Consider the following 72,089-nt stretch of genomic DNA (forward strand, 5'->3'; position numbering starts at 1 on the left):
CTGTGGAGAGGGGAAAGCAGAAGAAATTCTGTTTTTAAAAAGCATAAGTTGGTTTCAACCTTCAGCTCAAACAATATGTGAGGTTCATGCAAACCAGGAGGAAACAAATGTTCAAGTTCTGCTGTGATCTTACCAAAGCATCTAAGACCAATTAATTCTCTAATAGTGATACTATAACATTTAAAAGCTCAGGGCTTTACCCTCGGAGCAGGCTTTGGGGGTGTGAGCAGTTGCTGTGAGTTCCAGAACTGCCCTGTGCCCACCTTGGTGTGGGCACTGATGGAGCCTGAGAGTGCCCAGCCAGTGTTACCAGTGTTCTCTAGTGTGGGCTCAGCTGCTGGTGGTTTTTGTTTGCTTTGCTTTCTTCTGTTTGATTAAGTTTTGGTTTTTTTTTTTTATTTGTTCTTTTTTTATTTTTCCCCTTTTTCCTTCTGTAGATACAGTGGAATCTATTTGACCTGGAGGATCCATTCCAGTTTTTGCTCTTCAAAACCTGTTTTTTGTCTTTTGATAACAAGAGAAAATGAGACTGCCAAGGTAATCCAGTCTACTTGAGACAGGATTATCTTCAGAGGCCATCAAATGAAAAAGAATCATCACAAATTGAGGTCATTTTATACCATAGAGCTCTCATGCAAAGTTTTGCTGTAAAGGGGGTGCCAGATTAGTTCAGCTGAAATGGCACAAATGCTCTGATGTGTTACAGAAACAGCAAAGTGGAGTATTTGCAGTCTCTCTGATATAAAATGAAAGGTGTAATTCTGTAACCTACTAGCAGCCAACTATCTTCAAACCACTGTGTTTTGAAAAGAAGCAATTTGGCTGTAGTGGACCATTTTCTAGTTGTATGACTTTGAATAAATGCTTAAGTGGCACAGCATTGGAGTGTCATGGATGCTCCTCTTTGGTTTTGCAGTGTAAATTTGAAAATAATCCCCTGCTTTTAGTTGTGGGGTAAAAAGAAAATCATGAGTTTCAGCTGTTTCAAATTTCAGAATTATCTGTCTTGCATTTGCTAAAAGGTGCTGTTTGAAAACGTATTGGAATGACCGACTTGGTCGTTCTGCTTCAGCCCTTGGCTGTGTCAGTTCTGGCTTCAGGTGCACAGGCAGGATGGTACCAGGGACAGAAAACAGTGTTTTCTCTTTAGTTTTAACAGTGGCAGTGCTGAATGCTTTGGCACAGAGTACTTTCTGTGGTAGTTCTTCTGTGGCATATTTTATTCTATTCTGAGACCTAGCAAGGTTCAGTTCCAGTTAACTTTCTGTTCACTCCTCTGTGTACTACAGTTTGTCATTTTATCAAGCACTTGGAGCTTTCCTAATTCTGTTATTCATAAGAATTACTGCACTTACTCATCCCTAGCTTACCTAGAAGATTTAGTGCATATTGAATGTGTAACTCGTTTATAACAATGTGATGATGAATTTAGCTCAGATTCCCTATTTGTCTATGAAACATTTCCTACTTCCAGAAATGATACTGAAATTTGAAAATACTGAGATAATTCAGAAAACCTGCAAGAATTCCAGTCTGTTAGCTGGTATTTCTCAGTGTGCTCACAAATATGTAAAATGGAAGTGAACTTGTATTTAATTGCAGATCTACTTGTTCGTTATTTGTTCTCTTTGACTAAATTTAATAAACATTACACTTATTCCCTCTTCTGTCGTAGCCAGGTGGAATGTTATATAGCTAGTTAGGAATCTGCTATGTGTACTTCATAAGTGCATTATCAGTTTTTAAAAATTTTTGGGAATGGCTCAAAGCTGTGCGAGGGAGAGGGTCAGACTGGGCATGAGGAAGCATTTCTTTACTGAAGAGGGTGGTCAGACCCTGGAACAGGCTTCCTGGAGAGGTGGTCCATACCCCAAGCCTGCCAGTGTTTGGGAGGTTTTGGAAGTGCCCTTAATAACCAGCTTTAACTTTTGGTCGGCCCTGAAGTGCTCAGGCATTTGGAGGAGCCGTGATCATTGTCAAAAGGGGATAATCTATTCCATGTTAGCACTTAGAGTCTGTGACAGTGTCTGTGACTCTCAGGGGCAGTAGCAAGCAGAACTGCCCAAGAACTGTGTCCTACTTAACCTTCCCAGAGAATCTAAAATATGCTCCTACCTTCAACATCTCAGCTTAGCCCCATTGCTGAATAAGGATTCTTGAGGTTCACTGGCACATCTGCCTGGCATTATGAGTTGTGTTTTGTGCTGCTTTTGCATCTTGGGAGCTGATTTGAGGACACAGGCTGAAATTAGCTGTAATAGATGATAACCTCTGCTGACTGTGGAGTTACTGGGGGACCTTTCTTTTGTATGGCTGGTGACATGTATCCACCTCACACTGCTTTTCCATCAGCTGGAAAGTGAGTGTATTTCTTTGCAACCCCATCCTGCTTCCAGGGCAGCTTTGAGTTTCCCCCCATGAGCAGTGCTCGGTGGCACGCTGCATTTAAAACAGCCCAGAAGCTGTCAGTGTTAAAATCACTGCTCAGAAACTATTGGTAGCAATAAGGGTAAGAGGCTGGAGATGTTTGGGAATGTAGATCTCTCAGCAATGATCACTGGAAAGGTGGGCTGCTGGCCTGAAAAAATTAACATGTTCTAAAAAATTAGTATATTCTGGTGTGTGACAACTGATCTATCACTGAAAAGAAATGCTAATCCACATCTAGCAAACCTCTGCAAGCAAAAATAAAGCCTTATGGACAGGAACAGTTTTAAAAATAGAATTCTAAATTAATGTGAGAGTACCCCCTTTAAATCAATTTCTGCTCCTATTGTGTACTTACTGCACAATGGCATGTCAAGTTTGTCGAGAGACAACTCATTTGGGGCTTTCTTGTTTATAAACATTACTTCCCTTCCAAATTCATGTCATGAGACTGGACTTGAACACTGTGAATCAAACTGTGAAAGTTTTGTGGAGAGAACATTTTAAGAGATAGCTCTCATGAGTTTGCATAAAATACTTCTTCTGTAGTTAGCAATACCTTAGTTTTAAAGGTCCATTATTTCAGGACTCTGAGCAAAACTTGACTCTTGCAGGAAATGAGTTTTTCTGTTTTGGTTTTTTTTTTTTTTAATTATTTTATTTTTCTCATGAGTAATTTATGTCTCTGTATGTGACTGCTGAAGCAATACTGCCCAGTATCACAGGATGGGTACAGAAGTCTGCAGAAGTTTTCTTGCACCTATTTCATATCTTTTCACAGACCCTAGGTGTTCAGTGTTTCAGCTGTATTGTTTTCCCTGCTGGAAAAGATAATACTGAGCATTCTTCTTTCTGACACCAGCCTTTTTACCTTGCTAATGCTGCAGTAGCTAAAAACTGAGAATTGGAACTGCTGGATGGATGGCCCTCCTAACTATTCCATTAATCTGTGTGAGGCCTATTTTACTTGTAGGCTGCCCTGCCACATCCCTATGCCTCCTTTTAGCCTGGCATTTAGGTCCAATTGTTTGAAACAATCTCTTGTTGTAGCTGGTTGGGGTGAAATGGAGCTATCTGTCAATTTGAAAAGGTCACTGGCTGTGTCAGAATGACAGTGATTCCAAATTATCCATTAATCTCCCAATTTAAAATTGTCATCCTTCTTATTACAGCCAGCCAGCCACAGAGGCTAAAATAGACCTCTTCTCTTACACCCATGACCAAGCAGCTTTTTTATTAGCTGGCAGATAAAATTGGCAGTGCGCTCCAGCATTAAATATTCATTGACCACACTCTTAAAAGAAATGGCTGCTAACAAGTTGAGGATGTATGAGAAAACAGCCAAAGAAATTACAATTGATTTTCTTGTCTTATCTGCTAAGGTTTGGACTATATGATTAGTGCAACACACTCAGCATATTCCTGTACTGGTTTGAGTCAGAGGGTAATAAATGCCAGAGCTTCCTTGCCCCCTTTTACATTTTGGCATTGTCTTGATACTGTGGACCCACACAGTGTGTTAAATGGAAGGTAAATTAGTGGATAGAAAGTGTAATTCTCTAAGGAAAGTAAGATTTAATAGCTTTTGGATTGTCAAAGAAATGGCTCTGGAAGGTGGAAAAAGTCCCAGATAAGGGGCTCAGGCCTGAAAGGTGTTTAGTTTTCTCACACAGAATGAAGGTGTGGTGCTGCTGAGGTTTAAAAGAACAGGGGAGAACTGTGTGCCATCTGCTGCTCCTGAGGGGAAGGAGGGTTTGCACTCTGCTTCCCACTCATCCATCTTCTCAGCCATCCCCTGAGCCCCACCTTCACTGCTGGTCCTGTTTGGAATATAATAATTGTAATGAGGGGGCTTTACTAAGTGGCTAAATGCTGGGGACATGGCAGTGCCCCTGTTGTGAAGTGGCAGTGAAAATCCAGACAATTCTGGGAGGCCTTTTGATGTGGTGGTTGTATGATGTGATGCCCATTTGTGCAGCAAAATGCATAAGCCAGGGAAGTGTAAAGAAAAGAAACTTAAGGCACATGAGAGGCCTGAAGGCACATTGTCCTTTCTTACTCTGAGGAACCCAAAGGGTCTGCATGGGCACTGATACCACTGATGCTGAGTGCAAATGGCAATGGATTTACCAGCCTTGTCCCAGTCCTTGTTTGTGCAAAACCTCTGAGTGTTTCCAGAGCCAAACAGTGTCCACAGATGACTCTTGAGTTTTTTCTTAGTTCTTTGCAATGGCCATACTGTGTTTGTTCATGGCAGACAGCATGACAGGTGTTGCCTGTGTGCCCCAAATAATTGTTGTGCCCCAAGAAAGAGACTGGTAAGACTTTCCTTTCAGGTATATCAAATGAAGGATGAGGTTGTTTTGTAGCCAGCCAGAGAAACACAAGCTGTATAGGTTGACTACAGCTAAACTTTGTTTTCCAGTGAGCACCTGGGTTGTGTACAGGTGCCAGCTCTGCTCACCTCTCCTCTGACTGGTCTTATATGCAGCTTGTTGGGATTGTGGAATGCAGAAGGTGAGAGGAAAGCAGGATGTCTTTTATATCACGTGTTTTGTCTATGTCCAGTTCACTTCAGAGATATTTGACTTCCAGGGGAATGTGTGTGTATTTTTTTACTCTAGGTTCCCCCCCCCCCCCATCTCTTGCAAGTTTAATTGCTCATTAAAAGTCAAAGAGAACCACACACTGCCACAATGTTCTGATGAAACACCTAATGACTTTCAGCATTTGATTTATGGACACAGCTTAAGTTACACAGGGACTTGTGTCAAAACAGGCCAGAGATAAGTTTACATTTATCTATGGAAGTTAAGGGATAATTATATAAAAGCATTGCATTTTAAAGGAAACAAAGACAGACCTGTGGGAAGTGCATTTTCACAGCATGTATTAGCAAAGCCCAATCAACCTCCTTGTGGGAGGACAATTAACAGAATTAAAAGTTGGAATTTTAATTATCATACAAATTAGAGGGAAAATTAATCAGCTTGTATTTTATGACTTGACTTGGCTTTGAGCGTTGCCGCTTGAATTTTATAGCAAAACTTTGATTAATTGAGACACTGCATGAAAGCATAAAATCCTGACTCAGGTAGCATTTTAATGCCTGGCTCCATTTCCATCTGCTGCCTCCAGTATGGGAAGTGACAACAATTTATTAATGCAGAAGCAAAACCTTTGTTTGCCCCAGCAGAAGCGGCCAAACCCCCTCTCTCTGCGTATGGCCAGAGTTGCTTTTTCTGAAAAGCTCCTCTTTTTACCTTCTAACTACACAACATGTTGTTTTACACCCAGTGTCCTGGTATGAGGTACATTCAAGAGTTAGAGATTTCACTGTCTGACTGGAAGCATCAAAGCCCAGCTTTTTGTGTGTGTGTGTGAGTGGTTTGGCTTTTTTTTTTTTTTTTAATTTTTGTTGTAGTTGTTTGTTTGTTTACTTTTTCTGCAGAGCTGAACAAAAACCTGGTAAAGCAGCAGCCTAAATAACTTTGAGAGGCAACAGGGTAAACATTGCTGCTGTGAGGGCAATATTATGGATTGCCAAGAGCCAGTAGCTCCGTGTGAGATCTGAAGGCACCTACAGGCTTGTGTGGGACCTTTGGACCTTCTGCCCCAGAGTCAGCAATGCCTTGCCTTGGCAAGTCAGGGGTTTGAACCTTCTTGTGGATTGTGCTGATCACAACTTAAAACCTTTTAGAGCAGTTTGTGGCACTATGGGAATATGGCAAGTTCCAGTTCAGCTGCTGAGAATGTGGGTTTGATAAAATATTTATTCTTTTTGTGAATGTTCCTTTTCACCCCAATGACATATTTTGAGGTTTGGTTCCAGACACTCATTAAAGGGTCAAAACCTTGAGTGCTTGTATTCTGGAAGATGGGAGATCTGTATTCAGGTTCACTGCAGAGAGAAAGGTGCTGAATTTGGTATTTGCACTTTTTAAACTTTCTCTTTCCTCCCCTTCCTCTAGTAAATATCTGTTGGCTTGGGTCTGCAAATCCTGAGAAATAATCTTACCATATTTGACATTGAAAATAAAAGAAGGGCTAAAGCTAAGCTCAGTCCAGGAAAAATGAAATCAAACCCTTTGCACTGCTGTATTTGGGTTCTAAAAACAAAATTCAAATAACAAAGTCTTAGAAAAAACAAACCTGTGCTTCAGTCAGAACATAAGGCACAAACAGATTGCTGAATAAACTAGACCACAATTTTATAGGGTCTCAAGTTGAAAGAGGGAGTTTAATTATGATGCTGGATTTAGTTCAGAGCTCAAGTAATGATCTAGGAAGATGGAGAGAAGCACTGGAAATGACTGTGTGCTAATGAGGACCCCAGTAGCAGCTTTCTGTGCTAGTTAATTTGCAATCTATGTGGAGATCTGTTGGCAAGCCTATAAAATGAGGTTTTGCAAAAGTAATCACCACTTCAAAGTCTAGAGATGCAGCCTGAGGAAGCAGCAGAAGCATGTTGACTGTTACATTTCCTTCTTGAACATTGTTTAGCAAGCTGACATCGTTGCTTCCTCCCTGCTGACCTGAGGAAAGCACATTGTTCTCCACACCGAAGTAGATCTGGAGTTCAGGGTTTCAAAAGACAGTTAAGAGGAGAGTCTTTGTTTTGGCAGCTGTGTCAGATGTGCCAGTAACAGTGTTGTCCATTTAGAAACACTGAGGTGCTTGTGGATGTTCAGCTTAATTGCAAAGGTTCCATCCATTTGCTGAAAGGCTGTGGTGAAGGCATCTTGGTTTCTGCTCTGGATGTTCTGTTGCTTGGTACTTTCCTGGATTAGATCTGGGCATGATATAGTAAGTTTTTTTAGGGTAAATCCTTTGGCCACCTACAGGTGAGCAAACCCTTGGAAAGAACCCTTAACAGCATGTCTGTGGAATAAGGGGGTGAAAGAGCCCAAGGCAAGAGTGCCTTGATGTTCCCTATGGAATGTGTTATGTTCCCTATGGAACAGAATGGTTTCTGAATGGTAAAGTATGGGAGACAAGCCAATCATGCTCCTTCAGACTCCCCTGAGCAAGGGTGAGCCATCTCTGCTCTCTTCCTGCTAATAAAATAAGTCCTGAAGAGTGAATTCCACAAGGCTGCAGTGTTTGAGGGACAGAAGAAAGTCAATGAGCTGGTAAAGGTCCAAGGAATTATTGCAGAGCAGGTATTATGCAAATCAAACTAATTACTTCATAGAACTGTCAGGTGGTGTAAATGGATGTGGCTGTCAGGATCTGTACAATGTCACTGTTTCACTTACCTGTCAGTTTACTCTGAGTTAGGTTGAAAACAAAATGTTCTTTTGCCAAAGGTACACGTGCAGCAGAATTACTCTTCCTTTTCCAAACACCTGGATTTTAAAGCTCAACCAGAGAAGTTGAATAAGGTCCTGCAGGATCTGAATACAGCCTCAGCAAAGGCTGGTGGATGTAGAATAGATCATTCTAGTTAGGAGGGACCTACAGTGGCCATCTGGTCCAGCTGCCAGAGCAGTGGAGTGCCAGAGATCCCCAGCTGGTTCTGAACAAGTGGGTGCCTAAAGTGAGACCACTAAAGTCTGCCTAAGAGAGCCTGGGAAATGTGAGCTGGGGAGGGGGAGCAGCTCTCTGGCTGTGTCCCTCAGGGCTCGTTCCAGAAGCTCCAGGTGTGTGCTGTGGTTTGCAGTGATGCTTTGGAGAGGACCTTGGCTTGGCAGTGACAAAGGGATCCTGCTCCATGGCAGCACACCTGGCTCAGAACAATCTCTGATCTGAATGGTGCAGGCAGTAGTTTGGACCCGGTGGTTGAGAGAGGGAAAGGCACATAATCTCTTAGTCAAGGCTCCCGTGGCTGGATTTTTCAGGAGCTATTTTGCCAATGGTGCTTGCCACTAACTTTAATCAAGTGTCCCTGTCCCAAAAATAAATTGGAAAATCCTGGACTGTCTGGGGAAATGGGCACATTTGTGACCTCCAGCCTTGCAACTGTTTGCTTAGGCATAAAAGGACTGTGAGTTTTCCAGCAGAGTTTGGAATAAGTCACCTCTGTGTGAGATGAGGGATGTCACTGTATCAGTGTGGGAAGTGGAGCTCCACACAGGGGACTCAACAGCAGAGCAGGGCAGAAACCACAAAACTCCAGTCTGTCAGTGCTACTTAAAGGCAACTTCATCAGCATCTACATCCCAGCTCCTCTAGAAGGCTGTAGCATATGGTCCCTGGCATTCCCTGGGCAATTTGAGTTCCATTTGAGGCTCTTGGTGCCTTGCAGCTTCCTGTGGTGGCCTGGGGACACTGTGGTTGTAAATCTGGAAATGAAATGATTATACCATTTGGCATTCCTAATGTTGCTGTAAAGAAGTTGTCCTTTTAACTTATACACACTCTTACTTTTGGACATGCAGAACCATTTGAGATGCCCTCTGAAAACGAGGGGGTAGCTGACTCTCGTGACTTGATTTAGCCTGGCTGGCAAACTCAGTTACAAAGCTGGATCTCTGCTTAAAAACCAGATGCTGCAATTGAACCTAAGTATTCAGTGGCAAATGGAAGTGCTTTTTAATCTTTTTTTAAGTACTGTTCTGTTTTGGAAGGATCTGGAGTTTGTTTCAAGTAAGATGTGTACCTAAATGTTAGACATTTTTAAGTGTGCTTAGAAAACAGGGAAAACAAAAAAAAGCCAACATAAATGTGAAGTTAAATAGTTTACTCTCACTAGAGGGTAACTGGAGGGTAACTGTGACAAGAATTTCCAAAACACAGTATCCATGTGATGACTCTGCATCTCTGCATATGGCTCACATTAAAGTAAGCCCTCCAATTCTATATGCCAGATAATGAAGTGTACTTTTCCAATGATTGTGGAAATAGTAATTCTCTTATCTAAAACCATATGTCAAAGGGAAAAGAATTCCATTCTTGCTAAGTAATTACTATTGGTAATTAATTAAGTACAGACTTCTCAGTCTAGACTATCATTTTCTAACATTACATTATTTGACAGATGCAACCCACATTAGAGTTTTTGTGAAGCAGATCTTAAGAAGTGCCTGGTCCTGTCCATTCTTGGAATATTAGATTAGGCAGAGTGTAAATGCACTCAGAATTTCAGATCTGTTCCTTGGCTGTCTTAATCATACCTGGGCTTTAAGGGCATGCCTTCAATCTTCATGGGTAGCACTATGCAGTGTGGCCACATCTTGACATCTGAGATCCAGTTTCAGATTTTTGGTACAACGTCTTTAAACCTCCAAGACTGTTTAGTGGAACACTCATCTGGAGCAGACACTGATGGGAGAGAGTCTAAACTTGAGAACAGAAGCAATGAAAAGCCTTGGCTAGGGAAGAGGGGAAAGCTTGAAAAGTGCCTGAGTTCTGACAAGAGTTTGCTTCTAATGTCAAAGGAACTCAATTGCCATCTCTTGAATAGAAATACTGTAGAGCTCAGATTGACTTGGGGCCACTTGTAACTGTTGTGAAAAGGAAACTGTCCCATGTCCAATTCAGAGAGCTTCTGAACTGCAGATTAGCTTTGAAGTGCTCCACTCTCATCATGTTTAGTTCATCTATCATCAGTGGATGCCTTCTCTCCAGCATGATTTTTAATCAACAAAGACAGGCTGTGCACTGGACTGGAATGGTGGCATCAGTGGTCACAAGCACTCAGGGAAGCTGGACTGAGGGCTGGCAGGTTTTCTCAGCTTGCCTCGGGATGGGGTCTGTTAGTGCTGTCAGTGATGGAGGTGTTTGTAGCTGTAGACAGTGGCCAGGGTTCTGCATTCACTCACAACAGCACAACTCAATAAAGACAAGTGCTCTCCTGGCAGGTGGGGTGATATTTGTGTTTTGTGAGGGTCTGCTATGAGTTATCCCCTGCAGCTGGGCTTGCCTCCACAGGGAGGTCTGTGCACTGGCCTACATTCCAGGTGTGTTATGTGCTCCTTGTTTGTTCATCCTGTCTGACTGGGGGAGCACCGTGTTTCAGCTCAGGCAAAAATACTTTTGAGGAGATCTCTGATCAATATTATCTGTGTGAGACCTTCTGCCATGATTGGCTATTGTGTCATTTCACTGGGATTAGAACTGGACTGACAGTAACTCAAAAATACAGCTGCTCCTAAAGTTATTTCATTTGTCAGATCTCTAGAACTTTGCTTGCAAAGTTATTTCATCTCAAGCAAGATAAGACCATTGCTTTTGTGCTTCTAATGGATTATATTTCTAGTATGACATATAATAAGTGGAATTCCTTGCTTCTGATGTCAAGTAGTTGAAGTGTGCTGCCTTATAAACCTGCTGCAAAAGTCTAAGTCAGGTCTTAAAGGTGTAGTTTTGTCTTCATGTTTCTTAAAAATAACCAGTTCTTAGTGTGTCCTGCAATATCTTCCTGTTAATCAAAGACATAAATCTTCTGTATAGATTTTACACAATTACAAAGACATCCTTTTTTGAAATTTGAACCTTCCTTCTAAGAGGAAAAAAACATGGATGAGGAAGTTTTGTTATCAGTTAGAAGAGGCTGGTGGTGTGAAGATTTTTAATCCTTTGAAAATGAGTGATCCATTTGGGTATCCTGAGATCCACATCCCTACTACCTGGAGGCCCCTACCATGCATCTGTGCACTTTTTTTGTGATGGATGGGAAGAATATATGCTGCATTCTCTTCTAATCATTTGAAAGCCATGGGTTATGGGCAAAGCTCCATGCTCTGAGCCACCCTCACTGAGGTATTCCACCAGCAGATTTCTGAGTGTTGGGCTCCCAGATCAGGCAGGAATAGGAGAATTTGGTTAAGTGAGACACTGATGTGGAAGTAATTTTAACTACCAGAGTTCAGCAGCTGAATGAGAAATGCATTGTGTGCTTGTGTTCATTCTTACTGCCAGGGAAGGGAAGGTGAGTAGGCAGCACCCCTTTACCATTCCCTCACCAACCACACTGTGACCAGGATGCACATCTCCTTTGGCTGGGGAGGGTCTCATGTTCTGTGGGCAGTAGTATGAGCTGTCCCCAGGTTGGTGTTGGAGGAAGTTCAACAGCTGTGCCACTGAGGCTATTCTAAAGCAGCAGTCTGTTGCTCTTAGGCTTGGGATTACTTCTGCTTCCACATTTTGCTTTTCAATCTCCTTTTCCCAGTCTGGTCGTGTTTCTCCTTTGCATTTAATCATTGGGAGCTCCTGTCCCCCTGGCTGTTACTGCCTGGTGTGGTGACTGGAGCTTGCTTTGTGAGAGGTGCATTTGGAAGTAACAAAAAAGACCAACCAAAATTGTGGAGTACCTTTTATTCAATGGTATTTGAAGTTGCAGTTCTCTGTGCTGTGCCTATTAGCACATTTATAGAGGAATCTGAATCTATTGTGGTTTTAATTGAAGAAAACTGTTTTGACTGGAAGCAAATTTTTGAGTCTCATTTAGCCCCTGCTATCAGGAACTTTGAGCCATATCCAGTTATGACTCCATTCCAGCTGGTTTTAAGGAGTTGCTACATGGAACATACCAGATTACCTGAAAGGGAGAACAGTGATCTCCAGACTGATGGATAGAATATATTTGCATCATTTTTCCCCCTCTGATCTTACTCTTTGTCCACCTTTGGTATGTGGCATTTGCAGTGTCTGAGAGCAAATTTTGCTCAAGGAATGTTTGTGACTTCCCTTGTTCCTGGGAGGATTATTGCTTACCTGGCTGATATTGATAGGGCCCATCCTCACTGCAGTGTAAATTGATTTGGTTTTGGATATATGCTCCTATCTTAAAGGTTTAGGCCAGTGTGTGCTGCTTTTGGCACCCAGTGTAGGAGGCGTGTCCCAGGGATGCCGGGGATGCCTGAGGGCAGGGAAGGCCAAGGGACATGCCCCAAAATAGACACTCTGATGGTCACAAGGTCTCATGGTTTTAAGGGATAAGAAGGAGCACCGAGTGTGAATAAATCTCTTTGATTTCCATCTCATCAGAGAGCAGACTGTATTTCTTTATCATATAAAGACCACCATGTAACAATACAACATGACTTTCTAAAGCCCATGCTTGTTCCTTATCCTTGTGCATTAGAATTCGAGGCCTTCTGAAGTCCTTCAAAGTCGAACAACTTACTAAAGTGAGCACAGTTGCTTTAAGTTGCATCTTGGTGCCCAGGGCTGTAAACATGAGAAGCAATTCAACATGATTTGTGAGTTCTATTCTGTTCTCTGAACCATTAAATTCACATGCAGCTGCTGTGATGGAAGTCCTACTCCCCTTGCTGGTGTCTGCATTGCCTAAAGATATTTATTTCCTATTCAACATTTGTCAGAGGCATAAAGTTTTCAGTGTGTTTTCTAAGTGCTAGTAACACACGTGTGTGTTTTCTGCACAATGAAGAACTGTGCATCTTCTGTTGTGTAGCATTAAATGATTAAAGTGCGAAGAGGACTTTACCCTTTGGAACTTTTTATTTGAGTTCCAGCAGTTTTTTGTTTGGATTTTTTTTGTTTCATTCTGTATCAAACTGGTCACAAAGTAGAAAGTCTTGAATCTCATGCTGATTATAAGCTCTCTTCAAGCTTAGAGAGAATGGATATGTAGGCCCAAGAACTGTTCATGTACCCATCACCTGATGCTATTAACATTTATATGAACAGTTGAGACAGTAAATGTAGTGTTTCTGTCATAAACAGTGTGTAGGAACCCAGAGAAATTTTCTGGTAGCTGTACAGATGAATTTGCTTCTGCCTAAACTAAAAAATAGAAGCAGAATGAGAGAGGGCAAATAACTTGAATCAGAGGAACCAAAAAAAAAGAACAATTTTGAGTCTTAGTCTCTTGTCACTGGCCTGCAAGACCTTTCTGAGTTCTCTAAGTGGAGTGAGAAAGAATAACTTACTTATTTGTACTTGTAAGGCTTCTATTGCAAGTTAAATTATCTTTTTTTTTTTTTTGCTCTAGAGATATTCATGTACAGTAATTGATATCATCAAAAGGGAAATGTGTGGAAAATGGAGCTATGCTAACCGTTACTTAAATGTTAACATGTTAGAATAGCAATGCCTATGTGGATAGCAGAGATATTTGTTATTTCCATGTGTCACTGTCTTATGTAATTTTGAATAACTTAATATTCCTCCTCTAACATCATCTTGCTTCTTTCCCCACCTTAGACACCAATACAATACAGATGACAAAGGATCTTAAGCTGTGCCAGGGCAAGTTTAGGTTGGATATTAGGAAGAAATTTTTACAGAGAGGGTGCTCAGCCATTGGAATGGGCTGCCCAGGGAGGGGGTGGATTCTCCATCCCTGGAGGTGTTTAAGGACAGACTGGATGTGGCATCAGTGCCATGGGCTGGGAACCACGACAGGGTTGGATCAAGGGTTGGGCTTGATGATCTCGGAGGTCCCTTCCAACCCAGTTGATTTTATGATTCTGTGATTCTGTGGCATTCCATGTATGGGATAGGAGAGGTTATAATCTTTATTTTTAAAATAATTGCCTGCAAGTTTTAGTTATGCTCCTCACTTATCTAGAAAAAAGTCATACGTCCCCCATTCACTCTTCTAATGAGGTCATGGCATTCTAACTGGAGAGCTGTTGAAGAAGAAACCTCAAAATATGTCAGAAGAAAGCTGACAACATATGTTGTGTTTAGGCAATCCCATTTTACACACTCTGTTGTGATTTTATTTAATTAATTGTCTCTTTTTTTCCTTTCTTTTCCTTTGTTATTCAGCAAAACATTTTGCTGAATAAAATGACAAAGGAAATCTGTGCTTAAATTCACAAATTAGTGTTTACTCTCCAACTGTGATCTGAATTATCATCTAAATATTGTCTAAATAGGATGAAATACCTATTTCAAGAGCTGGCAGGATTTCTCCTTTACTTTGTGAGGGTGTATTTCAGTGTTTTTAGCAGACAATTAATACATATAAAATCTGTCAATAGCAGTAAATTGTCTAATGATACACTTCCCATCTCCACGTGGGAAACAAAATACTCCTTTCTCAAATGCAGATCTTAGGGGTTGTGTTTGTATGATAAACAGAACATCAGTGTAATTGCCAATTTTGCTTGTGCTACTATGCCACAGAAAAAGGCTGGATTTCCAATATGACTGGGAATTGAAATATTTGACTGAAGAAGCCAAGTGTAGCCTGCTTGTAAGAGCCAGAGACAGAAGATTAGCAACAGTGAGGTTGGTGTTTAAATCAGAATTGTAATGGACAGCACACCCTGGAATGTTCCCCACTTCTGAGAGCTGGTTCAAGTGCAGAAGGGATCCATTTCCCATATGTGCTGGCTACATGTTTAAAGCTGGGCAAGCAATAGCTGGATTAATTGCTTGGCAGGGGTTTTTATGTCAGGCTTATTGACAGGAAATTAGTTGGAAGAATCTCTGGGAAACTTAGGACAAACACTGAACTGTTGGAAAAAGCAATATTAAGACATGTATCACTTCTGACTGATTAGAGGGTGGCTCCCCCAGCATCAGACTTCACACCGTGGCAACCTGAAACTGGACCTTGGTATGGAAGCAGCTGTCCTTGTGGTACTTGTCTAAAATGTAATCTACAGATTTTTAAGGTTTAGGCAGGAAAACATAACGCAAATCAAATTTCTTGGTGTATTTCAAGGTATCTGGGTAAGAACAAGAGTTGAAAATCCACGTCTCTGTTGTCTCAGTGGATGTAAAGGGATGCTCTTACAAACCAAGGAATGTCAAAAGAGCTGTGTGGAAACACTGGTACCTCTCTACTTACTGCTGTGCACTGGGTTCCCCTGAGGAAACCCAGAGTGCAGAGTTCCAGCAGCAGCTGCCTGGATCCTCTCTCCTGGGAAAGCAGGAAAAGCACTTTTGGTGCTCTTACCTGAAGTAAGGTAGCAAGATTTTTGTCTTTGTGTGTTCCTGGAGCTCTGTACAGGTCACTAGTGTCAGTGTGAACAAAAGTCAAGTCCAAGAAAGGATACCTTCCAAGGTCATTATTTACTCAGGTTCATTATACTCTAACATATGGAATTTCACATCCCGAAACACTAAAAAAAAAAGTTAGCCTCCTAGTATGGAATTAAGATCATGGCTTTTTAAGGCTCTTCTCATGCCAAGTATTTTTTCAGAGTGCAACTTGTAGCTGGCACATAGGAGGGAAGGGGAGAAAATATGGTGATGAAGTGGTTTGATTTCTTTCACAGGAGCACTCGGGGATCAGAGTCTGACTTCTGTTAAACAGTGGTTTCGATTTTTTTCTTCTCAGCCTGCTGCACATCAGGCAATCTTCTCAACTCTCATTTGTCTGTCAGACATATCACTTATCTTGGAGCTCGTAGAAGGCTTGAGAGCTACGATTTTTATTTTTTTTTTTTTTTTTTGGTGCTATAATGCTATTTCTAACACATTGTCTCAGTTTTCAATTTGGAGTCATTTTCTTCTCCCTTCTGTAGGTGTTCTCCTGGAGTTTGATGGTCAGATTTTGTGAGATATATCTCATCTCCTCCCTAAGCGATTGCATCAGAGGAGCAGAACAGGATGGATAATTGCCCGTTGGACTCCAGTTAGTGAAGGTCAAGGTAGTCTCTGCCTGGCCTATCCTCTGCTTGTCATACAACTCTGTTATTACAGGATTTATTCAACCCTATAATCAGCTGAGTTTCACTGAGATGGAACCTTCTGCTTCACTGAGTAGGTTTTTTTTGTGGCAGTGCAACCAGGCTTTGTCTGCCCTTGATGGCATGGATTAAATGTCCACAGATTTTCTGTTCTAGATCCATTGTATTCTTCGTTCTTCTAGTTCTCATTTAAGAAACTGGCTTAAGAAAGAAAACAACGCCAGTAAACATGAAGTTGATTATGGCATACCATAATCATCCTAAGTCCAGTATTTCTCAGCAGCCAGTGTCCATAGTATTTCTGGAGAATATGTATTAATCCTCTTGTGTGAAGACAAAGGCCTCCAGAGTCTTATAATGAGTTACATCCCATGTTGACCTGCTTCTTCAGCATCTGTGAAAGGATCTGCATTCTCTAAACTGGAGAGACAAGGAATTGATGGATGTACCGCTTGGTGGGTGAGGAATTGGCTGGGTGGTCACACTCCAAGGGTTGTGGAGATTGGAGAGCAGTGACAAGTGATGTTCCTCAGGGGATGGCAGTGGGAGCAGTGCAAACATCTTTCTCAGCAGCATGGTCAGTGGGATCAGAGCACCCTGCGCGCGTTTGCCGCTGACACTGAGCTGTGCGGTGCCGTCGCTCGCCGCAGGGAAGGGATGCCATCCAGGGGCACCTGGACAGGCTGCAGGGGTGGGCCTGGGTGAACCTCATGAGGTTCAGCAAGGCCAAGTGCAAGGTCCTGCATATGGGCTGAGGCAAGTTTACAAGCTGGGTGGAGGGTGGACTGAGAGCAGCCCTGAGGAGAAGGATTCGGGGGTGTTGGTGGAGGAGAAGCGTGACATGACCCAGCAGTGTGTGCCTGCAGCTCAGGAAGCCAGCCATGTCCTGGACCAGCAGGAGGTGATTCTTCCCAGCCATGGCAGGGGGTTGGAACAAGATCTTTAAGGCCCTTTCCAACCAAGCCATTATATGTTATAACAATCACTTAATGAGTACATTGCTAAGGATGAGTTTTGTCCTCACTTAAACTTAGATTTACTAACTGCAGAAGTGTAGTGCAGGCTGGAAATGGTAGCAGTCTGTGCTTTGTGTAGGACTATTAAGTGTACTTAGTAGGAATATTGTTCTGTCAAGATTATATTGGTCCTGCTACAGACTTTTTATCAAGTTTACATAAGGAACTTAGTTGTGCCTGGGTGGAAACTGGTTTGCGATTGAACCGTACTAGAGAATATCTTGAGGCCTTGGAGAATTCCATACATTCTAATAATGAATTTCATAGGCATTAATTCATGAAAGTTGTGTTTAATGTCTGTCTGGCCTTGGCCAAATCAAAGTCAAACCTTAGTCTTGCCTGTTTAAGCTAAAAGATCTCTGGGGAAGAGAATATAAACCACTCTCTGCATGTGCTTTTCAGGCTGCTTGAAAATTCTCTTTGATGCAAGTTTTAACCTGGTCTCAAGAGTCTGCCTTCTGACTAGTTCAAAACCAACTTTGCTGCTTTTTTGAGGTTTTATAGTAAAGTGATTGAAAATCTGTTATATTTTAGGTTAGGGAGGCTGTGCTAAGGAACTCAAATTTGTAGTACAAAGGCTGGGATGCTTCAAAAGGATAAGAGCTGGGGTCACCACCAGTCCTTCAGACTTTGGCAGTAACAGAGAATTTTCTCTCCTCATACCTTGATATTTGAGGAGTACTGAAATAAGTGGACTGGATTAGAAAATTTTGAAATACTTACAGTGCCAAAATATCAGATACAATACTATGGGAGTTGGTGAGAATTTGGGATGAGTTTTTATGGGACTTTCTGTGGATCTTCTGGTTTAATCATACTGATTTAAAGAGGGGATTTATTTTCTCTTTATTCAACTTAGAAAAGCAGTTCTCTTTAAAAAAAGATTTGTCTTGAGTCTTGGCACTCCAGAGGTTTCTACAAGTTGGGGATGGTCATTGTGGAGGAAGTCCTTAGTGCTGCTCTTCCTGACATGAGCTGCTTTGGGGCAACAGTTCTTGTAATTGGAATTTTGCTCCCAGAGTCCAACTTCAGCACACTGATTTCATGAAAATAGCTATTTCATAAGCTGGTGATTTGTGTCATAGCCTAAGAAAAATATTTTTAAGAGCTTTTTCAGGAAAGGCATGTTCTACACCTACCCTTAACCCTTCTGTCCCTGAGGCCTGCTATTTGATTTTCCAGGGACAGTGTCTCAAGGGAATGTATGATACTCAGTGTATGCATTGTTCCAATAATTTTATATTGGAAACTATAAAGAAACACTTTAGTTGGTCCCTGGAGATGGCAGAAGTAAGGACAAAAACTGATTCTCTGTGCCTGTGTAGAACATTTCTTCCTGCTTTAAGTCATGAAGATGGAATAAATTAAATTATGTGGGCTTTAGTGAAAAACAGCTTAGCTGCCTCCAAATACAAAACTCCTTCTTAATTAATATGTTCAGAGCCTTTGTCAATGTAGAATGAGTATTTATTTGGTTATACAATCATACTGAAGGAGAGAAGCTGCAATGTTATATCTATGTATTTGCTTCTGCCTGATTTGAGAATTCAGAGGCCTTACATCCATTCAGAGCTATTTCAGTGTTGAAAGTTTTTGCTGTAAGAACAACTCAGAAAATGCTCCATCTCTGAACAATTCATGCTGCTTCTTCATACGTGATATTCTCTGGAGATGCAGTTTCTGCTGAGAAGCGGAGAGAAATATATTCCCTGATTTTCAGCTGAAGGAAACAACTGTCTCTTTGGAACAAATCAGTGGTTCAAGGCTGAAATTGCTTGAAGATAATGCCTAAGAGTTTGTTAACCTCCTTGTTTTGGGGCTGTTAGACTTGAAAACAAGAGGGTCACTCACATGGAAAACGAGCCAAGCTCCACATCTGGCTTTTCTTTCCAAAAAACCTCTCCTGGTTATGTGAGTGAACTGCCCACCACTAACAAGTTACTGACTCTTTTTTATTTACTCGACTGAGTGTGAAGTGACAGTCTCTCTTTCCTGCTCTCCTTTAATGGATGGGCTGCTGACATCCAGAACTGCATTCTGTTGCTGTAGAAGATGCTTTCTGCATGTTTTCCTCCCCAGAAAATGGATGCTGTGTAAACCAGTGGCTCTGGACTGTTCCTTTTTGCTTGCAAACAAGGTGCAGATGGAGGGATGAAGTACAGCTTTTCAGAGTCTGGGGTAAATTTTGTGCAAAATTTTGATAAATTTAGTGAAGAAAGGACCTGGCTTGTGGACTGAGGAGGATTGCTGGAGCCTTTGGACTCTTTGACCTCTGCCACTGTGGAGTGAGAGTAGAGGAAATGACCTTGGTAACTCAGGACATTAAATACAGAGCCTTCCCTACACAGACCTCATCTGTGCTCCCTGCAAGAAAATTCACTATCTGCAGTGGATTCACTTATTCATGCTTGGGGGGGAGCAGAAGAGGAAGGGAGGGAGTTAAAACAGTTCAGTGTACACAGAAATAAGTGGAAGGATTCCCAGTAACTTCAATGGATTTTGGATTTGGAACTTAAACTCTAGTATTGTGCTCTCTTCAGTAAAAGATCTTCTGTTTTTCTACTTAAACGAAAGTTCTTTAAGACTAAACTGAACTTTCCCCTCAAGGTGCTTGCACTGTGGATTTATTGCAGTTGCTCTAAAGCAGCCATTTCTGTGCTTTTAATACATTAACAGTCTGCCAGTTGAATAAGATTGTATGTTTGGGTGGAAGAGAAATCCAGAGATGTGCTACAGATAGTGCTTGGAATGGTAATGAGAATGGCAGCTCAGTAGGATTAGCAATGCAAAAAAGGTTCCAGTTAATGAACAATGAAAACATTTTGGCAGTTGTGGGGTTGATTATTGCAAGGCTGTTCATGCTGCTATAATTTAAGCATCTAACGTGACTGTCCATTATCAGCTCAGATTTTGAGAGGTTTATTATTCCATCAAAACATTAATTCTACGCTGAGAGTTGGCATGGAAGGCAGGCAGGCGAGTAAGTTACATTATAAGTGCTATTTGTATATTTAATAAAGACTGTAAATGAAGCCAGGAGCCAAGTTTCTTTAGGCTCAAATTAAAATGCCTGTTGTCTTATTCCTATTAGAAGGGCTTGAGAGAAACTGCATGGGCATGAGCAGATGATGCTACTGGAAATGGTCCTGTTCAGTTCATGGGCAAGCACAGCTCCAACTGTCTCCACTGTCCCAAGGTCTGCCTGTAGGAGATGGACCTTTTATGAGCACCAGCTGTGCTGAAGTGGCTCTGACTGAATTTACTTTTTGATGTAGAATTGTATAGAGGGTCAAGCCCTATAAGGAAAGAGTAACATTTTAGTTACTGCATGCTGCAGATGCTGAGGGATGACTTCCATATTGCCACAGAAAACAGCTTTGCCCCTGACATCAGTGAAAGCCCAGTTAGTGCTGGGCTGACCTTCCCAGCAAGGTGTGTCAGCAGAAGGGAAGGGGGTAACAGGAGGGATGGGAACAGTAACTGCCAGCCTGTGGTGTCCTGTGTATGACAGTGCAAACCTAGGTTCCAGGGGGACTTAGAATCAAAGTCTTCAGACTCTTTGCTTTCCTGGGCTTCTTACTGCTTTGGTTGTCATCTGCTGTGAAACCAGTAACACTTCTGGTTTCCCAGTCAGCTCTAGTCAAAGCTGGTTTCTCAGTGTTGGCAATCCCTGACAGAGTAAAAATGAGCACAAGTACCCAAAAGTAACACTTTGTTAATAAAAGTCAGGGTTTGTTCTGTAGCATAGAAAGATCTCGAATTTGGAGCAAAGATTTCCCCGGACTTGTATTCTCATTCTGATTGTTTTTAAAATTTATTTACTTCCCCCTGAACTGCACATCTCCTGTCTGAGGGGGCCTTCACCCCACGGTCCTGAGTGCCCAGCTCCCCTCTGCAGCAGATGGTGTGAGTGACCTGGCCCTGTTTCCTCATCAGGGAGCAGCAGAAGGTGCTGCCAGGTTGTTGGATGCCGTGGATGCCTTGTGGTGGTTGCAATTTAGTTGCAGAAAATGATGCTCCCTGACAATTAAATAGCACAGTTGGTATTAAGCAAATCTGAATATTATTGTCTCGAAAATGGTGTAGAGATCTAATCAGTGTGGTTTTCTTATTGCTGTGTAATTATCTGTGAAAATAGCAGCTCAGCCTGATTCTTTGGTGAACTGTGTGCATTATTGCACTGGATGGTTAATTCCAGGCAGCAGACCTACTGTCCTTCCCAGGGGTTTGCTCTCTGCCTCACCACTTCTCCTGCCATATTAATTACTATGGAGGTGATTAGTTTATAATACACTGTGGGTTGGAGTTGGCAGCACTGTCAGTCACTGTGAGTCAGGTTTGATGTGGTTTGGGATGTTATGGTCTTAAGGAGATGGTCTGGGTCCCTTCTCACACAGATGCTGATGGAAATTTTGAACACTAACTTTTTGCTGGGTCTTAATCACTCTTGAAAATTATTGGGTACCAAGATAAAGGTGCTACCAGAGTGACTTCATTAGGGTCTGTGAAAATAAGTTTTCTAATACATAAGTTCTGAAACTCTTTTTGACTATTATTATTATTAAAACTATAATAGTTTGGGGTTTTTTTTACAGACTTTTATATAGAAGCTGGATATTGCAAACTTACATCTTGAAGGACAGTAGTGTAGTTCATCTGTGCTATGCTTGGAATTTAAGTTGTTCTATTGGATTTGTGCTTTGCTGCCAAAAGCAAATGCATTTAGATAAAGGATGATCTTTGAGTCAAACAATGGCATGTAGTAGATATGCTAATTAATATCTAGCAGCTATTTTCTTTAATGAAATTAAGTGCAGAAACATCTTAGCTATTTGAATGCATTTAATCAAGTCACACCTCTGTATCTTTTGCAAATTATCTTAGGGATAATAGTCAAAATAGAAGCAAATTTTCTGCATGGAATATGTTGAAATTTAATGATAATATAACAACTATTCTATTGAAACTAATTTAGAAGCTTATTTCAGACACTTCATTTAATGTGTTAGCAAAATAAATTATATGTAATTGTAAACAGCAGCCTCACAGTGTGAGTTACTGAATTAACAATGGGATGCAGAAAGATGTAAGAAGTTAAGAGGATAAAAGCCCACTTGAAACCATTTAAATGGTTTCTGATAACCACAGTCTGGTGCATTCCCTTTCCTAAGCCAGTTCTCCTAGCTTTTAATTCTTTCTTTTGGTTTTTTTTCTTTCTATTGTGACAAAGTTGCTACAAACTGGCAACAATAAATTAAAAGCCTGGTAATGCAGTGGAAGTCATGCACTAAATAGGTGTTAAGTAGGCATATTTACTACCTATTTAGGCAGTTAACTGCTTTTTGCTTTCACTGTCTGAATTCTGCAGTTATGAACAAATCCTTCAGATGCCTAAATCTGGTGTTACTGCAGTGTTTAACTTGACTTTTCAAAGAGGCTACATTATTCAGAAGTGAATTAAAGTCAGAGCTAGGTGTGCTCTCCCAGGCAAGTGAATTGCTTTCACATCTTCTGTTTCATTTCTAGGAGAACCACAGTCTCACAACAAAATCTGTTTAAAATAACACAGTTACTGTTGTCCCTGCATTCAGAAATATATTCACCAATATTTCTTGCTGGTTCAGCCAGAGTTAAATAGTGCAAAAAGGCCACATAAGCCAGCATAGGTGACACTCTGTACCTTGTTCTCCCACAGTCAACCCCCCTCCCTGCTGTATGGAACAGCCTGACTGTGCTGGCCCTGACCTGGCAGTGCAGCTCCTGTTACTGAGAAGGCATTTCTCTTCATTATAAATTGATGATCAGGATACATTAATATTTTAATTGTGTTTTAATACAAGACACAGAAGAATTTTTGAGGGGGCATAACTGACTCTTTATTCCCATTCAGAAGTAAGAAGAAACGGTGCAGTGATTTGCAGCAATTCTTTGAGTTGGTTTCTTCAAGCACAAACCCTTGTTTTTTGGGGTTGTTCTCTCAGTGATAACAAGGTAGATTAGATGACCAGAGCACAAAAGCTGAGCTGGTACTGTGACAGTGCCAGGACTATTGCAAGTGAGAAAGTCGGGTGGGTTGAGCATCTCCCAGGTGGGTGTTGGGAGTGATCCAGCAGGAAGCAGGCTGCCTGCCAGGGATACCGGGCTGCTGAGGGGCAGAGATGATCCACACTGTGGTGAGACATTTGCACCTGGGCAATTTGCCTGACCACTTTTCATTCCATCCATTAGTGCCTGCTCAGCCTGTCCCCACAAGCACAGTCCACACTTCCCGAGCAGCTGCAGCTGGCAGGGTTGAACAAGCAGCTTCAGCACAGATAAACAGTTTACCAATTCCCAGTGCTTGGCCTGGAACAAGGCAGGTACATTTACCTACTTTACACCAGATTTTTGGCTGAATCCTATCTGCTGCACCTAATGATGTGCCTTGGCTGGATGTTTTTCTCACTTCTTGCTAACCTTTCTGACAGGACTGACTTGCACAGTACCACAGGAAAGGCTCCTCCAGGGGCTCCTTGTTGCTGCTGTAGTCCCTGTATAGCTCAGTGATTTTGCAGCAAACACAAGCTGCTCAGTCTGATCACTGCTGTACAAAGCAGAGCAGCTTTTGAGGTGCAAAGGCAGCCCGAGCTGGGACCATGTCAAGTTGTGTCTGGGACTGCTACAACCTGGCATTGTGTCACCATAGAAGCAAGCTCCCCAGTGGAAGCACCACACCTATTCCATGGTGACAGCACAGCTACTCTGAAGGAAGCTAGTGCCACATCTCAGGGAGTTAAATTTTCTCCCAGATGGCTTACTAAGTTGTTGTGATATCCTGGGTGATTCCCTTAATATCTCCTGTGACAGAACTACACATTTGCAAACTGTTTGGCAGAAGGTGACATTTGACTCTCTCCTAGAGCTTTTCACAGCACTGACAGGAGCAGAAGATAGGCCCCTCAATTTATCCTTGTCAAAAAAATAACTCTGGAACTCTTGACAGACACGTTGTGTAAGGAGGCACTGTTTTTAGAGTTGCTTTCTAAAACTGAACTCGTGCTCAGATTTCCTGAACCAGCATTTCGATGCCTAGTGCTAGAAAAGCTGTATATCAGCATAGCATTGTGCTGACCATTCAGAACACCCTGTACTTCAGAAGAGCACATTATGACTACTTATCTCAAGTCAGAGCACTGCCAGTGGGAATAACGATGTGGTAACAAGGATTCCAAGCTTGTGGTTACCTGGTTACCTGGGGCACAAGGAGGAAGAGTCATGTGGACAGACAGATTTTAGATCATATCCTGCCTTGGAACCTTGATGAGTTTTAGAGACTACAGATAAACATTTTGAAAATAGGAAGTATCACACGGGACAAGACACCTCGTGTCAGATGGGAAGTTTGTAGCAGGGCTGGAAGAAACAGTCTCTTATGTCTCAGTTCCTGAGAAACAAGTCTGTTGTCTATATTTTCATAATGTCATTTTTACCAAAAGCCCAGTTGCTTTTCTGGGGTTTGAGTGTTCAGATCATAGTCTGTGGAATGAGTGTGCTGTGCAGATGTACAGAAGCCACTATCACTCAGTCTGCCGTGTTTCAAACCAGGGAAACAGTCCCTGGAACTAGAGTTTGCCTTAGGGATCTGGATTTAGGCTTCTTACATGACTTCAGGCCTTAAAACTGGACATGGGTTGGTTTGTTTGGTTTTTAGCTGGGAGAGCTTGGTTCTCCTGTCTGGAGGATGTTCTTCATGTGAAGGGGTGGCAAGGAGAGAGGGGGAAACCTGGGCCATGAATGCAGCTTCATACAACTGCTGTGCTCAGGCCAGAAGAGCTGCTGCTCCAGAGGTGTGTGTGTATGGGTATATCCTTCCCATAATCAGGATTGTCCAGTTTTACCAGCAGTCCAGAAATAAACCTCTCAGGGATCTGAGTCACTGCAGTTCATTAGTATTCTTTTGTTCTTTTTTTAGCTATTTGTGGCAGTTTCCTGAAGTTTGTGTTTTTTCCAGCCATTCTTTACAGAAAGCTGCTGTGAGTGCTGGATGGGTTTTTGAAAATCACCATATTGAAGATCACGATATTTTAAAAAATACACAAGGGAAGAGTTCCATCGTGTTGGACCAGAGCTTTCATGTAGGCCTGGTTTTGGGGGGCTGTTGCATCTGCTCATTGCTGGAGCTTTACAGGTTTAGAAATGTAGCAGCTGCTTCTTTCTGCCATCGGCATTTCTGTTACTGCAGAGGGAACACAGCCTCCACCAGGAAGGAGGTTTGTGCTTCCCAACTGTGTTCTCAGCTTATCTGAATTCACTTCTTTGGATTCATATTGGGTTAGGATTCTGCTCCACTCATTATGTCTTCTTTTTAGGGATGCCAGCCTCAGGGATTGAAAATAACAGACAAAATACAGAAGTTGTTAACTTTTTAAGGCACATTGGGATGGACAGTGGTCAGAGAAGCTGTACTGAAGCAGAGACCTCAGAGCAATTCCAGCCAAGGTGCTCTGGGAGCATTCAGGAGCTGTTTTTAACACCCACAGTCCAGCCAGCTTTGGGAGAGTTTTACTGCAGTGTTTGTGCAGTGGCATTAATTTGAGTTTGCCAGTTGTGTTTGCAGTAGCTGCTGCACTCTGGCTAAAGGGAACACTGCTGAGGTGTCAGTGTGTGCCAAACATTGTGCACAATCAGTGGTTGGTTTGGGTTTTTATTGATGAGGCTGGTTCTTATATTTACATTTGGACAGACTGGAAGGTTCTTCAATATCCTGTGGGTGGGGGATAAAAGAATCTCTTAGTAATTGTGTAAATAATTTAGCATAATTGTATAGCAGCATCAAATACTCTTCACAAATGTGTAGTGAGTTTCAAAGGATCCAGTTATACTTTCCCCTCCTATGCAGTGTATTATACCTTACAAGAACCCCAATTGATTTCACAGGAACTACTAATAGATTAATACTTGATGCATAAAAAGTGGCATTCATCTTTGAAATTAATTCAGCTTTGATTGTAATCTTCTCATAATATATTTCTAAAAAAAATTTAATTGGATAGCACAAGTGTTCAACAAAACAGCTAATTTAACTTAATCTTGCACTGTCTGTATTAATAAAAAAGCAAATTTCAATTTGTAATTGAGTCTCACTGAAAATCTGACTCTTCCTTTGAAGAAATGTGATGTGTGGAGACAGAGATAAAGTAGCCATTGCCTGGTCACAATCAAATTGCCCCTGGAGTAGCTGCTGCTCTTCATCTTGTGTACAGAGACCAGGCTGAACCTTTTTCTTCAGGACCGATACTTGAAGTTGTGCTACATGAATTACCTCTGTCAGAGAACATGTGATAGGAGACAGACCATGCACTGGAAAGATTATTAGAATGCAGAATAAAAGGGAATAGACAAAAATGTATAGGCCTTTTAAAGAACCTGGTTCAGGTTAATCATTAGAGTGGTCCCTTAGACTCCGGTTGCTCCAGGAATTTGGGCAGCTCTCCAACATGCAAGGACTGAGCCTAAACTGAACCCCATGTAATGCTTCCATTCACCAGGTTATCCTCTAAGGAGGCAGGGTGCTCTATGCAATAGATGGTACTGCAAACCTTGGGGATGGCTCATGGACCTAACCCATGGCTAACATCATCTGTTGTGTTCTGTATTCCTGGGAGCAGTCAGCACAGTGGAACAGAGAAATGGCCTAGGAATTCCAAAGCTGATATAGCTTTAGAGAGCATAAAACCTACTCACCAGACATTGACCTTCTCACCACGCTGTATGAGTAGCAGGTCTTGCACTCTCAATTCTGTTATAGATGTTACGAGTCTGAACTGAATTGAGATGTGCTGATACTGGCCCAGCAAGAAAATTGTTTGCTCATTCTCTGTAACCCTTTGTCATAGGATGTGAAGAGCATTATTTTCCATTGCAGCTAATAAAGTGCTGGGAATGGGCTGGCAGAAACCCCAGCACGTTGCAGTGGGAAATGATGGGGCGTCAGGCAAAGGCATCCAGTGATGTTGCCAGAGTTCACCTTTGCCCAGTGTGATATATTTGACTGCAGTCAGTCAGGAATTCAGCAAAGCAGCATCTATGACTCCACTGTGGACAGCAGTGAAACCAGCAGTGTTCCTGGAAGCTGAGAAATGAATCATTATTTTTCATGGTTCCTTTTTTATGGTCCTATGGAGTCTTTCCTTATGCACAAAGGGCTGTTTTATATAGGAGTCCTTTACAGTTCATTAGGTGGTTAAGATGAAATTATGCAATGTCTAAGGTTTAAAAACTGCAGGAGATTTGGAAGTGCTGAGAGCAGGAGGGGGCAGTTTTGGCATGAAATCAATAAGGAGCTTTAATGAAATTAGTAAAGACAACACAGTGTTGAATTAACCTATGAAACTTGTTGCCCAGGGAGCTGTTGAAGTTGGGAGCTCTGGAGAGCTGCCATTGATGTGGGCTGTGGAATATAGTCACTATTGTGGTGTTAATTTTTATAAGAGGGCTATTAAGCTATAGACCTGGGATTGTAATAGTTATATGTGAATCAGTAGCTATATGGAGAAATCAAAAGATTTCTCTTCCAGTTGAAATTTCTTATATTTTCTTCGGTGGATTCCATAGGGCCTCTGAGACCTTTACTTCTAGTCTAGTTGGGCAGTGCTGTGTCTAGCATACATGCTACATTATACACTTGCCCTGGGAAAAACTCTTGTTTTTCCTGCAGATTTAAGACTTTTGTCATTTCACCTAGTTATTTTTTTTGACTTTATTGACCACCTGCCAGCCTACTGCAGTTTCACCAGAGTATCAGAGGGCAGTGAACATGAAGCGTGCTTTCTCTGGAATCCATAAGTATTGGGTTTGGGACTTGAGGAGGCTCTGCAAGCCATAAGTTTGTTCCAACCTCCTGCTAGATTGAATGGTATAATTTAATTTATTATTTTTTTCTTTTCTTTACCCCCTAGAAATATTACTACATCTCAAAGCTAGGGGGAATTTGGATCAGCTTTAGCGATCACTTGAGTGGTTTGTACTGACAGTCTGTATTTCTTCCCAAAGCAAATCACCAGGTGTCCTTAAGAGTGATATTTGTTTGCCAGACTGTGTTGTCACTCTCGGGGACTACTGGCTTTGGTTTTTTGAAATGTAAAAAACTACTACTACTCATATGTTTTTAGGAAAGAACCAACAGGTTTGATACGTACAGGGAAAAATACATTTGTAGGGGCCACATGTGAAAACACTTGCAGAAAATCCTTCAAAGGTGTTTTGCTTTATGCTAGTGAGGCTGCCTTGACCAGATGTTTGTGGTAAGAGCAATGATGGAGCTTGGATGTTGGGGTAATGACAAAGCCCAATATTATGCAAAGTTTGAATTTGGCAATTATACTTATTCTGCAGTACAATTCTAGTTCAAACACATTTTAGATGGATCTTACTGGATCAGGTTTTATGGGTCATCTTTCAAGATTTTGGATTCAAAACAGCGCAGCAGGATGTTGAACTCTGCTTTTACAATTCCCTGCAATGTGCTTACAGTGGAGTGTGTCAGATGATGGTCTGCTTTTTTAGGTGCTTAAGTGAGTTTGAAATCATGAAAATTCTCACTTCAGTGGTGATTGTCCCCACCCCAGTGAGAACTGTGTGGAAATCTGAGCCCCCCTAGAAACAGCTGTAGTGGAACAGGCTGGGGGTGGTGGTGTGGAAGGTCCAGCAAAACTGACTTGTGGAAACCTTTACATGGAATTTCTGTCTTCAGCATCTTTGCCCTTTCAACCTGTATGTTGCTCTGTGCTGTGATACTGAAAACACTCATTTTGGGACCAACTGAGAGCAGCAGCTCTCAGCTCCTGGTGGTACAAAAACTCATCCTAATTTGTTTCAGGGTGTGCTACTCCTTCTACTGAAGTTCCTTGTTGCTGGCACATGCAGTGCTGGTTCTGGATGCCTGGGACTCAGGCTTGCCTGCTCTCAGAGGTGTGTTTAAGTGCCCCACAGCGGGGTTTCCTGCCAGCACTGCCCTGGGGAGGAATATGGCAAAGCCTCACAAGTCTCTGGTTCTTTCTCCTGCCTCAGTGTCATCCCCCCATAATTTCTCCCGCACGTTCTCAGTAGGAATATGATGGATTTCTTGAGAACTCATTTAGTATTTGTGTGCAGTCCCTTGACATGCTCCAGGTGTGGTTTGCCCTAGTGCAGGCAGCTTGGGTTTCTCCAGTTCCCTGCCCTGGATGGTGGGGACTGTCACCCAAAGCTGGCCTGTATTGCACACCTGAGGTCTCATCTTCTTAGCCCCCCTTAGGATCACCTTCAGAGCCTGGGGACATATCAGCCACACAGTCAGAGGAGATTCTCCTTGGGGAATAGCTTGCCCAGTTTGTATTGTTAAAACTTAATGAGTTCATGAGATTGACTCTGCTGCAATTATTTCTTGGCGATGTATAACAAGTAGCTGTTCTTACAGGCTTATAAAATGTTCCAGAGCTCCATTAATTTGCCCTTCATTAGCTATGTAATTTTGCTAATGACCTGAGATATTTAGAGGCATTGTCCTGTGAGAATTATGAGTTTGACTGTGAGGCCTCACGGAAATGCTGCACACACAGCCCCAGCCCATCTTACCACCAGAAATTCGTTCTGCCCTGCTGAATCTAATTGTATTTTTTACTTTTGTACTGAAGTAGAGTCATATCCTATTGATAAATGAATAATTATTTCATATATGAAATTACACATTTAATGGAAGTTTGCAGTGTTAGAGTATAAGTGATTAAATTTGTTAATTGTATAATATTGCTGGACATAATGATGCATTTAACCATTAACAGTTTTCCGCTGCATTGCCTTTTAAATTCTCATTGTAGTGTATTATACATTCTTGTTGCCTTTTCATCAAGTGTTAATAATCATGGAAAATAAAGGTTAGAGTCTGGAAAGGAAAGTATCCCAACTGTGATAACAGGAAGAAAAATGATGTGTGTCACTGGAGACCCCAATTGGTAAGGCAGTGTCTGACCAGTATATGGTATGGGAAATACTGGGAGCAGTGAGCATGTTCCTATTCACCACATGATCCCTCCTTTGCTTTTTCATTTTCACTGTACAAAATAGCAAAAATAACAGAGGAATTTGCAAAGAAATGCTGTGAGGGACAACATAGGCTGTAGTTCCTACGTTCATCTGTCTGAACAGCACTTGGTGTCCTTCAGCCCTGGAGATCAATATGGGATTTATCACATTTCCTTCCTGTGACAATAACAAGAGGAGAACCTGCACAAGGCCTGGACTCTGCCATACTCCACAGTGAGACAAAAGGTTTGCCCTCCCTAATAAATAGTATGTGATGCAGAAAGCAAGTTCTGTGGCCTGTGCCATTGGGCTGGTGCTTGTAGAGAGATGACCAGGACAGCTCCAGGTGCCTTGGCCACTGCTGCTACATGGGAACATGGCTGTTTTCTCAGCTTTTCTGGAGCAAATGGCAGCAATTGAACCATAGGGACTGAATATGTGCCAGAATCAGAGAATCACAAAATGGGAAGGGACCTTTAAGATCATCTCATTCCACCCCTTGCCATGGGCAGGGACACCTTCCTCTAGACCAAGCCCAGTCCAACCTGGCCTTGGACACTTCCAGGGATGGGGCAGCCACAGCTTCTCTGGGCAACCTGTGCCAGGACCTCACTACCCTCTAAAGAATTTTTTCCTCATATCTAACCTAAACCTGCTCTCTTTCAATTTGAAGCCACTCCCCCTTGTCCTGTCACTACATTCCCTTGTAAACAGTTCCTCTCCCTCTTTCTTGTAGGCCTCCTTCAGGTCTTGGAAGGCTGCAATTAGGTCACCCCAGAGCCTTCTCTTCACCAAGCTGAACAATCCCAATTCTCTCAGTGTTTCCTCATAGAAGTGCTCCATCCCTCTGATCATCTTGGTGGCCTCCTCTGGACTCGCTCCAACAGGTCCATGTCCTCCTGTGCTGAGGACCCCAGAGCTGGATTCAGCACTGCAGGTGGGGTCCATCCCAGGGGATCAGCCATGGCTGGGCCCAGCCCACTCCTTTGCAAGTGGGGATGCTACATGTGACCAGGGAAATGTGAGGAGTGGGCAGCAGAACTGGAGATAAACACTGGATTTATGTCCCATGACAACCTGTTATTTAATTGTGCTTTCAGTGTTTCCTTTCTCTGCAGCTTGTACCTGTAAGAAAGCTGACTGGCCTCTGTGTTTTGGGTACAAGATGAGGATTTCCAGAAGGGTTATCTTTACTGATATTGAAGTAAATCACCTTTCATAGATCAAGCAGATCAGGCAACATATATCACCGTTAGACTAAATTTGAAACAATCCCTTGAAAAGCCAGAAAAGCTTCAGAAACTGGCTTAAACATTATCTTTGAAAGCAAAGTCATTTTGCTTCAAGATTATCATCACAATTTAGATGCTGTACATTGTACTAGGATAAAGAGGGAATTTGGCAGATGAGCTTTTGCCTCTGGAGCCCCCAGATGACTGGAACCAGCTTCCCTTTCAGCTTAAATCAGCAAACAGCATAATCCCCTTTAAGCCTGGGTTTAAATGGCTGTTTGAAGGAGGATTGTGCAAAATCTATTTCCAGTAATATGGTTACTGGAGCTAAAGAGTATGGGTTGTTTTCATGAGATTTTTGGATGGCCCTGTGGTGTGCATTAAATTATTGCAAGAATCCTGCAGTAGATGGTTTTCACTTAATCTTTAGGTGTATGTGCTGATGGCTCTTTGATAAAACTGAAAGCAGCTCTTGGTTCTTGGACATTTTTTTAACTGCAGTGAACAGACTAGCTGTCAATACCCTGAGCAGTCCCTTATGCTGGCTGTAGGAAAGGTGCTTGTGTTTGTTGTGTCCATCATGAGTCCCAGTTAAAGGTCCCTCTTCTGACGTGTAATACCAGAGTGAGAGTCACGGATTGAAGTCAACAGGAGCAACCTTTCCTCCACCTGCATTTGTACCTCGGATGGAATAGCTGTGTCCTTACTGGTATTCCTTTTTTGGGGTGTATATTCCTGGTGACAGTTGCCTGTCCATTCTGGCTGGTACCGTTTGAAGTCCCAACTTTCATGAAGTCAAGGCCAGAGTATGCTGCACTTCTCCCCATCTTGGGCAGCCCAGTCTGGGGTCCAGCTCCGTGGAGGCTGAGGCCTCTTGGCCTTGAGCCTTCTCCAGTTCTTGGGGCATAATGTTCTTGAAAAAAAATGTGCCTATTTGTGGGCTTCAGTGACAGAGTTATCTCGTTGGGAGATTAACTGTGTGTGGATATTTATTAGGAGTACGAGCAAAGAACTTTCCTGCAAAGCTGCAGGCAACACTCAAATATCTGAACTAAATCACAGGTTTCTGAAATAAAACATGACATGTTCTCTGCCTCTGCTAGAGCAACTGACAGTGGTTCTGCCAGGAAATAAATACCAAAAAGCTTATTTCTTTCTAGATTTCCCCATCTTTATTGCTTTTGTTTTCAATGGAAGTGATTTCTTGTGTATGGTTCTTCCTTCTTTTCCACCTTCCCCCACATCAAGGTTGAAGGCAAAAGCTGGAGCTACTTTTTATAGTTCTCCAAGGCAAGGTGTAGCAACTAATGTCACAATAATGTGATAATTAAAAATGGAGGAAGAACAAATGTTCTTCACTCACACTCTCATAAGCACCAAGATGAATGTGTCCAAGTGGGCAGGCTGGCATCCAGGCACCAAGGCATGTTTCCCATGTGGCTTGGCCAGGATTCCTGGAGACAGTGAAGAGGACAAGCTATGCTGGCTCTCTAGTCCTTGTTATATATCCCATAACCTTCGAAACTTAGTTAAGTATGTGCTGGTTTTGAATGTGCCTGGTTTGTACCCTGCAGGAGCTCACAGTAGTTGGGATCCTGTTGTCTATCTCTCCATGGTTAGGATTTACTTTTTTTTATCTGAGTATTGACTTGGCTCTTCCCCTACTCTGTGTCTTCCTACCACCATCTCCTCATGGGTTTACTCTCTGTTTCAGTATCCTTTATTTTTCTTATCTGGGAGTTGTTGGATCATGACCTGCTGTCAGCACCTGCCATCCTTATATTCTTCCTCCCGCTGTTCCTTCTGGTGCTCCCACACCCATGGCCTCCATTTGCTCCCCATTCCCACTGCTCTCAACATTGTCATTAGATATTTCTACAAAGTGACCATCAGAGTTCATTCTGCTCATTACCCTGCTGTACTCTGGAGATCCCTGTGTTCTCCTGCAGTCTGTTGTGAGTTTGGCAAGTTGTGTGAGCACTTTAATTTATTTATCATTTCATATTTCGAATATTTAAGTGAATTGCTGGCACTGCACAGATAATATCTGTAGATCTTAACAACTGATCATGTATGGTTATGGTAATCTGGAGAAAATGCAAATGAACTATGAGAACTGCTTCATCTATAAATAAAACCATTTAGCTTCAAAGCAGTATTGCCATGGAAATTCTTCACTGATAAAGTATGGGAGTGGGGTTTTTCTCATTTAGATTTCTTGAACCTTTTTATTTTATACTGACAAGATGCCAGAGGGAAAAGAGCTATAAACTCAGTATTGCATATTTAAAAGATGGTATTTTATTTCATCTTCTTAATTCCAAATCTTTCCATTTATAGTATACAGCCATGAATTTAAATTTATACCAAATGAGGAAAAAGGAATAGGAAATATTATTGTTGCCAAGCTAAATCCAGTGCTCACTGAAAACTTCTGACTTTGTTTCGAGTTGGCTTTGGTCCTATATTTGTAAACACTTTCTAATCAATATTTCTCAAATACATTCAGGAAACTTCCTCTGAACCACACACAAGATGAAGAGCCCCTAAGGGAGGATATCTGAGAGAAAATACATTTAACTGATCTACGAGAGTGGTGCACATTAAATCCAGTCTCTGTGAATGCAAGATTCAGTGTGTGCCAGTCTTGCCAGGATTTACTTCCTGTCGGAGCTCTGGGCAGGACTGAGCTCCGTGTGACATCAGCCTCACTGGTGTTGCACTGAGGAGGCAGAAGGAGCTGGTAAGAAGCCACCTTAGATATTGCTGTGCAGATTCATAGCGCCCTGAGTCTTCCATGTCTTGGGCCTGGTAATCCCTATCTAGCAGAGTTAGTAATCAGCACTTTGTTTTGCTTTTCTGAAACTGCAGTTCTGCTGTTGTTACTGTGTTTGTGTGATGACAGTTCACTCAAAAATATGAACTTTGTCCCCATGAAGCATGGGTGTATTACCATATTTCTGTGGACTTATTCAAAGCAGCGGACAGTATTTCTTCCGACAAGATTTATGTTAATCATGTTGTGCTGTACTGGATATAAAGTTGGCATAAAGTCACTCTTTATTTGATTTTTTTTTTAGGTGACCTGGCAGAAGTGAACTGTGCTTTGCATCTGCACCTCCCATGCCTTTCGATTCCATTGCAATTATGTGTAACTGCATTTGCTGCCTCCTAGAAGGACAACTTCATATTGAGGTCTCTGGATCTTGTCAGACTTTGGTTTCTGAATCAAACACAGAGACTCCTGGATGAAGCTCTGATATGGATCTAGGCAATGTTGCATCACACCTTTTATCCCGTGTCTTTCTGTGGAAACTTCTTACACAGCTGCACAATCTCCAAATAGATCTGGATGTGGAGTGGTGCAGTGATACGAATGGAAGTCAGCTAACAGCTCTTTGCAAGGTATGGAGAAAGGGCTTTGTTGAATTTCCATTTTTTAGCATACATTAAAACCAATCAGGCAAGCCAGCCCATCAGTGTTACTGGGAGAAGCCTGGTGTCTTTATGAATTAGTGATCAGCGGTTAAGATAACGCTTCTCTTTATTGATCCTACGCTGCTACATTCAATTAAAATGAGAAATAATTTCATGAAATTAAATCCAGCTCACTGGGGGTGACCAAGCATGCCGTGCACATTGTGAATATCACCCAAAGGAAAACTTCAAATTGGTAAAGAATACATTGGACCATCCCCCTGCTCAGAGCAGGAGCTGGCTGAGTGCCCTCTGTGCACACTCAGATTACTCCTCCCCTGGTCCCCACAGCCTCAGCTCAGCATTGGAGGAGAGCACTGTTAGCTGCTGACTGTGCACCTCATTTTGTCTTCCCATGGTAATGGTAAGGAAATGTTACCTACTTTGATTAAGTGCATCACTGGCTCATCACGAGGCCCTCTCCAAAGCCATGCTGCGAACAGCAAGAGCCCTTGGGTTTTGGATCACTCAGAGTAGGAAAGCAGAGCAGATCCCCACGGGCTCCTTAGCAGAACTGAAGAGCCAATGTGCAGTCAGAAGTGCAGGTTCCCTTGAGAAGGTCATGTGTGACAGTTCAAAGGGGAAGGCTTTGTTGATAAGACAGCAGACTAAAGAAGTATCGAAGCATTCAAAACGGACTCTTCAACTTGACACACAAAGCAGGAAACAAATGGATGTTTGGCTCCTCTCTGACCCTGGGAGTTTGGGATGCTTTCAACACATCCCTTTTGGCTGGATTTGCCTCTCCTCAGCAGATAGAGTTACACATTCCTTCAGCACACCTCAGTCACACACATCCCAGCCTCTTGGTTTGCTGGTGAGCCACAAGGCTATTTCACGCTGACAGTGCTCGATTTCTCTTTTTCTCACCTGCAGAAATCAAAGTATTCCCATACCTATCACTTGGCAGTTGCTCCTCTGAACAGTTTGTTTCCTTTTCAAGTGGAAATCTGCAGATTTGTCACCCTTTGAGGATCAGATGAGTGATCACCACCCTTTGCCGGGAGCACAGACAGCCTTGGCTCTGTGCTCCCCTGTGCTGTGCAGCAGTAAATTAGACCACCACTGTCTTTTGTGGGGAAATGCCAATATGACTCCTCTGGTGTCCCCCGTTGCCCTAGGAGGGAAAATCATCAAAGCCAGATTTTTCTCTTTTTCTTTTTCCTGAGAAGATGAACTGTAATAGTGAATTGTCCTCTAGCTTTCCTTCTTTTTTTTTTTTTTTTCCCTGGAGAAAAATGGACATATTTCACCTGTGATAATTTGCATCACATTTTTTACTACAGTCTTGATTGAATCAGGTCAGTTGTACTGAATGCTGTGTATACATGTAAAACAGTCCCTGCCCTGGTGCCTATAAAGGTCATATAGCAAAAGAGAAAGCTTCTTTGAATGTGGGGAGAAAGGAGAACTTAAAAGAAGAAAATGTATTTTCTTCAACCTCTGAAACTAATTTTCTGGGCAAACAGGGTGCTGGGTGGCACATTCCTGCCTGAGTTGGAGGTTCCTTTTTCTCATGAGGAATTAACCACAGCTCATGTCAGTGTGAAATTTTGTATTTGTTGTGAACTTCAGGCAGAAGCAGCTCATATTTTATGGTTCTTTGATTTGTTAAAATGTGTAAAAATCAGCAGAGTGAAGATTGTTACTTTTGCATATTTTAAAATCACAGAATCACAGTTTCTCTGACTTTGTTTAATATTCTAAATTCACGGCTTGACTTCGTGATACATTCTTTCTGGGAAACAGAAGCTGTAATGCTTTAAAAGCTTTTGCAGATACAGGCTTTATCTTTTTGAAACAATAATTTTGGGTTGAGGGCACGATCATTTGTACATAGTAATTCCGTGTTGGAGGTGAGAGGCTGGGAAAGAAATACAGCAAGAGCTGTTACGCTGAACTAGTTTAAAAATTAAACTGGACAAAGCTTTCCCTATAGATACAAGTGTTACTTTATCTGCTGAACATTGATTTAATAATGTAGGAACTCCTCTGACAGCTAAAGCTGCCTATAAAACTTTTATGTCACTGTTATTACGGAATCATCACTTGAAGTGTAGGTTATATATAGTCATTTTTTTAATCACTAAATTACACTCAATGAATTTTCTAACAACTAGACTTTCCAAATGAGTTTTCCCTTTTTTAATTCCCCACCCAGCTTCCTTGTGGCAGCTGAAGGACTTCCTACCTGTTGAATACTCATTCTGGTGGCAGGAACCTGCCTGACATAAATTCTTGCCTACTTAGTTTTGCATGTTTCCTTGATCAGAGGACTATTTTAAAGACTTAAAAGAGGACATTTCCATGTGACACAGCTGTGGCCAGAGGTGTGTCACATCTCTGGATCTTGGGAATGGCATCCTCAGGAATATGAGGAAGTCTGTTGTGGGAACTGAACAGAAGGATCTGCAGGAAATCCTGAGTGAAGTGGAGGTGTTTGGAGCATTGCTGTATGTTCTGTCTCAAACCATTTGTTTGAAGAACCTCCAAGGTTGAACAACTCAGCTCCTGCTGTTGCACACAGCATTTTACTTTAGTTTGGGTTTACTTCAATTTAGTATTAGAGCATTCACCTGCAAGTTAGCATGTGAATTTTGCTTCAGGTACTTTAATCCATTTTCATTACGTTTCCGTAGACAAATCCACAATTACTTATTTTAGCCTTCCTTATTTTTTCCTACTGAGCTTGCTTTGTGATAGCAGGTTGTGATACTTGGGCATCAGGGACCCAGTCCAGCCTTCAGTGGAAGGAAGCGAGGCAAGATGTGGAAGAGAATTAATTTGCCTAGTGTCTAACAAGTCTTCCTATTACATATCCAGTAGTCTTTAATGATGTCAGTGTTTTGGGGCTTTTTCTGAGGAAAGACTAGACTTCTCTTTGAGATTCATAGGATTGCTGAATTTGGATGGACATAAGGAGGACTGGAAGAAGAACATATCTCAGGAATGTAAGGGTTCCTTGGATACTCAAATCCTTCACATCCACAGTGAAACCGTTTGGTGCTGGGGGCTGAGTGTGACAGGACAGGGAATTGCACTCAGCCCAGTGGAGCCACCCTCCCTTCCCAGGGTGGCAGCAGAGGGCAGAGCACACACACACACACACACACACACACTGTGCTTGGGTGGCTTCCCTGGTGTGCAGCTCAGAGCAGTGGTGTGGAAGAGCAGTGATGTGCTCCTGCTGAACAGACCATCCAAGCATCACAGGAATTGGCGTCGGCTCTCTGGAGCTGCTCATGCAGAAACCTGTTAAAAACTCCAGAGGATGAGTGATATCTGCCTGGATATCTGCATGGCTGCTGCTTCTGTGTTTAATCCCTGCTGGGTCTTCATGGGTTAATCATTTACAAGTGTGAGGTTTCTTGTGACATGCTTGGCCAAATCCAATGAACAGACTTCAATTTAAAGTGAGCAGAGTGTTGAAAAATGAAATGTTTTTGAAAGTTAAATTGCAGTCATTTATATGAAAATGCCTTAGGTAGTTCATTTCCCCCCACCCCAAAATATACTCATTTTATAGCACATTAATAATTCATGTGCATATTGGTTATAGACATAAAGCACAAAAATATACATTCTTTATAAAACATGGACTTTTGAAACAAATAGGAATTGGTACTATCTCATGATGGTAGTGCCTGATTAGCTCCATATTATTTAATTGTTGATGGCTGTTTGTGATTATTAATTGATACAAAGAAACAGGATTCTCTGCAGTGGTTTGCAGGAAGTCTCCAGAAACATATCTCCTGTAACATCAGATTTATAGGCACAGCAAGATACATGTGAGGCAGCAAAGTTTAACCCTTGGTTGCTTTCATGGCAGGTTCTGCACTCTGGTTTGCTAAGCCAGTGCAAGAGGAATGGTGAATGTGTGGGATAACATGGATAGACACTTCCTCTGGACACTAAAATAGGGATCTCTTAGGAGTTCCTAATTTGTGATGAGTGATTCTCTGTCAAGAGTCAAGGAGGAGCAAGTCCTACGCCCCACTCTTGCAGTGGGCACGTTTTATAACAAGGACTAGGCCACAAATGGTCCTTTGGCACACTGTGGTATTAAGGTTGCCCTCACTGCTCTACTGACATATGGGCTTTTTATTGACTGAATATCCTTGTGCCATTAAAGGTTAAAATATTCTTGATATCCTGTCCATAGGTGCCTGTTGCATATAATAGTTATGTCCTGCTCACATATGGCTGAGTTTCTGTGGCATAAAATAGACCAACAACCCCATCCTGGTAAAGTTGGCAGAGTTGTCTTCCTGCCTACAGAGATTAGAAAACTGCCTTTCACTCTATATGAAGCTGGGGTAGATTCTGCTCTCCTGGTAGGACTTGAGCTATAAAATGTGTTGGATCAGGTGAATGAATACCTTGATGGAATCTGAGAGCTGAGTGAGGAGGGTCCCAGGTACGTGCACAGCTCAGGTGTGTTAATGTAGCTCAACTTTTGCTGTTCTGGAGGAGGATGCAGGTGACTGCCATTGGAATGGGGGACTTGAGCAAAGGGAATTTTACTCTGTGTTCAAGGTTTGATTTTATGCATTAAACTTGATACTAATTTTTTGGAAATGCAGGAAGTTAGAGGAATGAGTTGTTTGCTTGGTTTCACTCCAGTCCCATGATTAGTGATTAAAGATGGCAATGGAAGGCATTCCTGCTCCAGGGGGTGGACAGTGGAAGAAGGGGTCATTCTCTTTCAGTCCTGCTTGGCATCGAGGATAATGCCAGAACAGTTTTATTCTGCCAGGAGTGCTTTCCCCTTCCCTGTCTGTGTGCAGGGGGTGGGATGTTTCCCATGGCACAGGGCTGGTGTGCCCAGTCACAGAGCTGTGGGAGACAGTGATGGTGCACCTGTGGACATGGGGAGGAGGAGACCCTAGAGGAGGACGTGGTGCCTTTTGGTATGTGAGTGCAGCTGCCTTAATAAATACCACTGAAATAGTGTGGTGTGATGAATTGACTCGGAGGAAATTCCTGGAGACGGGAGAAGTAGCACATGAAATATGGGAATGGCTTTACATTGCAGGATGATGAGGACTCTTCTGAAAAAACCTGGGGCAGATGAAAGTTCTTTTGCTGCAGGTGAGGCATGCTGGGAAGAGTAACTTTACCGTGATTACTTTTTGAGAGAGAAATATTTAGGATTTTTTAATCCATCAGCACATTTTTGTCAGCTGTTAGAGACACTGGGGTAACTTTATTCAGAGATATCTTGAAGATATCAGTGTTGAATATATTGGAAGAAAGCAAGTCTGAGTATGTCACCTCTGATGTTGTCGATAAATATCAGCCCATTCAAGGTGCTTAAGAATTTTCTGCAGAAGTTTTAAACTTTTCATTAATTTTTAAAATTTTTTTTCCAATTAAAAAATAATTACCTTACATTTAAAATTAATTTGACCAAGGTTGCATAAACACATTTCAGTAAAATCCTTAGACATTACCAAAATACATTTAGTTTCCTTTGAAAATATTTCCAGTTGTGCTTTCCAGTCTCTAAACAACTCCATTAAAGAACTTTCCTGATCAGGTCAGAAGAAACACACTGGGAAAAAAAAACCACTGTGAATGTGGAGTGGAAATGGGAAAGATGAATGTACACAGCATCAGTTTGAGATGCTGAGATCAAGTGTCTGTGTTTTGTGTTTGGATAGGTATTTTAAATAAGTCATTTCACGTGTACAGCCAAACTTTGCAACATCCCCTCGGTGGTGAAAAGCTCAAGTCTGCTTTAGTAGGGAAGCTCTGTTTTAGAGGTCTTTTCCTCCAAAACTCGTTTCTTCTCTTTGGATGTACTGACTTGCAGGGCATGATTTACGTTATCTTTGCAGAAGTGAATTTTTCACTTGCAGCTCCCAGGTATTCTTACCCTTAGAGGAAATGGCCATGGGAAGTTTGTGCAAACACAGCTGTTTCTTATCTAGGTTATTTCCTGGGTTTGATTTTTAATTTCTTATGGTACCGTGGGCTAAGTGATACAGGCATTCTTAAAAATAAAATAATAATGATAATTGCAAGTGTTGGGGAGTATATTTTGGAGGAGAGGACTGCAGAAATGCCTTTAAGGAGTAAAAAAGAGTTATTTAACTCTGTGCTAGGATTTTGCTCTTGTGGTCTTTTAGTGAGGTGTATGTGGTTTTGAATATGCCTTTGAGGACTCATGCACAGTAAGAGAGTATGATCAAATCACTTAGGGGTTGATATGGCTTTTTCTGTGGATTATCTGGATGTGGCTGCAATAAGTGTTGTTTTCCTCTGGCCAATCAGTGCCGTGTGCTGCCACGAAATTCCTGCACACTTAAACTTTATTGCAAATTTAAATTGCTTACATTATTTTGTTGGACAGTAATTCCCTGAAGCATTATAAACCAAATCATTAATTGCTGTTTCTAATGTGCACGATCCATTGGAAAACATTAAACAACACTCACGGTTCCCTTTACTGTTATTGCTCTTCCAGTCCCCGAGGCAGCAGATCAGATGGAGACTCCTGGGCAATCTCAGACTGACGTTCAGTGCTCCTGACAGAGATGGCTCTGGGCTGCAGATGTTCACAGGACCATATGGCATCTGCATGTTGTCTTCGAGAATTATTAGGAAATAGACTGTTTTGGAGGGGAAAGATAACCTGATCATAAATATTAATCACTGCAGCTGTAGTTTGAATGACTGTAAAAGTGTCATAATGGAATTCCAGACTTTTCCTGTTTTCATTCACTGGTGTGTATTTTCCATACTATTTCACAAGTAAAAATCTATTTTTCAGAGGACTCTGGTAACCCTACAGATTGTGTGGACACAAGCTGAGTTTTTTCTTGACAAGACCATCTGAACTAAGATGCATTGTACATGCAAAATGTAATTCTTGTCAGGAGATCTAAACCAGTGGCTTTCCCAGCAAAATCCTGTTGTCTTGTTTTTCCTCCAAAACACTAATAATCCCAACTGTAGAGCTGAAAACTCTGCTTTTCTGCCTGAGCTGCAGTAACACCAGGGTGTTGGTGGAAACCCTAGTGCCAACTCATGATTAGACCTGGGTGGAATGTCTTGTTGAATTTGACTCTTTATGACCTTCTCTATTTTTTCTGCAAAGAGGTGCATTTCCAATACCTTGAGAACATTTGAACAAAGCTGGCTATCACTGGGTCTGGTAGAGTGGCTGTGGACTGCTTGCTTAGGTGTTGCTTTCTTCCTAAGGCCCCTTGATGTCCCCGCGAGCATCTCCTGAAGGATTACTGCCGTGGGCTCACAGGTTTGTGCTTCATGCCTGGCTTTACAGAAACCTCTATTTTACTGGGCAGTAACTCACAGATTGTGCCAGGTTTGCATCTGAGCCCATTTCTTGTGTCCATGAGGTGCAAGAAGGACACTAGCACTGACTGTCCAGCTTGGCTGGAGCACATCCAGTGGAGATTGGTTGTCCACAAATTTATTCCATGAAATCATAGATCCAGTACTCCAGGTGGGATTTCCTGAGGGTGGAGCAGAGGAGAATCACTTCCCATGACCTGCTGGCCATGCTGCTTTTGATCAGCCCAGGACACATTTGGCTTTACTTGTAGTGAGCTTCTGGGCTCTTTTGTGCTGATTTTAAACTAAGGCTTTTGGCTTAAGAACAACTGAAAAGACTGGGGGGAGCCTTTAAATCCTTCAGTGCAGTTGATCAAATTCTCTAAATACTCTTGTCTTGATTTTCCCTTTAATTTGTGGCATGAAATGACTGTGTGCCTGCTTGTAGAGAATTGTCTGCATATTCTGCAGTGCCTCTCAGATAAACATCAGGTGTCCTGTTGGAATGATGCTCCTGGTGGCAGAGCACTTGGTTGCTCTCATACTGAGGCTGGTAACAGCACTTACAAGGCCTTGTGCCTTCTCAGTTATGTTTTGGTAGAAGATTCCCTTAAGCCCGTTTGACCTTTTCTTTTGAATTTTTTTTTCTTTTTAAGGGTGAGACTATGGGAATATTTTGGGTACTCTGGGCACGCTTGCTGTGAGGGGATTAGGAGAGATTTTAATGCTGTGTCTGTGAAGGATCTCCTGTACACTCATAACCCATAACAGTGAGTGTCAATAAGTTGTACAGGAAATTCTTCAGAAAATTATTTGACGTAAATGGCAGTGACCTCAGATTAAACTGCATGAATTAAGAACAGGAGCAGGGCTGAAGCTGGAGAGGCTCTGTGAGTGCCTGTCCCACGGCAGTGTAGGTGTGGGAACCCATGCACTGGGCTGCATATTTTGCAAGTGCTGCTTTAAATCACTGGTTTTCTGAAAGTGAAGCTAAAGGACTGCATATGTAAGAATCTGGAGCTTTTTAATCAGTACTGTTAAGAAAATCTGAAGGTATTTTAAATTACTTCAAAAGCTTTACCATGGAATAAGAAAGGTAGCAGAGCAGAATTCTTCTCTGGGAGGAGCCCAAGGGTATCCTGGGTTCTCTGTTGCAGTGCCATTAATTTTATATTGCAAATAGAAATGTGGTGACACTGATGTAGTGGGGTGGAGAGCCCGGCCTGTGGAACACCCCTGGTGTAATGGAGATGGCTTCCCCTGAATTTTTGATATACCAGATTGCCCTGATTTTTCAGTCTAAAGCTGCTGCCATTTTGCCTGTTTGGTTATTAGACTTCTGCCTGTTCACATGAGCCACAATTACCACACAGGGGTGACAGACCAAGGACTTTAAGCCTGATGAAACTGTATTTTAGGTTTAGCAAAGCACAAATATATTTAACACAACCCTTCCTAGGAAGATGTAGTTCAGTTTGATGGGCTTCATCTAGAGCTGGCTCAGCACCTGGTGCAATGTGAGCCCCTCTCTGCAGTGCTACTGCTTTGCAATTTGCCTTCTTGTTATTTGGGTTCTTTCCCCTTGGCCTCATCCTCTCTTTGTAAGTGCTAATAACTCAGTAATTGCTGTAGCCCTGCCCAGGACCCAGTACTGATCTCTGTTTTTACTGTTGATTAAGAGAGAAAGGTAAAGTGTGTGTATATGAATATGTTGAATATTTTATTCTTTCATTTCTGCATCGCCTGAGATTAAAATTTTTGATATGTGGAGAGCTGTGAAAGTTCAGGTGTTAGATTGTCTGCTATAGTGGGGTTATACTGAGACACCATCAGAATGCTGAATACATGCAGCCTTCATCACAGATGGACCCCTGGATTCCTATTTGGGCACCCAAATATTTGTGATGGAAAAAAGTTAGCAATTTCTTGGAGTTTTCGAATTTGCCTTTTGGAATAATTAAACTTAAAAACCTGTGCAAATCCCCTCTCTTACCCTAAAATATATGCTTGCTTTTAACAGTAGGAGTGAATTTGGAAAATATATAGAGTTTTCTGATAATGCAAGATTTTAAAGCATGACTTAAAATCGTGATGTGGAATATTGAAATGATGAATATCTGAAGGATACACAGATTCCAAACTGCTTCTCTGTTTCCTCCTTCTCTGTAACTCCACTGCTTAAACTGCAAAAGGCTCCCTCTGTGATAAGCAGAACTATTAGAGGGTAAAGTTTGAGGAGGATCCTCCTGGTTCAAGTCAGATATTCTGTGAATAAAAACTTGCCCTGAGGAATTGTCACTTCTTTGGGGAATTTTCTGGCAGTCTCCAAGCTTGCTTAGTGGAGAGGAATTTATTGGAAACTTTCAGATGCCTACAAGTGCAGGTTTCTGGGATGAAATCCTTGCCCTGGTGGCAGTTCCAGGGAGCACTGATGATATCAGCTCATCTGTTGAACCCTGATGGTTGAGTAGGGTGAGACAAACACAGAGCTCTGATCCAGAACTGAGTTGTTTACTGGAATTGCCAGTTTCCAACTAGTGTTCCCACGAGAATATGCTGGAATAAATTAAACTGGAACTTCTGGAATAAATTAAATTTATGCATAAACAGTTGTGTTTGGAGTTGGATGAGGGGAAAGAATAGGGCTTAAAAGTTCAATAATCTTTTTCCTCTAATCCTGCAGGCTTGCTCCACTGTTAAGGATTCCTTGGAGGCCGCTGGAAAGTGGTGTCATTGTACAACTGTGGAGTATGAGAGGGTGAGATGGGATGTGTTCATTCACACGTGAGTTTGTGTTCATTACCAGTGTTCATTGTGATGGGGAGTGCAGATTCTGCAGAAGCACCTTCAGACAGTTTTTGAAAGGGAGAACCAGCAGCTGGTAGTGTAGCAAAGTTGGGTAATAGACTCTGAGGTTCCTTCTGCCTGTTCCGAGCATTTACTGTAGATTCATATCATTTAGCAGCTCTTCCTGACACTCTGGAACTTCCCTCTCAGATATTTTCATTTTAGTGCAATATCTTCAGGAACTTGATGTTTTCAGTCTGGTCAGCTTTTTGGTACAGATCAGGATGCAATTTTGTAACTGAGGTAACTGGATTTTTCTTAGTAACTGACTCTAAATCAAATGTACACATAGAAGCAATTGCAACAGGAGAGCAAAGGCAGAGATCGCAGAGCAAACCAAGCAGTGGATTTTGGTTCAGTAAAGGATTTCCCAGCTTGGTTCAGGAATCTTTTGTACCATCCCACACTCCTATGTAATGAGATTGGACTACATTTGAAACAAAAACTGAGTTTACATTCAAATCATTATAAACTTTGGGGAAAGGAAAGGAAGGAAGTATTGATATTATGTAATATTTTGTTATCTCTTTGATTTTGACATTTCCTGGAGCCGAGTGAGCTAAAGCACAAGGGATGTAAATGAATCCATCACATTTGCAAATGAAACTCAATGCAGAGTAATTCAATGTAAGAGCTTAGCCCATCTCCCTGTGTGCCTTAAAGTACCTCTAAGGATGACTTGGTGGTCATCTCTCATTATAAAGGTGATCAATAGGAATGAAAATGGCAGTTCAGTTGGGGAGGCCCAGTGTAACTGCTGGATTCATTTCAACTCCCAAGTTATCCAGCCCTCCCAGCAGAGTGAGACTGAACAGGCACTCAAACACTTGAAGGGAAGAGCAGGCTTAGGAGCAAAGCTGAGTGTGTTGAAATGGTAAGATCAAGGAGCTGTTGTGAGAAGAATGATGCAGTAGCAGATAGCACCCAGCACCTCCCATGTGGATGTAACTGCACTGAAAAAGGCTGGATGTGAGCCAGTATTATTACTGGAGAGCTGAGAGACATAACAAGAAAAATGTCATCTTCTTTTAGTCTGTAGCTGGTCATAGTAATTGGCCTAATAATGTCATCCTGCAGTTATTTATATGCAGCAGTGTATCCTGGGATCGATTCCATTTGTTTGTGTGCTGTAGAGACAAAGACAAGAGAGAACCTGGATGCATCTTGATACATACCATATGACTCTGGTTCTCAGCCCCCAAATTCTTCTCATTTTCCTCATCTTTTATGGGAGCGAGAAATAAGAACAGATGTATTTCTTCCCATAGTTTTAAATTTTGAGGTTTCAGCCTTCTGATGTTCCATCCACTTGTTACCATGAACTGTGGGAGCAGTGCATTTCCTTGACACTCCTTCATGTATTCTAAAAAGAGGGAGATGTTAAGAAAACTTAATAATTGAAAAATGTATAGCACAAAGAAGGTGTACCTCCCCTCCAAATCCCAAGGCTGGGTGTTTGGATACCTCTGTACCTGACTGGGGGGATGGCTGACTGCTGTGCTCACTGTTAATAGAAGACATCACTCTCAAATGGGCATGTGGGAAAGAGGATACAAAGACTGACTGTGCACCTGACTTCAGGAAGATGTGCTTCATATGAGGCTTTCCAAGGCCCATTCCAAGTGTTTATGGCAGCACATATTCTGAAAGAGCATCCTAAATACCTGGTGGTCTTTTCTAGCTGTTACTTTGTGAGCAGCAGTTGGCAATAGCGTGTGGAAGTCCCAGGATCAGAGGAAATGCAGTTAAAATGAGGTATTAGGTGCAGGAACTGACTTTGTATGAGAATTGTGGGCTTTCTGCTTGCAGCTCCTTTCAGGCTTTTGCTTACCTTTGTCACCATATCTGGTGGGGAAGGACTGGCTGAAATGAAAGGCAGAGGAGCAGGAGGGTCACAACCTGAACATCCCATACCAGAAATTCAGTGTTTAGCCACTCAAACTGCCTTTTGGTGCAGGTTCTGCTGCACAGGGTGCTCTACCAGTGTGGAATAAATCACTGCCTTCAAGCAGTCTGGTCAAAGAGCCTAATCCCAGTTCCATCAAACTCCATCCATCCACTTTGTACCAGATCCTTTCAGGCAAGGCAGAACTTGAGTAGGTAATTATTTACTTCTTTACCAAATAATTGATATTACAAGGTCATAGGGAAAAGCTGGTGCTTCAACTGAGTTGGGCTTGTGAATTCAGATTTTCCAACTTCCATTTGATCACAGAATTGTTCTCCTTGAGCCACTGCCTGTGACTTTGTGTCACAACAGAAAAACACATCTGCAGGCATTCTGGCACTGTTGTTTGTAGGCTGGACAAACACAGAGATGATTCTGTGTCTTTGCAACATGCACACATTTCGAGTGATCAGGGGTGATATAACTGAACAGTGACAGTTTTTACCCTTCCAAAAATATCTCCAGCTTAGTCATTTTATTATAAATGCTATTAATTGGCATTATCATCTGCACTTGGAAAATGTCTCTAACTCATCGCATGGAAGCATCAGCAATTTATATAGGTGGGGATCTACTGAGCCCCTTATGAGTGTTTAAAAATGTACCTAAAAATAAAACTACTTTATGACCTACTTGATAACATAGCTCTACCAATAAGTAGACAAAGTTGGACTGCTGATATTTTTAAAATGTATTTTTATAGGTCAGTGAAGTAAAAGGACAGTTTTTAGTATTTTTTGCAGAAAAAGTAGCTTGGCATTGAATACCTGTGTACATTAGGTATTATAAGAAATTTTCTTTAATCATTTTAGTATGTGCAATGTATAAATTGTTCAAGAAAACATATCTAATAATACAGTATATATGTCTATAATTTATATAATCATATGTAGTACACATAACACAATTTGTTTTAATATATAAAAATTAAGGTGAAGTATTTTTCCAAAACTGAAATAATCTGTAGGCAGAGTAAAGGAGGTGGAGTTTTCTGGGTGGCTGCAGCTCTGGAGGACAGACAGAGCTGTGGCTGTAGCAGAGGGGATCTTGGCCAGGTGCTTGGGCTGGTTGTCAGGTCTGGCTTTTCCTTTCTGCCTGCTGTGAGAAGAGCTGCTGCAGGGTGTGCACAACTGCAGTGCTTTCACTGCTGTCAGGAGCTGATCCAGAGCCCAGGGAAATCACTGCAGTGATGGACAAGCTCCTCTGGGACATGAACTACCCCAGGAGTGGATTTCAGTGTCACCCTTCCCTCTGGCTGTTTTCCCAGTGATGTGAAAGGGAGTTTTGTCTGACTCAGGACTGCTGATCCCCAGGGGATTTCTCTCCATTCCAGCCCAAGAACATTTCGTGTGCCTGTTGGAATCACTCTGTACTGGCAGCCTGATGTACATTTTACGTTCTTCCAAAACACTAATCCTGAGTGAGGAAGGGCTGAAGGAATATAATGTCTGGGAGAATGTTGCCAACACCACTCATGTTTAATGGCTCTGCCCTTGGAATTTCTTTTTAACTAACGTTTTCCTATCACTATCATAGTGAAAATGTTAAATGTAAGAACACAGAGCTACTTCATGGATTAAAAGGCAGATCTCCCAAAACATACACAAATAGATTTGTCTTGACAATTTGTCTGCAGACCACCTAGTATGGATAATTTTGAGGAGACAATTGTTTTACTGAGGACACTGTGGGTTTGCACATTTGTCTGAGACTTGTCCATAATCTGTAGCATTTGCTGCAAATTCGTTTGTATTTTTTAAGTGTTTTAAGACAGTGCTTCTTTGTAACATCTGTTAGTATACCACCCATGGATTAATAAGCTTTGCAGAACTGTAGAGACATAGAAGATCTCTAGAATGTGTTTTCACTTGCCAAACTCTGGATTATGGAAATCATTGTCAAAGTGGTGAGTTGTGTGAGTTCATTAAGAGTTGAATTTCCAGTGCAAGTCAAAGGGGATTCAGGCTTGTAGCAATCTGAAGCTCGTTTTTTGTAAATTCCCCATCAGTACATAAAAGTTTCAGAAGCTCATAACTACTGTACACCTGGCTCATTGCTAAAATCTATTCATGGTAAATGAGATCTGTAAAATTCCCAGTTCAGTAAAGTATTTAAGTACACACTGAAATCAGTCCTGTTAAATCCAGCAATTAAACCAATGCCAGTGAGTTTTGAGCACATACCTAAAGCTAAAATATGCACTTGGTTTCTTTGTGATGTGTTTCATTCTTTTAAAGTTTTAGTGTGACTCAGGAACAGAGCTGTGGTTTAGATTATTTTGTCTGAACAGGTTTGGTCTTTTCTATATGCTGTTCCAGAGCCTCGGGAAAACTGTCCACCCTCTCAGAAGAGGTTCTCTTAAGCTCTGATGCTGAAAAAAAGTGCTCCAGAAGTGAGAAGATCACATCTATGCCTTGTTTGGCATAAATGCTGGAACTGGAAGACCACAAAACTGGATCTGAGATGAAACAATAGGGCGTTAATGGTGCTCATGAGTATCCCATAAGCAGGCTTTTTGAAGTTACTGAAACACTAAACTGGTAGGCAGTAAAAGAGGTACCACAATAATTGTATGTCAGGAGGTCCATCTGTTTGCCAGTAACTAACTTACATTTAGTGACTTACAAATTCAGCCAGAAATGCAACTCCTGACCATCCCAGTGGTACTCTGGAGTCCTCCTCTGAACGTGGCCAGCTTGGATCAAAGGAACCCTCTCAGCTCTCAGGTGGTGGTGCTGCCCTTCAAGTCCGTGTTTAAGTTTGTGTTAAAATAAGAACACAACTGCAAGCTATTGAAATGCTGCTTTCTCCTGAATTATTTGCTAGGCCTGATTTTTAAAAGTGGGTGTTTCACTTTATCAGTGTTCCCTCGGGTAAGTGCTGCTTCCAGCCTTCTTGCCCTGTATGTTCTGGGGGCTGTGTTATGTCCCTGAGCCATTTTTGTTCCATGACAGCAAAACTGCTCCTTCACCCACCTTGTCTGCTCACAGAGATTTTGCCTGATTCTGTGGGAGCTGACCTGAAAACTTTGATTTTGAATATTTCAGTGTGTTACAAAGTACAGCGAACGATAGAAATCTCACCTAAAGAGGGGGGAGTGAAGGATAAACCTATAAAGCCAGGCTCTTCATCTTCCACTCTGCTTTTATCACAGCTGTAATGTGAGCAGTTTCAGTTAAAAGCTCCTGTCAGACAACAGTTACTGTAGGTTACAGCAGTATAAGGAACAGTCTTGGTCAAAGGCAAATCAGGAATTCCTCTAAAAAAGTGTTCATTTGCTCAAAACTCCCTTCCACTTAAAATGACCAGATTTTGGTCTAATGAGCAATGAAGAGAATTAATTCACAAGCGGTGCAACTATTAACTGATATTGTTGAAAAGACCAAAAAGCTTTTCTGGAGGATTTCTGGAACTTAGTTTCATTGGCCACATTTCAAAATCAGGCATCTTTAAAGAGGCAAACTCTCCCTTTACCCTCCAGAACCCCACCTTGGCTGAACTGACATTTTGTATTGTGTAGTTGCTTCATAGTTTGCAATCTCTCAGTCCCACTGGAGTGATTCACTTGCACAGAGCACACTGGGGTAAAACAGAGCTTTGTGTGCAGTGTGAGCTCATCAAATAAATGTTATTGCACAAAATGGGAGCCCTACGAAGCGTTTGTCAGGTGTGTCCTGCTGCCTTCAGAGTGAAGGGAATGTAGTTTGCAGTTTGAGTATTAAAATTTCTCCATAGCACTCCAGAGCTATTAAACCAGTCCTCTTGAGGAAGTTCTGTGCCCCTTTGCCTGGCAGGAGTATTTCTGCATTCCCCTGTCTCTCATCTGACCATTCTGCCCAGCAAAACCTCATCTGCCCAAGAGCTGGCTATACAGAGCAACCACATTTCAAAATCCCAATATGGAAAGAAGTCTCCCTTTCAGTCCACCCCTCAGTTTTCCCTAACAAGGGGCCCATCCCCATTTTCCAGCTTTCCCATTCTCAGATCTTCACTCCTCATTTTCTGAACACATGCTTTGCTCGTGTATCTCCAGGATTCTCCTGCAGCTCTGTATCTCCAGGATTCCCCAGCAGCTCTGTATCTCCAGGATTCCCCAGCAGCTCTGTATCTCCAGGATTCCCCAGCATCTCCACAGCACAGCTGCTACTCACTGAGCCCCAGGTCCCCTCTCATCTCCTGCTGTATTGCAGATGCTTCTGGTGGTGGGATTTTATCACTCTTCCTTTAAGCCCTTACATTGTTTTAATATGACCACTTGAGCACTCAAAGAAGTATAACTTATTGTATGTGTTGCAATTAGCTGCTTGCTTTATTTTCCCTGTTTTCTAAAGAAGAATAAAGAAAACACAGAACAATTCAAGGTCATGGAAGATTTACCTCTGCTTTCTGTAGCACTCTGAAAGTATTTATTTAGGTATCTTAGGCTGGGGATTGCAGAGGAGCTAAAAAGTTGGGCCTCTGCTGAAGCATGCACTGCAATGCAATAGGAGCTGAGTGCTGAAGTCCCTGAGAGGCTCTGGAATTCTGAGCAGTGTGAAACTGTGTTAAACAGTTGTCTTTGATATAACCAGAGTGATATGAAGGATTGGCTTTAGCTCTGAGCAGACAGCAACTGAATTTGGTGAGAGATTTAAGTACTGTTGATAATATATTGTCTGTGTTAAGGCACTCCTTAAAAATGGACATACAGAGATTTTGGTAGTCATATGCTGGCCACAAGCTTTCGGAAATGATTTCTGAATGTCACGTTCAGCAAGTTCCTTTTGCAATGCTGGGGCTCAAATTACCTGTTGTAATCAAATTGCCTGAACAATTGAAAGTGCTTTAAAATAACTTAAAGTGTATAAATATAATTTTCTGACATTTGGGCTTAAATAAGAGCTCCCTTGCATGACAAGTTTCATTCCGGAGTGAATTTTTACTGCCGAGTTATAAACCCCTGGAGTAGCAGTTTCTAATAAAAATTCTACCAGACTTGTAATGATAACAGCACGAGTAGTGCTGCTGTAATAAAGAGAAAAAGGGAATCATCAGACTTGCAGCTTAAATTATTCTTTTTTATATAGTAGGCCTTTGAGAGAGGATCCAATGCTGATGATATTCATGGAGTACTGCTAAGAGTTATAAAGTTGTTGACAAATATATGGTCCTTTTACAGAATACCAAAAAAAAAGAAATATTTTTCATTTGGCAATTCAAGAGTTGCTGGTGACAAAGGAGCCAGTGAACATTAAGTCTTGAAATTATTTATTATGAACACCACATCTCACAAAAAAAAAGCGCATGAGCAATATTAGAAAGCATCTGAGTGGAAAAAATGATTATTTTGTTATTCAGTGCCTGCGTTGCAGGACATTTTTCATGTTAGTTATCTGTGGCACTACACACTGTTGGGAGAAACTGTTTTTTCTCTGTTGAAAAGTTGTTGACAGGGCACAATCCTAACTTGAGGAAACTGAGTTGGAATGGTGTTGAATAGGCTTAGGCAGATATGTTGAAGCTGTGATGGAGGAACAGGGGAGAAATGCCGTGGTCACAGATGTTCAAAGGCAGGCAGTTGGTGGGCTGGGGGTGTGAGGAGGTCCCAGGGGTGTCTCAAGTGACACACAGGAGCATTAGAAGGCACTGCCTGCAGCAGCAGTTACACCCTGGGGGGAAGCTGCTGGCTGGGAGGCTCTTTTAGTACCCTTGGAAGTTATCTACAGCACTCAGATTTCCCTGTGACACCTTTCTCCAAGCCCATCACAAACAGAACATAGGCTTCCTTGGATCTGGTTGTTTGGGAAATTGATAGAAGGCAGCACAGCCGTTTAACTGTTGAAATGACATCCTAAAGACAGGTTGGGAAACAAACCTGCTGTTTCTAGAGAAGATGTAGCTGTTCAGTGATGCTGTGAATTTGCCCAACTTTTTCTGAAATTAGGGCATAACATCTTTTCAGGTGCTTATTTTTGAATGCTTCAAAAAACCAACCTGACATAACACCTGCACATTTCAGTTTGGGTTCTCTTTTTTCAGTTTTCCATTTGTTGTGGGTACCTCAACCACAGAAATTATATAACCAGACCTGTTCTTTCTGTCTGCCTAGGCAGGTGTGTGTGTCTGAGCTGCAGAGAATCTGGACAAGGATTTAAAATGAAAATTTGTTGTCTTCTGTGACTAAGTCTACTCAGACTATTGACACTATTGGCTGTTTTTTATTAGGTATTTTCTGGTTGCAGGAGCGCTGTGTAATGTATTCAGGCAAGTAATGACCTACTGTACTGCTGCAGCTTCTAATAAATTCCCAGAATCCAACACTTGCTTGGTTTGGAGGTCCTGCTCCTTATGATAATGCCCTGTCTGTCTTCAGGTTCTGTGTGTCTGCAGGGTAGCAGAAGTACTCTGAGTAACCCTGGTGAAAAACATTGAGCAAGTGCTTGGTGCTTGTGGGGGTTGGCTGGATGTTGGTTTCTAGCCAGGCCAGTAGCTGAAAGGCATTAATGTTCAGAATCAATGGTTTCCTGCAATGAAAATAAAGAGCAGGTTTGTTAATGGGCAAAATCAACCTTATTTTAATTACAACAGCTCTGGCTGCCAATGTGGTTTAAATATAATTTTTTTTAGTTAAAATATTCTCCCTGGGTATGCCAGGTCCATTCCCTTCTCTGTCCTATTCCATTTCCTGAGTTAGATCCAGTATGTCACAGAACTTGTGGGAGTGTTGTTTATGAAATGAGTGAGCTGTGAGGCAGAGACCACAGCGAGGGGGAAATGTAAGGGCAGGGCTGAGCCAAGGTTTTGGCTGAGGGGGGCACACCTGGTCTGGGCCTAAAACAGAGTGGAGCAGTGTATCCAAGTGTACAGGAACAGAGACTAATGATGTTTAAACCTTTCTGTACATTATAGACATCTGAATTTAAGGTCTGCTGTTGAACTCAATTTATGTATATATTTATTTGATGTATTAACTCTGGGTAATTTCCTAGGAAAGGGAAAAAATAGGGCTTTGAAAATCAAGGCTAAATCTTTGACAAAGGTGTCCTTGGAACTATTTTCTAATACTGGAAAAGGGGGACACTTTACAGAGTATCTTCAAGCTGTTACAAATTTCCATGAAGTATAGTTGGGTGGGGGTTTATGTTGGAATTTTTCTTGTAGCACATGCTCATTTGGCAGTTTGCAACTCTGCCAATAACTCTCCCAGTGTATCTGGTATTAATACTCTGTCTATAAAAGTGATATAATAATCTTGTTACGTCTTGGTCTTCTCTAAGGATTGCCCAAATACATTTCTGTTGAAATGCCCCTGAGCTTTATTTCCTCTCTGGCACGATTCTCAAAACATCCACATGTGGCAGCACGGTGGGGACACTGAGATGGAACATCCACTTCTGGGCTGCCAGGAAGCTCATTCCATCCATCATCCCCCTGTAACAAACATACAAAACCAGTGTAAAAACAACTGATGAGGGATGTTTGCTTGAAGAATGAAAAGGGTAAATTAGAGAAAAAGACACCTGGTGAGGAGTAGCCTTGGAATATCTGGCCCCATACCTGAGGACGGGGCTGGATGTCCTATCCCCCCTCAGCATATGACAGGGAGGACTGGCCCCAGGAGCATGTGGGGCATTCTGGGCAGTATCATGTGCTTGTCCAAAGCTTTGAGACAGCTCGGTCTGAGTCTTCAGCCTTGAAGCTTGGAAGTGCTCATCCTCCCATGCAGAAGGAGGAAGACTTAAGGGGCAGCCTAGCATCCCATCTAGGCTGCCTGCACGAGTGCTGGTGCCTGACACCCTGAAGTAGGCAGTCTGGGATAATGTGTGTTAGCAGACTGCTCCTCCTGAATGACATATTTGCAACCCACTGGAAATCCTCATGCAGGAATGTTTCTCCTTCTAAAGTTCGTTAGTGGTAGAACTGTTTGTAGAAACTTGCACTTAATCAGCTCATAGCAAGTTCCAGAGGAAAGTTACTCCATCTTATGCCTGGCTTGCACCCAAATAAATGCCAAGAAAACCTGCTTCCTTCTGCAATGGAAGGAGCACACACAGTCGATTCCTAGTGCAGTGAGACAATGCAATTTAACACTAACACTTAACCAGAGCTCCAGACCTGAAATCTTCCACTTCTCTTGCAGCAATTAAAGAGGTGATGAAAAGGAGGGAAAACCCATCAGTTTTTCATGGGAAGGTCACATCAAATGCATATGTGCACTCTGCCAGCAAATTCTCGTCTCTGAAAGTGCTGCTGAGTGTGGAGCTCTCCTCTCCTCTTGCAAGACTTAGATCTAGCATACCAGCAAAATTCATTCCAGGCCACCCTCAGAGGTAATGATATGCGTAGTATTTCAATTTGAGAACACACAAATGACCTCCAAAAAGTGAGAAACCAACTAATTAAAACCAAAAGTTGGATTCTCACCCCGTGTTTGCAACTGAGACTGCAAATGAGGAAGAGTATTTCAGGGTCAGACTCTGGTCAGTCATACAGACCTTGACTGTATGAGAGCAGCAGCTGTGAAACAGGGAGGGGAATTGCCCTTTGGTGGTTTAGAGAGGTAATGTGGAAAATGAGGGGTAACTGATAGGCCAATTTCTATTGGTTTTTTTTTCTCTCTAGATGCTAATCCTGCAGCTCTTTACTCACGTGAGTACTAGAAGGAGATGGTATGTTGTGAGTCAAACATCAAATAGCTGTTTCTTTAGGCCTGTCATGACTTCTCTGAGCATGACCTTGAACCAGTCAGCCAAGTTCAGCTCCCTGAGTTGGTTCTTACTTCCCTAATTGTCAATAAAGGATAGAAGGAACTATGTCCATTTTCCTGGCTGCTGCAGTACAGACTGCCTGATGTCCAACGTGCAGTTTAGATCCCTCCAGTTCTAGCAGGATCTGTGTACCCAAGGAGCATTTCCAGCAGTTTCCAAGTATTTAACAGTATTTGTTTTTCTAGAAGATGAGATTTAAGGGAAGGTGACAACTCCAGCTCTGGATTTTTCTGCCACTCTGACTTTTCATAGGCAGATTAAGCCAAGGTTTAAGTCAATTTATCTGGCTTTCAGCTGGCAGGGAGGTTATAACCCCCACTCAGTGAATTTTACATTTATTACTCTGAATTTCATCTGTCCTTGTTTTAGCCCAGTCAAGTCTGATCCACGTTATTCCGCAGTTGTTCACAGTGATGCTTTATTTACCATCTGGGGCAACTTAGTATCAACAAACTGTGTTTTTCACATACTTTTTTTAAACTTTTGTGAACTTTTATGAAAGTTTTGAAGAATCCAGATATCAGTATGTGTCCTTTTGGGGAACTCCTGGTGATTTCCTGGCTGCAAGAAATGGCCAGTTCCTACTCAGTTTTCTGTCTTTTGACCAATTATGTATCCGTCTGAGACCTCTGATTCTATTCTGATTATATGGTTGCTTAATTTCCTCAAAAGCTGCTGCTGGGGGACCTCACTGAGTGCAGTAGAAAGTTGATTTCCTTTCTCTTCTTGACTTGTCCAGGGAATTTCAGTTGGGCTGTGAAGCTTGACTTCCATCTGTGAAGCATTTTCCCCAAATGTTACATTTGTTCTTTGTGTTTGCCTTGGAGAGTCTTTAGGCTTATTAGTCCACATTTTCCTTGTTTTTTCCAGGTATCATATTGTCACTTACAGCACCAGGGTGATTTTGATCCAGGCTACATGTTGTAACTGAGAGCCAGAGACATTTAATTCTTAAATTTTTCAGAACTCCTGCCTTAAATCCTCTTCTCCAATGATTCGTTGGTTTTGGCTTTATCTGTCTTTATAACATCTTTTATTCACAATTCAGTCTTGGAAAGATCCTGAGATACCCTAAAACATGGTTCTGGCCTTCAACCTGTGCTGTTTGCAGCTGTTCTGTGTGATGTCCATCACAGACAGAGGAGCCACAGCGACCTTGGTCAATACTTGCAGGTTTAATATGGGATGTTTCTGCACTTCCCTGGGGGCTGGGTGTGATGGAATGGAGCTGACAATCATCCCAGTGAGCTGCTCCTTTCTGACCTACATTTGGTCCAAGTCCTGTACAAATGCTGCATTATATAAACGAGACACGTGCCTGTCTCTCTGCAGGTGTGAGAGGGGCAAGTGTAGAACCTCACCTCGTGTGAACAGATGCTCAGAATATACAGCTCAGCCTTTCATAACCTCCTGTTAGTGTTAACCTGTGGCAGCCAAGATCATGTTTTAGTAAAACTTGGCTGTAATTTCAGTTGACTCAAAAAAACCCCCCAAATTAAATAACTTCATGGAGTAGGTAGAGACTTAATTTACAGCTCTGGTGCTTTCATAATGGGATATTCCGTTGGGGGGAAAAAAGATATTAAGTCTCGTGGAATCTTTCATGTGTGAATAGCGTTTAAATAATTGATAAAGCCTGTCCTTTATTGTTGACTTACTATTCCTTTCCCCGGTTTTGTACCTTACACTGAAGGAAGCGACATTAATCAGAAGTTAAAAGTTTAAGTTATCTCTTCCTAAAGGCTCAAGGGAAATGAAAACAGATTGATCATTTCTTAGCAGGAGAAGAAGAATTCCCCGAACACTGTGACATGACAAATTACTGGATCTCTGCCATATGGGGAAGGAGAACATTCCTGGATAGGGATCACCAGTGCACAAAAGAGAGGGATGACATATTCCTGCAGATGGGGAGGCACAATTGTATCATGTCCATAGAAATTTGCACAGGAGAAACTGGATACTGGAGAGTCTGTTATCAGTACCAGAAGAAGAAGCAAAAATGATTTGGGGTTACCTGTAATCTAATGAAAGGGGGGGGGGAAGTATAAAATCAACACATGGAGTAGATGTGTTGAATTTAACCCAGTAAAACACACATCTTTTAAAGGGTTGTTGGTAGGCATTTGTCTCTGAACGTGGAGCTTCTTATTTACTCCCTAACACGGGGCAAGTAACTCCACCTACTGAGCTGAGGCTTTCCCTCACTCCCCAGCTCTCTGCTGTACTAGGATGACACCAGGGAGTTGGGTGGTTAGAGCATGCAGAGACATGACCAAAATTTGTGCCATCAAAACTCCTGAATGAGAGATTAGGGTTTTGACTATGATGTCCTGTGTTAGGAAGTGATTTAGCTGCCACAGATATAAAGAGCAGCTTTAATGGGGTGCTTGCAGTGCAGGAGGTGATGTGTCAGCAGAGTAGGTGTTTGGAGACAAAATGCTCCATATGCTCCTCTGCCTAGAGAAGGGTAGATGAAAAAAACTCTACAAAGGTGCTAGAGAGGAGTATGGGACCCCTTCCTATACTTCATCCATGAGTACTTACATCAGCACTTCCCAGCAGGAAAATAAATCACCTTGACAAGAGATAAATCATCCTGTACTAAACCCCCGGCCATGGGAGAGGTGGGAGCTGGGTTGGCTTTGATGACCCATTTCAAGTCAAAAGAATTCTTCAGTTGTTCAGAGCAATCTAGAGGAAGCAAAATTTGGATCAAACGTTGATTAAATGAATTGTCAAATGTATTGCTTTGTTTTGGCTTTAGGGGACTTTGACAGGCCGGAGGGCAGGGCTTGGGCCCTCTGAGGAGTTCTGGGCCCTTGTGGTAAAGTAGGTGTGGGCACCTGTGTGTGATTAGGCCTTGTGGTGGCTGGGAGCAGGAAGGTTGAGCTGCAGTGCAGTGAGGGTGTGCTGACCCACGGCACCTTTGCTCTATTGTGTTCCTTCAGTGCTGTATCACAGGTTGATCCAGAGGTTTTCCTCTAGTGAGAGACCAGGCTCTTTGCTGTTAGAGAGTCCTGGAGTGATAGTGCAGCTGCATGTTTACTGAGCCCTCAAGTGCCAGTGCTGGACTTGAGGGTAGCTCTAGAGGAGGAGGAGGAGGATATGGGGAGGTATTGCAATGTTTCCTCCAGGCATCAATCAGGCTAGTAAAACAGAGATTGGGTTTTGAAGCTGTGCCTGACCAAAATCACCCTGGTGCAGTTATTCCCATAAGGGTTCTGTGTTACAGAGTTTTGGATGATTGCATGCACACAGGAGCAAACTGCTGTTTGCAACTTCTGCACAACTATTTGAGGTATCCAAGAGTAATCTCCTCTGGTTCTAGAGATTTATGGGCTCTTTATGTGAATGACCAATCCTGCACTCTGAACATCTTAAAGAAATTTATTCCTCTACCCCACCAAGTCTGTTTTCTTTGGGCTGTCGTGTGCAGTATTCTTGAGTGTTTGTGGCAGTGGAGAGGGAAACACATAAAAGCAGACTGAAGGGTGGGAGTAATTATGTTCTCACAAAGGTTAGCCCAGATTATCTTGCAAACCCCATCTATCTGAATGCCATGCTGAGTGATGTCCCAGTGGATGAACAGTAAATGTTTGCTGATTATGGTTTATGCAGAATTGCTTAAAAGATACAGAATGGCATAATATTAAATTTGTGAATTGTCTGTGAAAATGTCTGCAGATAAAGATATTTGGTTTGTTCTTAGGAAGACCTATATATACTTCTTGTGTGGAGTTTTTTGATGTCCTGTATATGAGCTTCCTACAAAGTGTAGGAAGAGGCAAGGTTCAAGTCTTTGTGGCTGTGACACAGACATGTTTTTGGAACAGTCCACAGCAAGGCCCAGCTATGCAACTGTCGCCACTGGGTACAGACATGCACCGTATCTCCACACTTCTGTTGCCCATATGCAAAAAGAAATAGATATTTACACTTCCCACACTGTTTGTCTTGTCCTTCTCAGTCCCTTTCACATCACTGTCTGTCTGGACATGTAAACTTGAAAACAGCAGGGACTGGAATTTGGTTAGATCTTCTAGGCATAGTTGAGCCTAAATGCTAATGTAATTGGGGGAGCATTTGTTAAAAGGTTTCTGGGAGATCTTTTCCTTGAAATGAAAGAAAGGATTTGGGTTATACTTAATGCAAGTGATCTTTGGGTTCAGATTCTTATTTTATCTGCTTTGCTGTTGGAACCCATGTAAATTAATGGCTCTGTTTTTCTTCAGTATATTAAAGCTCTGTGATTCCCTCTGGCAGTTGGTTTGCTGGGCACTCATCAGCCCTGTGCACAGGCAGTCCCCAAGGTGTACTGTACTGCATGCCGTTCTTCTTGTTTGACACTTGCTCTCATCAGCATTTAGAAGTCTGATATGAGGGTAATTAAACCCTGGATACTCTCCAGCTTTTTATAGTGGCTTAATCATACTTTGTGCTTTGGATGACACTCAGTATTGAATACCAACAGCCCTGCTGATTGCTCACAAGCTGTAAAGACAAGGGCAAGCCATTCCCACCTTAGAGCATTTTCCATCTTCCCTTGTATTGTGAAGGAACAGCATCTCTCAATCCTCTGTGTGTTGAGTTTTTCTTTGGCCGTCGTGCTGCCGCACACTGAGCTGAATAGGAAAGCTCAGGGGACTCTGTTATCTAAACATCTCAAATGAGACAATTTGGAGCCCCGGGATCTGAGTTACGGTGCAGTTCTCCCCAGCTGCCGATGAACAGCCTCTCCGCCAGCGGGGAGGTGGATTCTGTCTCCAGTGCTTTTATTCATATGCTTAATAATGTTGGACAGTCTGAATACATGGACTTGTCAGTCCTGCCAATAGATAGTGTTTCTTTGCTGGATTTCATTTGGACACTAACAACAGAGGGCAGAAAGGAAAGATGACGAGATGTGCCTTCCCTGCAAATCTCGTGTTCTGGGGCAGATCCAGCCTTGCCACGAGCAGATGTAATCTCCTCAGACATCTCAGAATTTGGAGGCTCGTTATATGTAATATGAGATGTGCAGTAGACTGATATAATGCCTCCCACCCTTCTTGCAGTGCTTTGTAAGAACAGTCTTTCCTTTGAAAGTTATATAATTAGCCAAAACAGCAAACAGCAAGTTAGCAGTGCCAGCGCAGAGCGTGACAGTGCAAGTGAGCAGTGCAGGGGGAGCTGCATTGCAGATGAATCAGCCTCTTCTTTTTTTTTGCTCTGCATAACTTTTGCAGAATGAAATGCTTCTCTCGGGTCAGAATGAGAGAAGGGGCCAAATACTTTTATCTTTGAGGAATTAATTAATATTTGTCTTGAGTAAGATGATGAAACCTACCCTAGGGTATCTGGAGCAGTTAGGTGAGGAAGGTCAAACCCACTATGGGTACCAAGAGCCTCACTCTGAGCAGGCCACCACCATCAGAGATGTTGGCCGTGGCAGCACAGTTGGCAAGCTTTGCAGCAAAGCAGTATTAACAGTGCTGTGGTTTTCCCTGTGGTCAATCTAACTCAACCCTGTATCTGGGGTTCTCTTAAGGTCTGTGTGTGCACTCAGTTCTCTCCTCCCACACAGTAACATTTGTTAGTGTTTCAGTTCTCTTGCTAAATGGACTGTGTAGTGTGTGTGTCCCCCATCCATCAGAGTGCAGTGTATCAGTTTTGTGTGGTGGAGCTTCTCCCTCTCAAAGCTTAGGAAAATTCCAAGTGAATATTTATTTTTTTTTTAACTGGGGAAAGCTCTGAAAAAAGACAAACTCTTGCAGTTATATCCACATCCTCTTCATACTGTTAGTGTCTAAACTGTGTATTTTTAAAATAAATACTTTCGACTCTGGATGTTCAAATATTTTCATATTTTATAACAAAAAGCAAGAAGCAGGCTCTGCTCCCAGTTTAGTGTCCTTTTCCACAGTTACACCAATCAGGTTGAGTTTAGAGGCCTCAGTCCCACCCATGACTCTGCCCAAAGGGAAGATGAAGTTGGGAGTATTCCTCCCCATGGGAATATCATGTGTGTCGTGCAGCTGTGTCCTGACTGGCTGTGCCTTCACTGATAACTCCTCCATGATATGATGTCTCCCAGCTCAGCAGGACTCTGTGTTTCTAATGAAGGTAATTAATTCTATTACTCAGTTAACTGAAGCAGGGATCCTATATTTTAGGTGCTCCTCAGGTAGCTGGAGGAGCTGTTGGGCAGTGAGGGAGGTGGCAGGAAGCCTACTTTCTGCTCCAGGGTAGCTGGCCCTTGGCCACCAGCTGGCTCCTTGGGCAGAACTGGGAACAACAGGACTGTTCCTGATGTGTGGGGGCACCTCTAAAGCAAGAACAGAAACTCCCACCACACAGGGGTCTAAGGGAGTGAACTGTCCCCAGTGCTGAGCTCAGAGACAAATTACAGGGCTAGAGCCACAAAGATTAACATGTGGCATGGGATTTTTTGCCTCTGCTCTGCCCTGTGATGCTGTGCAAAACACTTCCCTTTGTCCCCAGTTCCTTTTTTTTTTAATTCTGCTCCCTGGAGAACTGGAGCAGTGTGCTTTCAGTCAGTGCTTGCTGACAGAAGAAGGCAAGCCTTACTGCAGCAAAACCCTGCAATCATCTCTCTGTTAGTATCATGGTACTTTTTTAGGTATCACAAATAAGTTTAAAAGAAGTGATTGTCCTGAACAATTTAAATCCTGAGCAAATCAGGCAGTCTCTATATATATATGTGTGTGTGTGTGTGTGTGTGTGTGTGTTACAAATGCAGGACCAGAACACATATCAGGATGTTAACAGCAAAAGAGGATGAAACCTCCTGTATTTCATAAGAAAAAAATCATCTCCTCTTATACCTAGCTGCTGCTAGAAAAGCATTGTCCCTTCAGTCCTGATTCAAATAATGTTTTGTAACACAAGCTATCATCTCCTTGCTGAGGCTGTAATTATTATTGTAGCCTCTCTTGACCCAAGAAGCTAATAAAAAAAGTCTGGAGAGGGAAGTTTTCTGTCAGTTGTTCCACTTACGATGAGAAATTGGTGAGTTAAGGGTGACTTTGATGCAGCCCTATGTATTTATAAAGAATTTACAAAGACCTGTGTCCCTGAACACAGCAGGACTCAAGAAAGCTCACTTAAAAGCTGCCGTCTTTGGCTTTTCCTGGGGCCATGTTGTTAATCCTTGCTTGTTGTCCATGGCTTTATCTCTTCTGGCTTTTCAGAGCACAGTTTTGCTTTTCTTCCTTTTTGATCATTTCCACTGATCAGTGCCTTGTCCCTTGAATATACATCCTGACATCCTTGGGAAGCTCTCCATGGAATAATTAGTTCTGCTTGTTAGGGGTATCCAACAGTTCCCTTGCTTTATTTTGCCTCTCTTCCCCTCTGGGCTATTGTGTGCATCAGTAAGGTGTGTGCCACCCAGAAGAGAGGTGGGTTTGCCCTGTGTTGGTGGCTGAGCCCCAGAGGTGCCCCTGTTGTCTGGCATTTATGTGCAGGGCACTGGGGACCTCACCCTGCAGTTCTGTGTGGACACTGAGGGTACAAAGGAGACTGGGCAGCTTTCTGGGGAAGCTCCTTCCTCATGTAAGTGGCAACCTGGCAGAAAGCTAAAAATGTTTTATCTGAAAATGTGAAAGATGCAGAGCTGGCAATTCTGAGTTAAGGCTTTTCCTCCCAGACTGTCAGATACATCCCTCCAAGTCAAGGAATCACAGTGTCCAAATTTTGAGCCTGGTGGTGGGGAAGACTTTGTCTGGTGGGTGAAAGAGCTTCTGGTTGTGTGGCTGTTGGGCTTGAACTGTCCCCTGGCCTCCTGAGGAAATGATGTAAACAAGATTGGCTTTGGAAGGAGACCAGTCTGTGCCCCTGAGTGTTGAAGCATGAGTCAATTTGTGGCAGATGTTCAGTTGTGTTTCAGTCCAAGTCCCCCAGCTTTTCTTCTGAAGCACTGAGCATCTTCTCTTAATCTTAAGAGTAGTCCTGGATATGGAACACTTCTGAAGATCATGCCCTGAATGTCTGTGTTTGCACTCGGATGGATCTGGACATCTCCCAGGCACTTCAGCAAATGAAGTTCTTGATACCTGGCAGCAATAGATACAAGAGAGTTGGTTTGGGCCTGATCTTTACATCAGAGGTGGGCTCAAACCTGTGCTGGGGTCTCTGTGTCTTCACCTTGCGTGTGAAGACCATCTTACCTCATTGTCACTTTGGATTCCCAACACAGAAGTGCACTTGTGCAGCTCTGCAGTGCCATTACTTCTTTAAGAGAGCTCTGTCTTGGATAGTCTTTCACAAAACTTGGGTGAGAAATTAAGAGCATGCTTTGAAACCTCTCATCAGTACCCACCATGACAAAAGGGTGTGTTGCACTTGACTTTGCCACAGACAGCAGTGTCCTACAATTCCTGTTGCCTTGCTCATGAGAAGCACCAGTGTGTTGGAACAGAGGTGATATTACTGATGGAAGGACCAAACATGCCAATATCTCCTGCAGCCATGTGGCAATGTCTGGAATGTGAGGCATAACAGGAGTCCCAGGGTGCTGTGGCATCCTAGAGCACAGAGTCTGGGTGTGATTTGGGGATATCACATTCAGTCAGTGGAGTTGAGCATTCAAACTCTTTATTTTGATAATTCCCAGCTCCGGAAATTACAAATGGTGATTCTGGACACTCCTTGGTAGTTCCATTTACTGACTCTAATTAACTATCTCTGTGACTGGAGATAAAAAGAAAACTGTATGTATTGCACCTAAAGCCTTATAGTTCTGTCATTTCTGTTTAGTTTCAGACATGTTGCTGAGCACATGATACATCCCAGATCTGAGATAAAAATGAACGTTTTTCCTGTGCAAATGGAATAAGTTATTTCAGTGAGAAGGACAAGCTAGGAATTGGTGTCAGTGTCCTGTTTGAAGCTAAACGAGGTCAGTTCAACTAAATTACACTGTGAGCCAGCTCCCGAAAAGTTAAGGAAATCAGAAAATCTGCAGATTCTATTAATGTGAGCTGCTCTAGATGCTTTTGGAATACAGAATCAGCAAGAACAAAAAAGTATTTTGGGGAATAGATATGCTGTTTCAGTGCAAAATCATAAACAGACAATAAGAATAGATTTTTCAGATAATGGTTTCAACTGAGAATAGCTAATCTGGCCAATTAGCCCTTATAATGTGGCTGCCTTGTGACAGATCTGAGCCACCTGTGGTGGGCAATGGCACTTGTGTGAGCAGAGCAAGCACGGCCTGCAGAGCTGTAGGGGAGAAAAGTCTGCTAGGGGAGCTCAACTGCAGCACAAAACTTTCCAAATCAGGATGGCAGCAAAGAGGTTTTGGGTCTCACACAAAAATCTGAGGTGAGAAGGCTGTGGCCAGGGAGGTGGTTGAGGAGTGTTGGAGCTCACCTGAGAGGCTGCTTGCTGTGTAGGGCCTTTCAGAAGAGCAGGAGGAGATGGGAGGTGGGAGCCCAGTGATTCTGTGGATGATATTTCCCTTCCCTGGTAGAGGCAGTGGGAGAGCAGCTGTATCAGCTCTCTGATTTAGCTGGGTTTGAGGCACTGAGAAGTGTAAATAGCATCCCGTGGCCAAAGCCTGGTTTGAGTGCAGTCTCACTGAGCACTCATCTAGGTTTGGATGGGGCTGGAGCAGGAACCTGTTTCAATTAATTTGCCAAGTTATGGCTCTTGCAGATAAATTTGAGTTTCAGAAAGGTTGCTAATGAGTTTTGGGTGGAGAATCTCCTTTCCTGACAGGATTGCTGGTGATGGGAGAACAGCAGAGACCGTGAGGTCTAAATGGTGGGAGAAAGCGAAGAAAACACAAGGCCCTGAAATCAAAGGCATGAGAGAAAGCTTTTCAGTGGCAGAGGTTGGAGAGGAGTGGAGAGCAAGCCTTATCTTTCCAAGAGACTTGGAATACCCAGTAGGATGTTGGTATATTGGTCCTGGTTGCATGTTTTGTGCCATTCCAGACTATCTCAACAGTGCCTACCTGCAGTGTAGAAAAGCTGTTTGTCTACTTCCTTCTTCCTACAAAACTTATCATTTTCCTCACAGACATTGTAGGCTGTAATTTAAGGGGTTGACAGGAGGAGGATGAGTATAATCATAATGGATGTAATTAAGGAAAAGATGATCACATAAAAGATTAAGAGCAGCGTATTACGAAAGATGGCTGAAAACAGGCATTTGCCATAGTTAGTGCTTATTTCCATGGTTAATGTGTTACCAGTTTATGAATGACAGAGGTGGACAAAGTCTTGCTACTCATAACTGGGAAAGTTAACGAGGAAGCTGCATGGCTCAGTGCATGTGCATCTCATTAGGAGAGGTGGCTGCAACGCCCGTTTTGGACAGAGAAAGGGAAATAGGGGAAGCACTACTACTGCACAGTGAATGGGTAATTACAGCAATGAAAAGTGTGAGAATCCTAGTCAGGAAGCAGTGAGAAAAACATGCTTTATCCATAGAGACTCTTTGTAGAATATCTAGATCATTGACTTTATCCTTGAGTTCAGGAAATGCTCGAAGGCACAGCTGGGGAGCACTGAGCTGTCATTCTTGTAGTGACCAAAAGGTACTGCCATCCTGGCCTGGATTACTGAGCATATTGCCTAGGAACATTTTAAGAGGAAATTTGGTTCCTTCTAGAGTGGAAGTGTAGTAAAGCAAAGCACTGGCAGTTAGAGGCAGCTCGAGACAAAGATCTGAAAAGGATGTGAGCATTCTTGGTAAGAGAAGTGCGGGTGATGAGAAGGCAGCCCCAAGTGGTGTTTTTCTTCCTGTTTCTTCTGTTAGTGGGTTACTTTATATAAAAGTAGATTGAAATTGTTGTTTGAAGTAGCCTTTGCAGCCTTCATAGCGGGCAGAGGAATGGAGTCTTCCATAATTAAGCCTAGATGCTACTTGGTATCCTGTCAGCTTCCATCTTTCTGTTCATTGTTTAAATAGCCTAGTTGCTGTGGCTTCCTCTTACTATAATGAAAGTTTAATTTAGCATTAACAGATTATTTAAAGATTGTTTTTATGTTCATATCATATTGGTGCTTTAAAATCATTTCAGAGCTAAAAACTTCTAGAAAACTCTGCAGGTTCCAGCTGAAACATGTAAGGTAAGTTACAATTTATTAATTAGAAAAGAGGAAGAAATTGTGAAGTTGGTTAACACTTCCTGTGCTGGATGATGTCTGTGCTCTTCCCTGGCACTTCTGTGCCCTCTTTACCTTTTTATGGCAGGTGTGTTTGTGTGCAGTGTTAGGCTGAGGGGAGCTCTGTATGTCCCTCAGGACAAGAACTGCTATGGCCAATGGCTGCTGCATCGGGTCTTTGGCCCGAAGGGGTTTATTTTTATGTTCACCATGGCAGTAGTTAAAGCTAGCCATGAATATTTCCATGAGTTCTTTGCATGTATTTGTATTGATATTTCACTGATGTGCTTCTTTGGCACTACTGCCAACGTTATATTGGCAAGGGTAGAAGGAAGAAAGGACTGGGCAAGGGAACACAGGCGAGCAAATATTGCCTTCATCTTATCAATGAAAACATGAAATTTTAGATCTATTGCCCATGAAACTGCAAGTATACTCACCCAAGGAGTCTGCTCTTCCCTTTTTTGCTCCATAGCTTAGTGCATTATTCCAGAGCAAACATACCTGCAAGAGCCATTCAACTAAAATATTTCCTGTGATTGCTTGTCTCCTGAGAAATGTCCTGAAGCCAGGAGTTTTGCGAAGGAAAGTGAGTCCCACTCACACTCCAGAGTGTGAATCTGGGGTGAGTGCAGAGAATACAGCCATGCCAAGTGTCCATCCCTATTTCCTGTGCCCTTAACACATCCACATTTATTCTCCTCCCCAGCACCGAGGCAGACTAAAGCCTTTTTAACATCTAAAATGAAAAACCATGTGACAATGTTCTGCAGAGGAGCTCAGCTAAATCATTGCCATGCAGTAGTCTCCATCTCAGATAACTTTTGAAAGTATAGTTGTCCTCACAGTGAGGATTATCCAATTCCATTCCTGTCACATCCAAAAGCATACAAGGGAAGGGAGGGTATTTGTAACAGTTCAAGGAGGAGGAAACACTTGGGATGCCTTTGGCCATCCATGAGTTCTTTTGTTGTGTGTTCTTCTGGAGCCTGGGCTCCTCAGGAGGAGTCACTGAATGATCCTTGTAGCAAGGGGGACTAGAAGGTGCCAGGGGTGTAACATCTCTCGTCAAGTTTAAGGTGTCTTTTCCCCTGAACAGAGTGGAAGAACAAAGGAGGCTTTGGGGTTTTCTGCAAGGCAAGTACAGTACACAAAAGGCTCTGGGCGTGTGTGAAGGGGGTTGGAGGGCTCACATGAGAGAGATGTGAGTAGAAATGAGTTCAAGAGCAATCCAGCACTTCACCCAGGGGAGCTGCATCTGTATGCGGCTCACAGGGCAGGCGGGGGCTCAGCCAGCCCCGCTCAGCTCGACGGGGAGTGCTGGAAGAACAGGAACAAAGCTGCAGACATCCACGGGAACTCTGGGATTTGAACGTTTCTCAAGTGTTGACCTGAAGGTCAGGTGCTGTTCACTCTGTGCCAAAGAGCCCTGCAAGGATGGAAGGCTGTCTGCAGTTGCTGGGATCGTTGTTTCTGCGCAGACACCGCAGGGCTGTGGCGACGTGGCCGATCCTTGGGCAGCGTGTCCCTGGGGCTCGAGGCAAAGGAACTAAAGCAAATGGAGCTTTGGCCTCTCAAACAAACAGGACTTGTGACAATGCCCTAAACTCTTGGATTTGCTGGACAGCTGTGGTGTTTGCCTCTGCTGCCAAGATCAGGGCAGTGTGACAGCACAGGTTGTACCTGCAGGGCTCGGGGCTGTGTTATTGGCAGCTAGCCTGTGGATGCTTTTCCAATTGGGATTTGCCTCTGAGGGACTGTTCCTCTGATAATGTGTCCTGCTGGCTTTGTGCCCGTGTTCTTCTTTTACACATGCAGCTCTACACCTAGAAAGCACAAACAATTGAATAATACATTTTTCAGTTCTTTTGGGGCGCAGGCTTATGACATGAATTTGCAGAAGTGTTTTCCTAAGGAGGTTTTAGGTAGATTACTGTTTTCTATAAATTAATATTTCTCTGCAGATGTGGGCTTAAATTGCTTTTCTTCTGGATTATGAATCTTGTGAATTGTTTCAATGATGCTTTTAGGAGAATAAATAGATAAAACAGAAATAAGAATTGTTTGTGTCAAGGCTTGATAGATGTTTTCTTGTTACTGGGAATATGCAGGCAGCTGTTTGATGTTTTTTTCCCTTTTTTTTTTCCAGTGCTACTGAGAGGTAGTCTGGCACATATTGCAGAGCTAAAATTTAGCTGTTGTGTGCAGAGCTTAAATACAAATGCTATAATTAAAAATTATGACCTACCTGGAAAGCTGAAACTAAGCTGCATGTTATTACCGAGGTATGGTACCTCAGTGCAGCTCTTCTCCTGCACTAGTGACACCCCAGAGCATCCAGGGGAATTCTAAGGATGGGTAGCAAACCAGCATTGTGCTTTGGGATGTCCTGGAGTGTCTGATCCAGAGGACCATGGGGTTCAGGTTGCTGTCACCCATGGTGTTTCAAAATGTCTTAGGAATATGACCATTTAAAATACCAGCTTTTCAAAGTACAGAGATGTCAGGAGGAAGTTCTCTCCCTTTCCTGTAGGAATGCACTCTGTGGCCCACAATCTCGGGGTGTGTGTCCAGGTCAGAGCTCACTGATGTGGGCACTGCCCTGAGAGCCTTCCATGTCCAGCCCCCAACAAACCAATCCCCACCGGAAACTTCTTCACTGGGTGGGTTCAAAATCACTTCCAGGAATCCTGTCCAAAGGTTTTTCTGTTAGTCTTCCCTGTGTGGAGTGGCTGTGGTTACTCCAGAGGGGTGACACAATGGGAATAAATCCTGCAAAGTTTCCCTTGGCCAGATGTGGAAGGGGCCTGGAGCCTTGCTGGGAATGCATGACCTGCAGGATACAGAAACACAACAGTCTTCTTGTCTGCAGTTGGCAGCTGCAGAGCTCAGGTCCAAAATCTTCACTGGGGTGTCACAGAATTTAGTCATGTCACATCAAAGGAGGGTTTGCTCTCTAATATTATTTTTTTTTTGTTTTTTGTTTGAAAGTACGTAACAGAACTCTTGTGCCTCAGCTGAAACCCTGTTTTAGGAAGTTTTTAGCCTGGCAGCTGGAATGGAGCTGACTAACTTCAGTAGGAGGGACCTGAAACCTTCCAGATGATCACAGGGACAGGCAGAGCAGCAGTTGATCTGATGAGGTGATTAAGAACCAAGCATCCATGACAAATAGCCCTTCAGAGGAAGTTAGCTTTTTTGGGAGCAGCTTGAGCTGACCCTGAGGTAGGATAATTATGCTGAAATGACATGAATTGCCCGGTACACTTACATATATTTTAGTTTCTTGCCCTTCTGATCATAATTAAGTGCCTCTTCCAGATCAAAAGCTGTTTTAACTCATTTGGAAATAAAATTACCATGCCTACTGTGCTGTGTAAAGTTTAGGAAAACCTTAATGAAACAAATTCTGTCAAGGGAGGCTGCTTTACTGTCCCAAGGTACTTAGTTTAAACCAAATGGATATGGATTTGTAGCTTAAATGTATTGCATGTGTTGCATGGAATCTCTTTGTGGGTAACCATTGAATATTGTGGTGCTGGGAGTCTGGGTTTTCTCATCTGAGACCTCTCTCCTTATACAGATCCCTGCCACCAGGACTCACCTCAGCAATCTTTGGTTCTCATTTACCTTCTAAAGCATTAAACCTCCTTTCATTTGGGTGTGCCTACTCATTCTGGGTTTGTCAGTGGAGTTACAGAAGGGCAGGACCTGGGCTGTCTACATGGGAAAGTTGTGCATCAGACCTAAAAACTGCTCACAAACTTTAGTCTGGCACAACACTTTCTGTCTTGCTCATACAAACTGTCTTCTTTCTGGGCTCTGAATTCTAGTAAACATGAGAGCTCAAAAGCAAATTGACTATGTTAAAAAGCAAAAAGCAATTTTTTTTTCTATAAAAGGTACTGAATTTTGATTTTATATGATTTTATATTATTTTCCTTAAGCAAAATTTAGCATGTTTTTTCTTGTATTTCAGACCAAACTTGAAGTTTTGTTCTGATTCACTGAAAACTGTGGATTTCAGTCAGATCAGTATTCTAGGACCTGATAGTTTGTGTATGAATTCAGCTCTTCTTTTCCTGCTCCTTATGTTTAGACATTACTCTTGAAATCAAGGGCAGGATTATAAAAAGTCAATATATTGAAGGAAACTTCTGATTTATGAAAATCCAGAGAGAGGTAGCTGTAACTGCCATGTTTTCCTTAAACAAAAACAGCAGCCTTGTTTTAATGAAAGCTGTGTAGGATAAAGACATTGGTGAATAAGTTACAGTTGTAGCAATAAATTTAATTTTATTGCTTTAAAATGTGTGACAGTCAACACCAGAAAAATGGATTCTTAAGCTAAATCAGAGAAATCTGCTACTTAGAGTGAAACAACTTATGAAGAAACATGGATCTGGACTGAGGCCAGGACTTTAAAACTCTGGCATTTTGGTCTACTGCCTTACATGAGTGGTGTCCAAAAGCTTTGTGTTCATTTACTTTGTGTACTCATACCCAGGGCATAAACTGCATTGCCATTGCGAGGCTGGGGGAGCTCCTGCTGTCATTGCAGTTTTCTCTCTTGATCACTTTTCACTAATGATGGTTTTTCCAGAAGATACTTTGCTGTTTGCTACCAGCCTCAGTTGAGACCGTGTTAGCACTGACTGCTTGATTCCCTGCCCTGTTTTGCAGTGTGCAGTGAATGCTCTGGATTCATTCCCAAGGGTGTTTGCCCGTTCAGGGCTTGCATTAAGTGCCACGAGGAAATCTTGTCCTGGCTGTGGCTGACAGTGGCTGCCAGCTCACAAGAGGACACTTTCCAAGTGGTGCTTGCTGGTGCTGGTAAGGCTGTGACTGTTCCTGGCAGGGTGCACCCAGCAGGGCAGTTCTGAGCATCCAAACCTTGACTGCCTTGGTGGGAGCGCAGGCGTTGCTCCGGCCGGGCTGTGGTGGAGCTGGGCTGAGGGAATAAGGGCCTTCCTTGTGAGCCAGCTCTGCTCAGGATGAACTCATTTGGTGTGGTTCATCTTTGCTGTGGTGCCCCAACACTGCAGGCAGTGCCCCAGCACAGGCACATTCGGGGCGGGTGTCTTTGGGGCTTTCTGAAGCTGCTCAGGTTGTTAAGGGGGTTTCCATGCCCTCCAGCAGCAGTAGCAGTGCATAGGAGGTAAGCTCTGAAGAGCACAGCTGACTGTCAAAATCAGTGTTTCCATGTGAGTAAGTATCCATGAGCCTTTTGCCTAGGGATGATATTGGGAATATTCATATCTCAACCCCACAGTGGGCTGAGTATTGAGCAGGGCGCTGCTTTGCTTAGGAAGTGGAGCTAAACTGTTCATCCCTTAGATGATGAAAGTGAGCACATTTCCATGACCCTTTTCTGTT

This window comes from Manacus candei, unplaced genomic scaffold (genome assembly GCF_025592945.1).
Source record: "Manacus candei isolate 608988 ecotype Guabito, Panama unplaced genomic scaffold, ASM2559294v1 h1tg000015l, whole genome shotgun sequence".
Classification (NCBI taxonomy): Eukaryota; Metazoa; Chordata; class Aves; order Passeriformes; family Pipridae; genus Manacus; species Manacus candei.